We start from the raw sequence: 71,015 nt of genomic DNA, 5'->3' as shown, positions 1-71,015 counted from the left end.
TTGATCTATTTCTCATACAGGAAACCCTTCTTAAGTATCTGATACTCTTTGGCTGTCTGAGAATATTTTAAGAATGAGGTCCTAATCATGATGAGCACTGAGTAACGTATGGAAGTGTTGAGTCATGATGTTGTACATCTGAAACTAATATAACACTGTATGTTAACTATACTGGAATTAAAATGAAAAACTTAATTAAAAAAATTTTTTTTAAAGAATGAGGTCCTAAAAAGCTGATTACATACTCTGTGTAGATAGGGCTTATTGGTCATCAGACTTTAATATAGTGGGTCAGGCTAATGATGAACTTGCCCTGTCTATCAGTGGACTCTTTAATGTCAGCATCTGGAGGTCCTTTCCCAGGGGTTGGCTGCCAGCATTCTGAAATCAGAGCAGGGAAAAAGAGGCTGAAGTTCCCAACATTCTCTATGTAGACCTTTACCACTTTACCACACCCCCTTCAGTTCCTTTGTTTATACTACCTCCCCAGATACCTGATACCTTTAAGACCTGGTTCTTTAAAAGATTCTGATGAGCCATTGGCTTCTTTCTTGTCTCATTCCCTTCTGCAGCAAGGAACTCAGATGCAAGTTCCTCCACTTGGCCTGAGCCAGTTGTCTACTCCTCCTTCCTCTTTGGCTTTTAAAAATGTATTCACCTCTTTTGTCCACTGGTGTTTCCTCTTTGTCCTTGAAAATTTATAAAATTTTCCCTTTCCTAGAATTTTCATATGGTTCGGGGAAGGGGAAAAGATATATGTACATGATCAACATGCCACAACCTCTAATGGAATTTATTTTTCTATATTTCTATTTTCTATATTTCACTTATATGCACATTTTTTTCTTCTGTTTAAATCTTTTCCCCTTTATCTTCCCTCTCTCCATCTCTTCTGCTTCCATCCCTTTACGGTAGCCAATGTGTTAACGGCCTGCTATATATCTGTCCACATATTTTCATATGCTCATACAATCGTATTCAAACACATGTAAATATATGGGAAGGGTTTTTTCATCACTTGTTTCTATACAAAATTGGGTCATATGATAAAAAGTTCTTTGCAACTTATTCTTCTCACTCATCAACACATCTTAGCCATCACTCCAGGTCAGTAGATTTCTATGTAACTAATTCTCTTTAGTATTTACATAATATTCCATAGTGGAGAGCAGTCTATCCAACCATTTGTCTTGATGGATAGTGAGATTTAAACTAGATCTCACATTATTCAGCCATTCCCTATTGATGGGCATTCAATACCACAGAACAAAAGGGTAAGTTACCCAATTTTTAAAGATAGCACAAAGATAATTCTAAAACTTGATAAATTAGGGGCACCTGGGTGGCTCAGTCAGTTAAGCATCTGACTCTTGATTTCAGCTATACCCTGGTCCTAGGAGTTTCCGGTGGACGGAGAAATGAGCTTGTGCTTGGGAGGTAATCTCCTCACCAGCCAGGAAACAGAGTGACACTAGAGTGAGCAGACAGCTAGTAGATTTTGTTGAATATGTGAGGAGAGCCTAGCAGGGTTTTGATGGCCCTGGGTAATGATAATTCATCACCAGGAGGTGGACAGGCTACAGAAAATCTGGACCCCATGGGCTCATGAACTGGTGTCCCAGATGCCCAGGTATGGATGAAATGGTGTGCTTGAAGTCAATCCTGGAGCATGCTCAAGTATATCATCCCTGTATCCACTTTATGAGTGAACCCTGGTGGCACAGTATCTTACCCCTCCCATCTTTAGCCCTGTCTCTCTGCTTTTTTTTTTTTTTTTTTTTTAAGTTTATTTTGAGAGAGAGAGAGATAGTGCATGTGCCAGCACAAGCAGGGGCCGGGTAGGGGGAGATGGGCAGAGAGAGAGAGAGAGAAAGAGAAAGAGAGAGAGAATCCCAGGCAGGCTCTGCATAGAGCCTGATGCAGCGCTCAGACTCAGGAACCCATGAGATCCTAACCTGAGCCAAAATCAAGAGTCCAATGCTTAACTGACTGAGCCACCTAGGAGGTCTCTGCTCCCTTTACAGAAAAAGGTGGGTGCTGACCCCAACACCCTATTTACACACATATACCAAATCTCGGTGTTGTCCCGAAAATCGAAAATCGTATTTCTGATCTGCTTCGACATCCAACTTTCTGTCTCACAAGCCATGATTGGTCCATTTTGCCAGTTTAGATAACTAGAAACACCTGTGCCTGAGTTCTTCCTTTGCTCCACTGCCAAATCCGAATACGTGGAGATCACTGTAATAATAATAATAGCTTCCATTTTTTGAATGCTTACTGTATGCCAAGCTCCAAGGAAGGGCAGCCAGTAATTAAAGAGCAACTATTATGTGCCCAACACTGGACAAATATTGTCTCATTTAGCAGGCAATGACATAGTTCGCTGGGCACTACAGCCAACAAAATTCCTCATAACGATTTTCTTAGGGCTTCTAGTAAGCTGCCTGTTTAACAGTCCAGGAGCACTGTATTACTTTATTTAATTGCATCATTAATACACAAATACATTTCTGCTGTTTGAAATTTTTTGTAATAGAGATATATTAGAAGTGGAAAGTAAGTGGCTTCCTTAAACCTACACCACCATCACCACCAGCCCACCCCCTGCCCCATGATCTTTATATTTGTGTCATTTGATTTTCAACAATGCTGTGGAGTTAGTGTTATGGGTATTCTGATTTTACAGTTGAAGAAATCAAGGCCTGGCAATGTTTGATATCTTGCCTAAAGTCACTTAGCTGGTAAGTGGTGGGAAGGTGGCTGAGCTCCAGGGATGTGTGTGTGTCTTCCAAAGTAGAGTCAGCTGGCCAAACTCAAGCCCAGTAATCACATCTCCGATTGTTTGTAATTGGGGCTTCTAAATCCGGCTCCCCAGAGCTCCTCTGGGTTAGAGAGTTAACACAGATTGCCAAGTGGGAAGCGACATAAGGTAATATCTGTACTTAGGTCTTCTGATCTATAAAACAGGGCAGAGGGCAATACTTAATCATATGTGTACGAGGGTTAGTGAAATAATATATCTAAGTCACCCAGAACAGGATCTGGCACCTAAAGGAGCTTGTAGAGACTTGGTGAATTTTCCATAACTGATCCTGTAACGAGGGATATAGTTTCTGTTCCCTCCTCTTACAGCACTGTTATCCAGATGGGAGATGGGAAGTTGCTGGGTATTTAGAGGCCTTTTCAGCAGGGTGCCCCAAGAGAACCCTCCCAGTGTCTTTTAAAATTGGGAAGTTCCTGGCTGTTACCAGTTACTCAAAAAATGCCCTTTCTGTTTTGCCAGCCACTGTACCCACTGCCATCCTGTTTCTCCTATCCAAGGATAGGAGGGCAGGATAAGAGAAGTGTGAGGAGAATATGGTTCCCTGCCCCAAGAGCGGCCTGAAGTGGGAGTGGGGGGCTGTGTACATTTTATCCATGAGAAGGAGCCAAGGGAAGCATGGGGAGCCTGGCTGGTGAACTACCATTCTTTCACAGCTGTAATTACCTCCTTCTTTTTTTCCACAGGGGCTAAACTGCGTAGTCAAGAATAGTAAGTCATCTGTTTTTGTTCGTCTTGTCATTGCCTTGTTAATAAAATGCTAACCCCATGCTGATCTCCGACAAGAGTGCTGCCAGTCCACTTTGTTTTGGGATAAGGGTTACAGCCCTCAGCAGGAGGTGCCCTTGGGAATCCAGGATGTGTGTACCTGTGCTTCCTGTCAAGAATATCCATTATGCAAAAGTCCAAAAGTGAGAATCAGAATTGTCATTTGGGTTTTGAAAATATTATCTGGGGTGCTGCCCCTGGTGTATCTATAATACGATTTGATTTGCCAGAGCTTGTCACTGTCAGGCGAGAGACATCTGTGGTGTTGGTCCTGTTTTGTGTTTTATTTCAAGAAGGAGGCACATACTTCCAGTGTCTGTGCTAATTAGAGACCCCTGGCATATAAAATGAATCAACTTTTATCACTACCCCATCCTTCCTGTGCTCTCATTTCACTGCTTTATCTCAAAACCAAGTTTCATGCTTTGTCTTCTCTCTTAACATGCCCTTTAGACTTCAGAGATTTGCAGCGACCCAGACAAGCTGGAAAGGGGTGGGGGCAGTGTGGTGAAGCCAAGAACCCAGCGGAGGGTCGCAGGCCCCTGAGCGTTTAAGATCTAGCTCTTTAGAGCCACTGCTGGCGCATCTTGCCTGCATGCCTCATTCTTTTGCAGTTTCTTCAGGTTCTTGCAGAACATGGAGGTCTCTAATTTTTGCTTTTTCTGGCTCCAGGTACCTGCCTGGATGACAGCTGGATCCACCTTCGAAATCTGACCCCTTCATCCCCAAAGGATGTCCAGGTCCACCTGGACTTTGTCCAGACCCAGCATGGAGACCTACTGCCTGTAGCTGGCATCAGATGGACCCTGCAGACAGATGGTGAGTGGGCATGTCAGATTCTGCCTGGGAGATTCTACCTACTTCCAGGTGAATCCACAGACTAGACCATACAGCTCTCCCACCAGACTCAGAATTGGGTTCCCAGTCCTGTGCTCAGACATGAGGGCCCAGATTTCATGCTGAAAGGCTCCATCATTTCATGCAATACATGAGTACTTTTTCAGCATTTTAGATATTAACCAATGATGGTATCTTCTCAACCCACCATCCTTCCTTCAGCCTAAAATCCTTATCACCCTGGAAAAGGAAGTCAAATGGTTAATTCTCTGACTGCAGTACCAAATATTTATTGGAAAATGGTAACACATTTGCCAGCCTGCTTTTCCTCTTAATTTAGGGGCTGGCTTTTTTTTTTTTTTTTTTTTTTTTGTAATCTCTGCTATACCCAACATGGGGCTCAAACTCACAACCCCAACCAAGATCAACAGTCACATTCTCTTCTGACTGAGCCAGCCAGCCGCTCCTAGGAGTTGGCATTTTTTAAAACAACACCCTTCCCCCAAAAAACCTTCTCCAGGGATAGAGAGTTGTATGACAGAACACAAATTTGCACAGCCTTTGCCTCTAGCCCAGTATAAAGTTTCATTTGTCCTTGCCCAGCTGGGAGGTAAGTGTCAGCAAGGCAGGAGGCTAACTCAGGCCCAAGAGCGAGCAAAAAGTAACAGGAAGTGGAGGGTTAGGTACAATGTGCAGATTTTCTTTTAAGAGTGAGTAAGCATAACAGATGGGGAAGCACCACACCCCGCGGTTTGTGTTTGTTGATCTACATCTGTTTGTCTCCTCTCCTCCCTCTGGCCTGCAGCCAGCATCCTCTACCTGGAGGGTGCAGAGTTGTCTGTCCTGCAGCTGAACACCAATGAACGTTTGTGTGTCAAGTTTGAGTTTCTGACCAGACTGAAGCATCATCATAAGCGGGTAAGTGTCCGGCTCCAGAGTGGATTGTGTTCCTCTGGTGACAGTGAGGAACAGAACATGTTTCCGAAGACTTCCCAGACATACCCACCCGGCTTTTGCTTCCAACTGTAACTAGATGTTCATTGTAAAGAGAGTTGAATGGGAAGGACTTCCACGGCCCCACCTCCTGCTCTCTTTCTTTGTAACCGGATTAACCTGGGGCCTGCCTCCAGGAAGAAACAGCTTTGCCCAGCCTAGAGAACCACTGTGGCTGGGGCACAAGCCAGTGAGTTCTGCAGCGGTTTCTGTTTATTTGGCTGCTCACTGCCCAATGGTAAAATGTTCATTCTCATTTAGTTTGCTTAAAGTATGGTCCTTGGAGGCATCCGCATGACCTGGGAACCAGTCAGAAATGCAGAATCTAGGGCCCCACTCCAGACTTCCAGAATCAAACTGTAAGGGTGGGGCCCAGCAATCGGTGTTGAACAAGCCTGCCCAGTGATTCTGGTGCAAGCTCCAGTGTGCAAACTGCTGGTTGAAATCTGCAAAAGTACCTGTTTGCAGATCCCCCACAACCACAAGCAGCCAAGACAGATCCCTTCTCCTGTATGTAATTAGGACCCTCAAACTTGACTGCCAGGTGGATGGTGAGGACCACGTGCCTAGATCAAGTTAGAAGCAAACCGCCCCCGCACCACCAACCTCTGTCCACCACCAGGATAGTTAGAATGAGAGGTGGAATCAATGCACATCATCTGCACCATCCAGAAAAAAAATATCTGCACACCTTCTATTACCTGTACAACAAAGGTGCCTACAGATGCAGACTCAGTGGGGATCTGTAACCCTCCCTCTGCACTTTCCTGCTCCAGAACATTCTCAAGAGATCCCTGGTTTTCCCTTAAGGAGGAAGAGTCATTTAACAAATGGTGTTTAGCTGCCTCTTGGTTTTTTTGTTTTTTGTTTTTTCACATATTGAATGATTCCATTCATATGAAAAGCCCAAAATAGGCAAAGGCATAGAACTGCCTCTTGTGTGCTAGCTCTCCCAATAGCCCCAAGTCCTCTGGCTCGGCTCCCTGGCTCCCTTACGCTGTAGTTCTGGAGTTTGAGAGGGCTCACAATGGAGGAGGACTATTTTGGCTTTCCCCAGATTCTCTGGCATATGACACTACAGTCTACTGATGAGGGGCCAGACTTTTTTAAAATAGGCAGCAAAGACCAGAGGAAACAAAGAACAAAGAAATGCCTCCCTCTGATTTGGGATCTTGCTTTGGTGGTTGTTTTCTTCTCCCATTTCACTGATCTTTTGAGGGCGGGTGGGCTTGGAGTTCTTTCGGTGAGAAGTGTGTATGTGACCTTTCCAACCTCCCCTTCCTCCCTCTTTTCAGTGGCATTTTACCTTCAGCCACTTTGTGGTAGAACCTGGCCAGGAGTATGAGGTGACTGTTCACCACCTGCCCAAACCCATCCCTGATGGTGACCCAAACCACCAGTCCAGGAACTTTCCCGTACCTGGTAAGAGCGCCCTCCCAAGCCATTCCCTTCACCACTCAGCTCTTGGAGAAGAAACCAGCAGGTGGCTCAGACATCAGCCTCCCTGCTCAGCTGGACTGTGACTGCCATTACAGCATGTGATACCTATGGAATAAACAGATGCCACAGTTGGGGAGCTCCTGCCCAGGAAGGGTCAGAAGGACAAGCCACTCTTGAGAGAGTTTTAACTCCTGCTTCTAGTCTGGTTCCAGCTCTCGTCACCTTGCTCTGCACCTTTTTCCTTTTCATTCCCCACTTGTCCCCACCTGATTCTTTCACTTTTTACCCCACATCCTACCTGCATTTATCCACCACCATCCCATGTGTGATACCGTCTCCTCTTCCCCCACTAATCCATCCTGCCTAAGAAGACTGCTGGGTTTATCATCTAAACCTTTAATGTGTGTGCACCATCTATTTCTCTGTCCTCCCCAGAATCTCAGCCACAACCTACAACATTTCTTATTGTTCAAAGCCAACTACATATGGAAACTCAGTCCCCTTGAGGACAGGGTCTGGGGCTTGCTCAGGGTCTGCGCAATCTCCAGAACCACACAGTGCCTTGCATATAGTAGGTCATCAGGAAGTGCTTGTTAAGGATGATGACAGTCTTCTCCATTCCTACAGCACTCCACATGGGCACATGCACACACACACATACACACACACACACACAATCTGCTTACCCTGCTTTATTTTTCCTCATGTTACCCATCACTCCCTGACATACTATCGCCGTATATTTGTGATGTTACATTATGCTGTTTGTTTTCATTGGTCTTTTCTACTGGAATGTGCTCTCCAGAGGGCAGGGACTCTATCTTATTCACCACTGTCTAAAACAGTGCCTGGCACAGATTGGGTGCTCAGTAAGTGCTTGTCAAATGTGTGAATCCCCCCAGTCCCCTCGCTTGTTCCTGCAGTAGACTCAGTGACTATCAGTCTACAGCGATTCATACCTATCACATGTCTTCTTAAACCAAAGTGAAAATGATACAGTCAATGCCATTGGGGAAGGGAGGTTAGGAAGATGTTTCTGAAGCAGTGGTCCTCAAGGCAATCCCTGGGCCAGTGGCATCAAATTACCTGGGAGCTTGTTAAAAGTACAAATTTTCAGGACCCACCCCAGACCGGACTAAATCAGAAACTACCCATGATGATGCACAGGAAAGTTCAAGAAACACTGCTGTGGAGGAACAAAATGTTTCTGCCCCTGTCAAGAGTCAGAGGCAACCCACAGAGAAAGCTGGAGGTGGGAGGAGGATCCGGAGTAGGCTGAGATTCTTGGGTCACTCAGAGCAAGCTCAGGAGGAGTACAGTTGAGTCTGGAAGGTTCCCTGAGAGAGGAAGGAGGAGACAACCAGGTCAGCCCCCAGTTCTGTGGGACCTCTGGCTAGTGGCAGCAGTGCTGTCTGGGAACTGGCTTTGAAGGGCCCATCTTTAAAGGCTCCCCAGAAGGAAACAGGTTGTTATCCCTGGTGTCGGGTGTCTGGAAGAGCAAACTTTCTAAGGCAGAGGCTTAGTTGTTTCACCTTTTTCTGGGTTGACAGGCTGCGAAGACCCCAGGATGAAGATGATCACACCATGCGTGGGCTCAGGTAACCACAGCTGGCAGTCTTGCTGGGGGAGCTTTGCCCAGGAGCATACACACGCACGCATGCCCTCCCCTCACTCCCAGCCTGTGTCTGCGCCCTGAGCAGGCAGCCTGTGGGACCCCAACATCACCGTGGAGACCCTGGAGGCCCGCCAGCTGTGGGTGAGCTTCACCCTGTGGAATGAATCTACCCATTACCAGATCCTGCTGACCAGTTTTCCACACACGGAGAACCACAGCTGCTTCCAGCACACACTGATGGTGCCCGAGGTAATGTTGCCACTGTCCTGACCCCTCCAGTGTAGTACCATGCTGCCTCCCTCAGCCTCAAGTCTCCCTCCACTGTCAGGACAGAACCTTTGCCAGAAGCCCAGCGCTCAGTACCATGCTTAGTCAACCCCAATCCTGCGCATCTGTTTTTTTTCTTTCCTTCTGATACGTGGTTGACATAGAGTCAGTTCTATGGTTGATCTTTCCTTTGTCTCTTATAGTTGATTCTGCAGTTGATAGAAATGTCATTGATCTCTGCCCTGCTCACCTCCCCCGTCCTTTTAGTTCTTCCTTCCCCACAGTGTCCTCTGTTCTTTTTGTTGTTGTTGTTGTTTTCCACCTATTCCAAAAAGGATCTGAATATTTTTAAATGTGGGTATTAAGACAAAGGGGAAATAAAGATGAGGAAGTAAGATGGAACCAGGGTGCAGTTACTACTGAAAATGTGTGTCAGGCCGTTGGTTAGGAACACAGATTGTCCCCACGATGCCAGCAGCCAAAGCAAAGAGAAATTCCAGTTACTAGATGTGTTCACGAATTAACAATGAACCAGTTGCCCTAGGGAAACATAGCCTTTCCTGGAACAGAAACCCAAGAAGCATTTGTGTGTGTGGCCTTCCTGTGGGGCACAGTGGACAGCAATGCCAGCGTTCTCAGCAGCCACCTGCAGCACTTTCTCACCCGTCCTCTCCTCTCCCTACAGCCTGCGTACCAGGACTCCCGCCAGCGGTCCAATGTCACGCTCACCCTGTCAGATTCTAATTGGTGCTGCCGCCACCGAGTACAGGTGAGTGAGTGTAGTGTGCACAGGTGTGGGAGCACATGCACAGGTAGTACTCCTAGAAGGGCAGACTAGTAAAGGAGGGCGGCTCAGGGACTCGTGTTCTCTCTGAGGACCTGGCACCGTGCCCCACTGGGCCTCCCTGCCTGGTGAGGCATCATGTCCACCTTCCCCAGCCCTTTCTCCCAGATTCACCTGGCCGGGCTTCTTTGGCCCCTGTAGCTGATGGGCGATCTGTCTGACAGCACAGGGAGGTCCTGGAGCAGCCAGCCAGGTGTGTGTTCTCAAATAGCCTGCTGGCGAGAAAGCATTAGTAGAGGACCCCAAGTCTCCCCAGCATCTCAGGATCCCTCTCTCCTCTGCTCTCACAGATCCAGCCCTTCTTCAGTAGCTGTCTAAATGACTGCCTCAGACACTCCATAACTGTACCCTGCCCGGAAATTCCAGATCCTCCAGGTAGGAAGTTTATGGCTGTTCTGGGGCATTTTAGGGGGTGAGTGTGAATGAAGTCAACACCTTGAGCTGAACCCTGACCTGGTTCTAAGGGTGGGGGCGGAGTTTAATTTTACTTAGAGTTACTCAGGCCTGCAATGTGGGGCTCTAAAGACACTCCTGGGTTGGACTCCTGACTGCCTTTCATTAGCTATGTAGCCGTGGGCAAAATACTTAACCTTTCTGATCTTCAACTTTTGAGACTGAAAAAAACAGGAATTGTTACTGTCAGAGAGTTACAGTTATGGACCATGTACTGAATGAAGTGTTTTACCATGTCCACTTTCAGTCCTCACAAATTGTGACTCTTCATACTGTGAAGCAGAAGGTCCCTTCCGCAGGTTCATAGATGAGGAAATAGAGGCACAGAGATGTTCAGTAACTTGTCCAAGATCACACACCAAGGAAGTACCGGAGCTTCGGCTTCTGGCCCGAGGGCCAGAAACTTGGCAGCCTGTTCCCTCCCCCTGCACCGCTGCCAACCTCCCACTCAGAAGCCACCCACCCCCTAGCATGTGGCTACAGCCAAATGCAGACCAGAAAGCAGCAGACATTGCATTGGCCTGGAGGAGAACCTAGCCTCCCGGTTGAGAGTTGGGTCATCTCTTAATAGACCGACAACTTGGGTGTTCCATATGGATGTTTTCACTCAGTTTACCGGGCATTTGGAGTGCTAGTGCAGGGCCGAGGTCACTGCCAGGCCCTCAGTGGGGGCAGTGATGGTTCTTGTGGTCACTGCTAATAACTAAGAATACTGTTTTCCCTTTGTTCTCACTGCAGTCTCAATCGCAGGTAAGCCCCACTCTCCTTCCCGTAGCGCTGTAGGAGTCCACAGGGGCCATTCCCCAGGGGCCACGTGAGACGTCCCTGACTGAGCCTTGGATGGAGCCAGGCAGACAAGGCTGAACCAAGAGGCCAGCCCAGGGGTGGAGATCATCACCGTGTCATGGTGCAGGCCAGAGTGGACAGCCCAGGGGCTGGGCCCGGGGGCTGGGGGAGCTCAGGGCTGGCATAGCAGACCCCCTCTGCTACATCACTCATGCTGTTCTGCTTACCACAGACTATATACCCCTGTGGGTGTACGGGTTCATCACGGGCATCTCCATCCTGCTGGTGGGTTCCGTCATCCTGCTGATCATCTGCATGACCTGGAGGCTACCCAGTAAGGGGCAGGGGCTGTGGGGGTGGGTCATGGGGTTTTCCCCTCTGTTCCTCTCTTTATTCCTATGTCCCCTTCTTTCTGCTGCAGTCTCTGTAAGGCTGTACTAGGAGGGCACCCTTCAACCCCAGCCTGAAGAACAGAACTTGCCTCTTTAGGCCACACCAAGCTCAGTTGTCAAGAACTCAGCCTGCAGGAAGGCTGCCCTGGGCTCAAATACCAGCTCCACCACTTACTACCTGGGCAAATTACTTAATTCTCTGAGCCTCAGGTTCCTCTTTTATAAAGTGGAATTTATAAAGGTACCCACATCGTAAAACAAATATAAGGATGACATGAAATAATGTTTATATATGAATTCTTAGCATAGAGCCTGGCACATATTTGCTCAACATGTTAGCCATAATTATATTTATTGCTACTAAAATTAATACCATTAAAACAAACTGGATGGAAGGAGCTAGGGTAGAATTTCCCTGCATCAGACATGATCAGCCAGGCAGGTGGGAGAACCTGAATGACTCCATCCTGCAGCCCCCAGACTTGTACAAACTAGGTCAGGGAGAATGGTGAAGGGGCAGCATGGTGTGAAAAGAAGGCTCCGGGTAGACCCAGAACGTACAGGTGTGGGTCCCAGCTCTGCCTCCCTGCTTTGCAGGCATAGGCAAATTGCTTAACAAACCCTAGATTTGATCTTCTCTTCTGTAAAATGGGATAACACCTCCCCCTCAGGGGTGTGTGAGGATTGAATGATCTGGCCAAGTTCTGAGCAGGAGAGAACAAGGGCCTTTAGCCTAGGGGCTCAGCCTTTCCCTGCCCCCTCCGCCTTGGGCCCGGGCCCTTCCTTCAGTAGTCTGGGAGCTGTTTCCACACATTCAAGTCTCGTCAGGAGTAGGTTTTATTAATTATTATTTATTGTGTGATGGGAAGAACGCCAGACCAGGCACTGGAAGACCCACTGAGAGAGCTCTTCTCCACAGGATTATTGGGAGGGTCAAATAAGTTAACATCTCTGCGAACACTTTATAAACTGTAAAGCTCCCTGCAGACGCCAGAGAGGCTTTTGCTTCATTTCTGTTGTTGCACTTCTGACCTTTTACTGAAGTGCCCCACGCCACACTGACACGAAAGAACACATGAAGAAGAAGACATGAAGGAAAGTTCACTCATTTGACTATCTTTTGGTAGTTCTGGGAAAGGGCCCAAAAGGTGGGGATTGAAATGAAGGTTCTGCATGTCTTCCTTGGCCGTCGGGGGTTCCGTTCACCCTGCCATGTCACTGGGGAGCCGACTCCTGCACCACAGCTTCCCTCTTTGTAGCTCGGGGGGAACAGTTGCTTAAGAATGTTGTTTCTCTTCCTCACCTCAAAAATACTAGGAGGAAATGTTGTAAACCGGCCTGGTGGGGGCTACTTCTGGAGATGTGTTGTAAGCCTCTGGCAAGGACACTTCTGAGGAAGAGGCTTTCCCTGCAGTGGGGTGTTTCTCAGAAGCAGCCCAGCTGTGGAGAGGAGAGGAACCAGGGCTACAATGAGGGACGTGGGTGGAACTCCCAGTCACCGCTCTGAGAGTCCCTGCTGGGTCAGTGCTGCCAAGTGCTTGTGACCCCTGCTGACTATGTTCAGTGTGCCAGACACTTCACATATACAGTCTCATTTAATCTGTGCCACACAGACCCATTTTACAGAGGAAGAAACTGAGTTTCTGAGGCATGGGTAACTTTCCCAGATCTCACAGCTGTTCATGGCTGACCTGGGATTCACACCTGAGCGACTCCACACAGCACGGGGTCCTGCAAAGGCCCTGAAGCATCTAATAACTGCCCTCCCTTATCATTTGCTCTGTGTCAGGGGTGGGACAGCATGCCATCAGGTGCCCTTGTGAATTGGTCCCTATTTCTCTTCCAAAAGACCTGCTCCAGTGTATTTTTGTTTCTTTCAGGGTCTCGTGAAAAATACGGGAATGACACCAAATGTACAGGTCAGTATTTCCTGGTGTGGGTGGCCTCTGTTTGGTGTGTTTTGCTGTCAAAGGCTTGATGGAGGGTTCTCTTGAGAGACATGGGTGGGTTGCCTTCTGCATTTTAACTCCTGAGCTCCTTCAGGAGACCTCCCCATAAGAGGACCTGCTTCCTAGTACCACCACACAGAGGGGACCTCAAATAGCAAAGCTAAGATAACATTTTTTAAATCACTTGGACAAAGAAGGAAGGGAAGGGGCCATCTTTTATAAAAAGAGGTCCTACCTATAACAGATATTTGTATTCCATAGGCAGGCCTTTGTGTCTCTTTTTCTTTTTAAAGTATCGGCTAAAGGTCAGATAGGAATCTTAAGAAATTCACTGTCCCAGAAGGGGTCAAATTGTGATTCTTTTCAGGCAGCCAAAATGGGCGAAATAGTAACATTGGCTTATTCTGAGACCTCAGTTGCATTACCTCGGCTAGGGAACCAATCTCTTCCTGGTCTAGGGTGCTCCTGGCCTGACCCATTAGGAGTTCTGCCCCTGGCCTGTGGTTTGAGGATCATTGCAGATGCACACCTGAACCTGTGGGCCTGGTTTTCCTTGTTTCCCTCAGATGTCCTGCCCAAGAGCAGCCTGACACCCCCACCCCTGAAGCCCAGGAAGGTCTGGATCGTCTACTCAGCTGACCACCCCCTCTACGTGGATGTGGTCCTAAAGTTCGCCCAGTTCCTGCTCACCGTCTGTGGCACCGAAGTGGCCCTTGACCTGCTGCAGGAGCAGGTCATCTCAGAGGTGGGGATCATGACCTGGGTGGGCCGCCAGAAGCAGGAAATGGTAGAGACCAACTCCAAGATCATCATCCTGTGCTCCCGAGGCACCCGCGCCAAGTGGCAGGCCATCCTCGGCTGGGAGGAGCCTGCTGTCCAGCTTCGGTGTGACTGCTGGAAGCCCGGGGGTGACCTCTTCACAGCGGCCATGAACATGATCCTGCCAGACTTTAAGAAGCCAGCCTGCTTCGGCACCTACATTGTCTGCTACTTCCGTGACATCAGCAGTGAGAGTGATATTCCTGACCTCTTCAACATCACTCCCAGGTACCCACTCATGGACAAATTTGAGGAAGTTTACTTCCGAATCCAGGACCTGGAGATGTTTGAACCCGGCCGGATGCACCGCGTTGGGGAGCTCACGGGTGAGAACTACCTGCGGAGCCCCAGTGGCTGGCTGCTGAAGGAGGCCGTGGAGAGGTTCCGGGAGTGGCAGGCTCAGTGCCCTGACTGGTTCGAGCGCGAGAACCTTTGCTCCGCAGAGGACCAGGACCTCCCATCCCTGGATGAAGAGGTGTTTGAAGAGCCGCTGCTGCCACCGGGAGGAGGGATCATCAAGCAAAAGCCCCTGGTGCAGGAACCTGCCTCCGAGGGCTGCCTGGTGCTCAATCTGCGCGTCTGTGAGGAAGGAAGGGGAGTGTCCCGGCTGGAACCTCAAGTTCAGCCCCAGGGAGAGCCGGCAGCCCTGACGCTCCAGACAGAGGTGCTCCCTGTGGAGGAGGCGCCTCCAATTCAGGCAGTGCAGCCTGTCCCTCAAGCCACCGGGAGCAGCACAGCCAGCCGCTTGGCCGTGGTAGAGGGAGATGAGGCCTGGCCGCTGTTGGAGGGCCACGGCCCTCGGCGGAACAGCATCCTCTTCCCCGTGGACTCAGAGGACCTGCCCCTCTGCAGCACGCCTAGGGCATCGCCCAACCACCTCCCGGAAGACGTGAGGGAACAGCTCGAAGGCCTGATGTTCTCACTCTTCCAACAGAGTCTGGGCTGCCAGGACCAGGAGGGCTGGGAGAGCGCCGCAGCAGCCCTCAAAGACCTGTACGCTCCCTGTGAGGATGGGCAGCGACAGTCAGTGCAGTCCGACCAGGGCTACATCTCCAGGAGCTCCCCGCAGCCCCCTGAAGGACTCCTGGAAATGGAGGAGGAGGGAGAAAAGCAGGACCTGGGGAGGTCGGCCAAGCAGCTCTCGCCTGAGGACGTAGAGAGCCTGAGAAGCCTCCAGCGGCAACTTTTCTTCCAAGAGCTTCAGAAGAACTCTGGTTGGGACGGTGTGGAGCCTGAGATGCCATAGGGCCTCCTTAGACCCCGAGTGTTGGGAGAAGGGTGCATGTATGTACACAAGTGTGCACATGAGTGTCTGTATGTATACATATGTCCGTGTGTGAAATGTTTGCCTTTGAAGTGTTAACCTCTTGATCCCTGGGCATCCCCCTTAATTTTCTTTCTCTGACCCTCTGGTCATGATGTCTCTTCCCCACAAGAATCCACAGCCCATTCCCAGGAGCTAGTGACAAAGTGTCCTTGAGTCTCCACCATTCATTCATTCGTTAATTCTTTCATTCATTCAACATTTATTTTGCACCTCTTATGTGCCAGGCATCTGAGATACAAAGGTAAATTGCAGGAGATATTGGCCCCGGCCACGGAGGGGCTTAACATCTAGTGAGAGCAACAGATTAGCAAACAGGATGGTCATGAGCGAAGTAAGGCCATAGTAGAGGTCTGCCCAGGGCTATGAAAATACAAAGAAGGGAAACCTGGGCCAAGACACTGTGGTTGCAGAAGGCAGCAGGTGGGGTGAGGGCTGGAGCAGTAAGAGAGGTGGTGGAGAGGCAGCTAGAGCCCCAGTTGGAGAAGGCATGTGGGCCAGGCTGGGGTTTGGGACATCAGCCCTGTGGCCTGGGATTCCTTTGATATGGGGAGCTGCTGCTCTGCAGAGAAGGAGGCTGAGGACCAAACATACCTGAAAGCCACCTCAGCTCAGTTTTGGAAAGAGACAGGATGGAAATGTGTGGTGTGAAACCTAACAGCATTCAATGGGGAGAAAAGTCTGAAATCCTGAGCCCCTGTTTTGGCACTCAGTCAAAGACAGGGTCTTTAGGGACTGCATGGGCGGGCCCCTGGGCAGCAGCCCCCCATCCGCACACCTCTTGCCCCCCATGAGCACAGGAAGCACCAGAGCTGGGCGCCCAAGACTGAGTATGAGATACGGACCTCACATCAGGGTGGGCAGAGGGGGGCAGGGCAGGAGTTAGAGGGCTGGCAGAAGCAGGCCTCTTTGAGGAGAGAGGGAAGTGTACCACTCTGTCTTTAAAAGTCTGAGTTGGTTCAAAGAGGAGAGATGCTAAGGCCCAGTGTTTGAAGAAGTGGTTCCTGAAAGTGCTTCCTTTGGAGAAACTGAAGGCTTTGTCCCTCTGGGGTCCTGGCAAGCACAATGGGATGCCATCTGCCCCTGGAATGGAGACACAGCTCTAAGCTTCAGTGAAGGGGTGAGGATTCTGGCACATAATGGGAAACCAAGTATCTCAGGTTACCTGTGTGTATGCCACACCCATGCATATGTGTGCACAAAAGGGAGATTATCAATAAAAGAATGAATAAATGTGTTAACTCTGGTTAGAATTCTGGGTAGTTACTTTGAGTTCCATGTTACTATGGGTCAAGAGTTCCTAGCTGTAGAGTCCTTTCCAGTGGTGCGATTTCACCTCATAGTGGCAGGGGCATCAGGCCTAAGTCCCAGACAGAGTGTGGCCCGTACACAGCCTGACAGCAGGACCAGATAAGGTGTCTGTGCACCTCCAGAATACTTACATTGACACCTAATCCCCAGTGTGACGGTTGTGGAGGGACAGGTGATGAGGTCACGTGGATGGAGCCCCAGACTTCCTCCCTTCTGCCACGTGAGGGCACAGCGAGATGGTTTGTGAACCAGGAAGCATGCTCTCACCAGACATCCAATCTGCCAGCTCCTTGATCTTGGACTTGCCAACCTCTAGAACTGTGAGAAATAAATTTTTGCATTTATAAGCAGCCCAGCCTATGGTGTTCTGTTAAAGCAGCCCTAACAGACTAAGAGAGAAGGGAGAAAAGGAACTGAGTTCTCCCAGCTGCCAGCCTCTCAGGCTCCATCTCTCCTCCAATAAGCTGGGTCCAGATGCCTACCAGCCTGTGGTGTTTTCCCAGCTTCTAGGAAGCATTAAATGTGCAGAGTGTGGAATACCACCATGGGCTCTTCCTTGCTGGAGCCAGGGCTCTCTGTGGTGGCAGAATGGCCCTAGCCAGTGTAGTGCTGGTGCCCAGAAGACATTCCCATTTGAGTTGCATTCCCCACAAACCTTGAATTCTAGCTTTGCTGGCCTCTGAGGCTAAAATGTCCTCAATTAGCATTGTTCACTAAGTCCTGTTTATCTCCAGGGCTGCTACTTTTCTTCCTAACAGCTTTGTTGAGATACGATGCACATACCATACCATTCACAGCTGCCCCCATGCAGTTCAGTGGCTTTTAAGAGTTCAGACTTCAACCATCAGCATAATCAAGTTTAGAACATTTTTCTTACCCCCAAAAGAAATCTAGCACTCCTTAATCCTCATCCCAACCTCCCTAAATTCCTCATCCCTCTATAGATTTCTCCATTTTGGACATAACAAGTAAGTGGAATCATGAAGTCCCCAGGCTTCACCCTTTCTTTAATGTTCTTCCCTGGCTCCTCCCCTGTTCCCTGCCCTACCCTAAAGCCCCAGTCTCATACTGGTCTTTCCAGCATAAATGCTGGAAATTCTGTCAACCTGTGGTGTCTGCTGTCAGCCAAATGCCAAGAGCTTCAAGAGCATGTATAAATAAAGCCATGCCTTTCTTTTCATACTATTCTGAAACATGGCTAATAAAATCCTACTTCACCCAGAAACACCATTCCAAGAACAGATGTCCTCCAAGCTGTGACTTTCCTACCACTCAGGCCCTCTCCTAAATAGAGTGCAGAAGTGGCTCAAGTGGGTGGGAGGACCCACAGTCAATATACGACCGAAGCCTGCAGTGGAGTAGCTGTGACTGATGTCCGGCCCAAGTCTGCATGCTTGCACCAGGCCAGCTTCCAACTTCCAAGTGGACTTGCCTGCTGTCTTGTTCCTAGTTTTTAAAAAAAAAAAAAAAAAAAAAAAAGGCGGTAGGGATGATTAAATGGTGATGTAGACATTGTTCAATACAGTGCTTTCCAACTCAGCTTCCAAACCAGTTTTTCTTTTCTGCTTAGGAAGGATCTCAGGAAGGTGTCCAGGCTTTCAGGGAATTGTTAGTCACTTAAACATCCATTCAGCAGTTTGAGCTGGGATCTCTGCATGGCAGGCTATGATGGATTTTACTGATTTTCTGCTTATCTTTGAATATTAAATAAGGCATAAGGGAGAGGAAGATGTACTTACAATGCAGTGGAAAGTTTTAATCCTGTGTCCTTTAGCTTTGCAGTTGGTGTGCTCCCATCCCAAATACACAAGGGCAGTGCCAGGTGCCATTCTGCCCCAGCGTTTCCTGAAAAGACCTGTCAGTTAAGGGCCACAAGACACCGGCTGCTTCAGGCTGTGCAAGAAAGTAAGGGCCCAAGTATGCATGAGCTTGGATTAAAGCAGAGCTGGTATTCCAGCTCCAGCTGTGGGTCTCAAGCCAGGGAGCTGGGGAAAGAGATTTTTTTTTTTTTTAAGTTACTTATTTACGGAGAACAGGGGAAGGGCAGAGAAAGGGAGAGAGAATTTTTTTTTTGGGGGGGGGGGTGGCGCAAGTGAGTGAGGGGCAGAGAGAGAAGCAGGGCTCACCTGAAGCAGGGCTCGTGCTCACCCGATGCAGGACTCGAACTCCTGAACCATAAGATCATGACGTGAGCGCAAATCAGATGCTTAACTCACTGAGCCACCCAGGCGCCCGAGAGGTTCTTTAAAAAGGGCAACCCAAGGGCTGGTTAGCCCAAGGTTAACCCAAATCTGGAACCCTGGCTCTGCTGCTTGCCAGCCATGTGGCTTACCAAGTAATCCTCCTTAGGTCTCCGGCTGCAGGATGTGCAGCAGGGGCTCCTACCTCATAGAGGTCTTGTGAGGAGTGGCTGGAACGTGCATGTGAATCACTTGGGTGTGTCCTGCACACAGGAGCACTCAGTAGTACATGATAGTACTCAGTACACGGTAGTACTCAGTATGTGGTAGTACTTAGTACACAGGAGAAATCAGTACATGGTAGTACTCAGTACATGGTAGCCATCACACCATCCAGGTGTTGCTACCCCTACCCACTGCTGCCCTTGTGAGGAGTCCAGAGGCTCCCTTAGGTCTCATCGCCTCTTAGCAAGGAGCACTCTGACCTGATTTGGGTCAGAGCAGTTTAGGAACCTCACTGTTTATCTAGCTTCTCTTCTGTTGCTATGGCTTTCTCACTATAGTGTTTGCTTTTTCAGATTACAAAAGTAATATCCAATATTCTTTATTATGAGAGAATATAAAATAAAGCAACTGCCCCCAGCCCGTGGGTACAGGCTGCGAAGTTGGGGTGCCCACTCATGGCCTCCCACATCACTCCTAAATGGCTTCAAGGTCCATCTTCTTGCTTTTGGTCTCCCCTCCAGCTCTTCATGCCCTGCTGCCTCCCCCAGATCTTGGCACTCGGTCCACATTCACATCCTGTCCATTTAGGTTGGTTAAGACAGGTGAGCCAGCCTTGTCTGTTAGAGGAACATGGAGTCCCCTCTCTCGTGACTTGAAGGATACCAAGAATTCTTGTTCAACATGCCCCCACTCCCGACACCCCAGTTCCTAGATTCCTTTCCTTGGAAGAGTAGTCCCTTAGGATGTTCACTGGATTCTTCCTTTCTGATTAGAGAGGAAGAAGATAGATACAATAGTGACCTGAGAAGAGGAGAGAGAGCAGAAAGGAATGAGGCACAGGTGGCTGGCCCCCTACTTTTGCCTGCACCCTGACATGGGTGTCCCACTAGTGGACTTTTGCTCAATGCCTCTCTCTTGGGACTCACAAAGAACATGAAAACCAGCCCCTGGTTTTTAGCCAGACCATTCTGAAGCTTTAATAAGGGAAAGTTGAACTCGACAGCTAAGTCTGTAGGCTGCCTGGGGTAGTGAATATCTGGAAAGCAGACAGACCTGGGTTCAAATCTGGATTCCCTTCTCTCTCTCTTTTTTTAATGTTTATTTATTTGAGAGAGAGAGAGCACAAGCAGGGGAGAGGCAAGAGAGAGACACACAGAATGTGAAGCAGGCTCCAGGCTCTGAGCAGTCAGCCCAGAGCCTGATGCAGGGCTTGAACCCACAAACTGAGAGATCATGACCTGAGCTGAAGTCAGACGCTTAACTGACTGAGCCACCCTGGGGCCCCTGATCTGGATTCCCTTCCTGACTCTAGTGTGGTATTCAGCAAGCTACTTTATCTTTCTGGGCCTCAGGAAAATAGAGATAAGGCTCCCTTGGAGATGGCTGTGAGGATGAAATGGGCTGCTGTGCAAGGGCCTGACTCAGGCGAGCACAGGGCATGTTCCCAGGCTCTTCCAGAGGGCCGGAACTTCAGGGTCAGACTCAACCCCTCAGGCAAGGCCTGAGTGAGACCTCAGCCCTGCCCACTCTGAATATACTGCCCATTCATATGCCATTTCTCATTTTCACAAAGATGTTTTCATATATGTTCCAGTTGACCAAATGGGTAAGAGCTAGCTTGCCTATGAGAAATGTGTAAATATTTATAACATGCTTAGTCAAATTAATGATCTTATTTTACATCTAGATTTAGGAACAAATGAAAACATGATCTTATGTTTTTCTGTCGTTATTTTATATGTAAATTTTGTCCCCCATTATGATTATAAATATCTTGAGGAAAAGGACCATTTTTGCATATGCCACCTCATTTAATTATTACCACAGCTTTGTGAGATAATATTGCTCCTGTTGATGAAAACCTTCTGGGAGGTGAGGTAAGTGCCCACAGCCTCAGCTAGTAGAACAGAGAGCAAGCCGAGGGCCAGGCTGTTCCCATGCTCTGATTTTGCCTCTTTCACCCTCTGGGTCCAACCACTGTGTAGCCTTTGGAATGGCCAGAAGCATCATAGGGCAACAACACAGAGTGGCTATATCTATGCTAAAAAAAATCTATTATTTTTGTGCAGACTCAATGTTCTGTCTTAGACTTCACAGTCCCCTTTGTGTTTGTTTGTTTGTTTGTTTGTTTGTTTGTTTGTTAAAGGCCTTATTCTTCTCATTCATACATAATTCATGCCTTTGGCTGAGGGAAGAGTAATAGAGGAGGACAGAGTACTTAAACATAAGTTTCTCAATCTTTCTTTTGGCAAGTTATTCTTAGAAAGAAATGGGAGTGAAAGCCCCAAATGGCTGGGGAAATCTCTCTCAGGCCAAGCACACACCTGAGTTAGCTCTGCCTACAGAAAGCCTGGCTAGACACCCCCCAGGTCAAGGCCAAAACCACACTGCCTCCCTGAATAGCATGCCAACCGCCCAGAAGGAAATAGCCAAGGTGTACCCACGATGTTAACATAAGCCTATAAAATGATGACAAATGTCACAGTGACATTTAAGAATTTAGTAAGGAAACCAGGACAGGAAAGATCTTAAACCACACAGGAAGCTTGTCACAAGTCTCAAGGCTTTTTTTTTTTTTTTTTATTTTCAGAACAGAGGCTGGTTTTATTTTTAAAAAGAGAAAGGGGGAAAAAACGTGATAAATGCTAGTGAGCTGCCGCTTCCCTTCTTCCAGGCTCTAACTACCAGCCAGCTCTCCTCCACAAAGACACATACCACCAGAACCAGGGCACATTATAGCAGAACAGCCTTTACAGAGGGTCTGGTCCAACCCCCTTTTAAAACAGATACGGAGTCAGAGGCTCAGATCAAGAGCATGCCTTACTTGCACAAATGTTAGAGGCAGACAGTCTGAATTCTGAACCCAGAGTACTTTTCTGTGAACTATACTGCCAGCACAAGCCTCAGGAGACAGTGTACCTTATCTTTATTTAGACCCACGGGAAATATCTCCAGTTTGACCCCCCACTAAAGATGCCCCTAGAAAGCAAGAAAAACGAAACTTTAGGGGTTTTTTCTTGTTGAGCGTGGGGCAAGGAAAGAAAGTAAAAGGACTCAAGAAAGAAACACCAGAAGGAAGGGGTTGACCCCTGAGCACAAAGTGCTTGCACCAGATGTTTGAAAGAGAATGTCCAGGGGTGAGTCGGGGGGGTGGTGGTGCAGCAGACAGAGCCTGAGCAGGCCTGGCCTCTGCCAAAATTGGCCCAGGTGCCATAAATCTCTTGTCATATCTCGGGAAGTGGTAGCTCATTGGAACCTATCACAGCCTCCCACAGAAAACTCAACAGCACTCAGATTTTACAGTCATTCAGCGGGAGACCATCATCCAAACAGGAGAGAGGGGTGGGGCAGGGGCCAGCCAGGGGCTGGCCATGGCTCAGACACAGAGCCCTTTCAGTCACTGAGATTAGGTAGCAGAGAGAGCAAAGCTGGAGAGAGGATATGGGGACCCAGGGAGCAGCCATGGGGGCCCACCCAGGGTCTGGGCCCAGAACTTCAAGCACAGGGAATTTAAAGGGAGAGGACTGGGGTAAGAGGGGGGAGGGGGAGAAGGCAGAAAAAAAAAAGATTAGTTGTAAAATCCAACTAGCTAATATTGGACCTGGTAGGGTGAGGAGCTGGGAACACAGATAATACATTGAGTGTAAACATTTTTCCTCCATCGTCCCCCACTGTGACAGTAGGGGAGGCTCAGAACTCTGCTCAAGCCATCAGCCTCTCTGTGTCTCTGTCTACATGGACAGATGTCTTCTGTCAACAAACTTCCAAGAAGTTGAGAGAGAAGGGCCCCATGTGAAAAACTGAGGCTCAGAAAGCAAGTGACATGTCACTCAAAGCTAGTGAGTGACAGAGTCAAAACTACAGTCCGTGACTTCTAGTCTTTTGTCCAGGGTTCATTAAACCACACAAGACTTCTCAAGCATAAGAAGTTGGGGAGGGTAAAACAAAAATTCTTATAGCACCACCCCATCTTATTTTGGGGTGGAAGAAAATGAGTATTTCCTGGCCTTGCTGCCAGCTGCCCTCCTGCACTCATAACTCCCCTAAAAACACTTATCCTGCCTCAAAGATTCCAAGAGTGAGATCCCACATAGAGAGTATAAGTGGGCAACCCCTGGGTGTCCCTCGTCATCAACCTCAGCGAGAATACTAGGGAGGAAGGCAGGGCGGAGGTAAGATTTGCCCAGCCTCTCTATGCAGCCTGCCTTCTCCGTAGAAATTCTCTTAACCAGAGCCGAGGACAAAGGTCATCACCACACTTTCTGATACACACCAGGCTTCCTAGAGGAAGGACAGATGGGGAATTGGATTTCCTTGAGCCGATGGGAGCCCCAACTTCACATCTATCCAGGAACCCCACCAAAGCTTTTGTTCTGAGCCAAGATCTGACCCAGTCAGCAACAAACCTCAGGAAGGATAAGAGTTCCAGGTGCAAAGGGAAGGAGACAGGGAGGGCAAGCCAATGGCTGATACTCCACAGACCCTGTAATAAGACTGGCACCAAACCCCAGCTGGATCCAGTGGCCATGTTGAATGCAACTTCTGAGTATTTTGCCTTTATTTTTTGCAAGCAGCATCAGCACATGATGCTACAAAAGTTGAAAGCACGGAGGTAGAAATGCTCACTCACCCAAGAAAGGGTGTGGTTTGGTCCTTAGAGTAGGGACCCTCTCCTCCCCAAGCTGAGAAGAGAGGAGTAGAATTGAGGAAGGTCCTGGGTGAGCTTCTCCCTCGGAGGAGAGCAACTGGGCAACTCCCAGGAGCCCAGCTCTTTCTGGGAATTCAGGGCCACAAATTCAGGTAGCAATGAAGAGAGTGGTCATATGTGTGGTGGGGAGGGCAGGGCCTCCCAGATCTACTGATTGCAAGGGGTCACAGTGTGGACACAAGAAAACAACACTATACACACAGAGACAAACACAGACTTTGCATCTACTATCTGGGGGAAAAAAAATCCAATAGACACATTAGGGGAACAGTGGATTCCGGGTCAGCTTCAAGGCATGGGACAGTGACCACTAACCACAGCCTATAAGAAGCTGGCACTTCCAAGCAAGAGGGAAGGCTTAAGGCCCAGCACCCCCTGCCTGGGCACCCCCTTTACTCCATGCTCCCCCACAATGGACAGGAATTAGGATGGCAGTGGGAAAAGCAAGAAGCAGAGGTATCCAGCCCCCTGGAGGCTAGATTAGAGTAGGATATGGAGAAGGGAGAATCGAGTAAGTGGACCTTCCTCCTTCATCATTAGCGGCTGGTCTCCCTCCAAGCAGTCTTGACTCACAGGGTGCAGAAGGACACACTGGCCCTTAGCCCTATTGACAGTTACCTTTTCCAAATGGAGCCTGATCAAATCTGGGTGAGAGAAGGTCAGAGGATAGGGGGCTGGGTTCTCTCAAGCCCAAAGTAAGCCCCTCTCCTTTATCCCTCCTCAATTCTGGGAGGCCACTGCCAGGGTATTGACATAGCCATGGGCTCCTCCCTCATTCTCCGAGATGCAGTGGCCCAGCTGAGAGACTCCCTGAGGTGGTGGTGGTGGTGGCGGCGGCGGTGGGGCGGAGGGTGGAGCGCCATAGCCCCCCCTCCCCCGACTGGGGGAGGCCCGACTCCCCCGGTCCCAACAGCCCTCTAAGGCTTCCAGGCCGCGGCAGCCTAGGAAGAAGAGGTTCTTGAGCATGAAGATGGAGAGGGGCTGCTGGTAGCTCACCACCAGGAGGCAGCGCAGCGCCAACAAGGGCACGTCCACCAGGCAGCCACCCAGCAGTCGCAGAAGGCGGCTACAGCTGCCCGGCCCTGAAGCCTGGCCCCAGGACGAAGCTGCCGCTGCGGCGTTGAGCTCGTAAAGCCAGAGCACCGGCGAGGAGAGGGTGAGGAAGTAGACGGCGATGAGCAGGTAGCGCAGGTGCGCGGGTAGCGGCACGCGGCCTTCCAGCATCAGCTCCACCAAGGTGAAGCTGTCGAGCAGGTCCAGACACGTGCCCAGGAAGCAGCCGGCGGCTCGGTGCTGCTGGGGCTGCAAGAGTAGGGGTCCCGCCGAGCCAGGGGGGGCGCCAGCCTCGCTGATGGCCCGCACCAGGCTGTAGAGCAAGGGCACGGACAGCGCCATGGTGATGCGGAAGCCCGTGGTGCCGAAGGGGGCGCGCAGCTCTATGAGGTCCAGGATGGACGTGCCCAGGATGAGCACCACCTTGGGCGTGAAGGCGATGGAGTAGATGAGCCAGGCCAGGTAGGCAAAGGCGAACTCGCCCGCTGACCCGACAGCCCCCGGGCCGCCCCCCGGGCCACCGGCGCCCCCGCGGCCGCTGCGCGCCTTGGCCCCTGCCGCAGCCCCGGCGGAGGCTGCGGAGGAGGCGGGCAGGTGCAGGGGCGGCGCGGCGTGGTGGTGGTGCTGGTGGTGGTTGTGCGCGCCGCTCGCCATGCCGCCCCGACGGCCCCGGCTGTTCTTGGCGAAGAAAATGGCCCAGCCCACCACCACCACCAGGTCAGTGGCGATCCAGGAGCACCAGTACAGGTCGGTGACGGCGATGAGGTACAGGTCCAGCAGACCGCCCTGCGCCAGCAGCAGCACCACGGACAGCGCCTGGTAGCCCCAGCGGCACCCCGGGCTGGGGGCGCAGCCGCGGCGTCGACTCCTACGGCCCGACCGGGTCGGGCGACCGCAGCAGCAGCAACACGAGCAGCAGGAGGTGCCGCTGCCTGTCCCGGTGCCGCCCGCGCCCCCAGCCGAGCGGCCCCCGGGGCCCCCGACGGCCCCGGCCGCCGCGCCCCCGCCAAAGTCCGCGGCTGTCATGCTGCAGGAGGAGGTGGGCGTGGAGGTGGAGGAGGAGGTGGCGGCCGAGGAGGAGAAGGCGGCGGGCGCGGGGTCGGCGGCTGGGGCGCCCCCCTGAGCCGGGGGTCCCGGGAGCCCGGCGGCGGTGGCTGGCACCAGCGGCTTGCTGATGCTGATGCTCTCGTCGTCGTCCTCTCGCTCGGCGCCGGTGCTGCTGCTGGGGGAGCGGGAGCCGCCGCCGCCGCCGCCGCCCCCGCCGCGTCTGCCGCCGCCTCCCCCCCGGCTGGTGCTGGTGCTGGTGCTGCTGTCGCCCGAGCCTCTCCGGTCGCGGGAGGAACCCCCCCGGAGGAAAAGGGGCTGCAGCCGGGCGGCGGCGGGGGGCGGCGGGAAGGAGCCGGACGAGGACGAGACCGAGCGGGGGTTGCCGAGCGCTGGGTGCATTGTCCTCCAAGGGGTTCCGGGGGGCTGCCCAGCTGCTCCCTCCCCGCCAACCCTGGGCTGGCTAGGCGGCCGAGGGGAGCCGGGGCCAGCCGCCGCCTCCTCCGGAGCGGCTGGGACTCGTACCCGGGTCGGGCAGCAGCGAGATCCGGACTGGAGCCACCGGACTGGGCGAGCCAAGCCCCGGGTGGCTGGGAGCGGGGAAGGCGAGGAGCTGAACCCTCCGCGGTGACGACGGGCGCGGCGGGGGCGGGGGCGGGGGCGGGGGCGGGGAGCGAGCCCAGCCGGAGAGAAAAGGGAGGCTGGTGGCGGGGAAACCAGGAGTGGATTCAAGGGGGAGAGGAGGAGGAGAGACCAGAGAAGGAGAAAGCCTGGCTCGCTGGATCAGCAGGAAGAAAAGGGGGAAGGGGGTGCTGAGACACAAGAGTTGGGGTGGAGAGCGCTGTGGTGGGCCTAGAGGAAGAGAGGAGAGGAGGAGGGAGGGGCTGGGAACCGGGAAGGGGCGGGGGTGGGGGTGGGGGTGGGGGGGGATCCGGGGATCGGTGGTGGCGCTGGGAGGACTAACCCGAGCATAGGATTCCTAGGAAAGTCGTTCAGAGATCCCACTAGCTGAACTGCTGAAGCGTTAGCAACTGGATGGCCTTGGTCTCAGTGCAGACCATGCGCCTGAGCACCAGACACAGACGACAGGTTCAGGCCTCTCCTCCTGGTCAGCACACTTCTGCAGGCAGAAAGGCAGCTCTGGCCCCTTGGCTCTGTCCAGTGCCCGCTGGCTGGGGCATCCTGCCTCTCCTTCAGGCACTTAAAAACTAATGAAGGCGTCAGGCCATACAATTTAAAAGGATCAGCCCAGTCATGTATTTCTACATATTCATGTGCCCCCGCACTGAGTTCAGTGATAGACCCTCAGAGAGGTTCCAATTTCCAGTGAATGGATCAGTTCTTTGAATATAACTGCTGGGGGAGAGAGGGTAGGTAAAGGAATTACTTATGTGGCCTCAGCCAAGTGGGGCTTTTGGTATTCTCAGAGGTCTTTAAAGTGGTAATTGCAACTAATAAAGATGTACATAGAAGAGAGTAAAATAAAGGCATCTTTAGAGGTATGGGTACCTTGATAAAAAACAAAAGCTCAAAGACAGTGATGGGGAATGTTAACAACCAGCCACTGTGGAAAGAAGGCACAGTGGGCCTGCAGCTACCAGTTCAGAGCTCTTTCTGACTCAGCCCCTAGGATTTATTCCATGACTGGGGCTAGATATCCACCAGCAACTCAGGAAGGCAGCAGGTAGAGCTCTGGCTTTACAGATTTAGGGGAGAAGAAATGACTAGAGCATTTGGGGCTCAAAAAAATCCGAGGCTCATGTATAATGCAAACATCCCGGCAAGGCAGGAAGCTTGCTGGCCCCTTCCTCCTTCCCCACATACTTCAGGCTCCAAGTTCCCTGCCTTGATTTCATTGCCATTGGGGCTCCCTTCCTAGATGACACCCTGCAGTGCCAGGGAGGAGGAAACAGTAAAGCCCAGGCCTTGCCCCTAAATCTGCCTCTTGAATAAGGGTCAGTTTGAGCCAAACTTGTTTTCTCCAGTCTGTACAACTAAGCCATGGTAAATGTGGGATTTAGCACCACAGCCTTCACTTTTCCATCTGCCTCTGTCACACACAGCCTTTCAAAAGTTCTATGTCCAATCGTCATGCCAGACAGAACGTGAGCTCTGGGGTCAGTGGCCTCAGCTCTGCCACTTAGCTTGGTTATTTCCCCTCTCTGAGCCTCATGTTATCCAACTGTAAAAAGGGACCAATATCTACCTTAACAGGCTGTTATATTAAGAGAGGTCATGAATTCAAAGGTTTTAGCCTAGTGCCTGGCACAGAGTATGTACTCAGCTAAAGGCAGCTGGTGTATCATAATTCCTCTTAGCTCTTGTCTTAACGTCCCAAGGAACATTTACTCATGGTACAGGCCACTAATGATGGTTTTCTGGGCTGGATTCCTGAGGCCACAACCAGAGTTCTATCCCCCACAGCTTTGCACTTTGGGAAGTGCCAGGGAGCAAAGCCACTCTCATTAGGACAGTGGTTCTTAGAGCTGGTCTTCACAGACTTCAGTGTGAGAGATTCCACTATGGCAGCTGGTGCCAAGGCCCCTCCACATGGGGCAGGGTGGGGAAGAAACAGCGGATGCAGCCTGCACTCAGGTGTGAGCATCACAGCAGACCCAGCAGGCATCAGGATTGAGACAGTCCAGGTTAAGAAGCAGAATGGGGAGCAGCCAAGTGCTAACGGGAGTGATTACAGCCAATCTCCCAGCTCTCCCCCAGGGAAAACACCAGCCAACAACTAACCTGAAAGCTGACCCAAGCCTTCTGCTCAAGCTAATGAAGAGAAGGTGAAGGAACAAAAGCAGCTGATGAAGGCAAAGAACTGGGCTCCTGAGGGAACACTCAAAGATCTGCTCCCACTCCCCACACCTGCCGGCTACCCTGACCCACTCACCACTCACGGTACTCCCCTCCTGCTCTCACCTGGCAGGCCCAGCCCCTCCTCCCACAGGTGCCTCCAGGACAGGTTCCCTCCCCAGCCACTTGAATTGTAACAGCCCTTTGAAGTTATCCTTTGTATTTCTGGGAAATATACTGTCAATCAGATTAACTTTCTTGTTTTGATTTTTTTTAAGTTTATTTATTTTTGAGAGACAGGACACAGGGGAGGGGCAGAGAGTGAGAGAGAGAGAGAGAGAGAGAGAGAGAGAGAGAGAGAGAATCCCAAGCAGGCTCCACACTGTCAGTGCAGACCCCAATGCGGGGCTTGATCCCACAAATTGTGGGTTGAAATCAAGAGTCTGACACATAACAACTCAGCCACCCAGGTGCCCCCAGATTAGATTAACTTTCTGTACAAGATCTTTTAGCCCAATTTTTTCAGATCTGAGGCCCTGAATAAAAGACCACATATAATAAGGATAAGAAATCCGAGTACATGAAAGAATAAGCTGGTGGCCTAGGTATTGGAAGGATCTCCTCTTTGCACTGGGTTTTTTCTAATCTTCTGTGTACACACACACACACACACACACACACACACACACACACTCACAGCCTTTGCTTCAGCCTGGAAAGGGCTTGACAAAGACATGACAAGAAGAAGGAAGACAAAAAGACTTCCTCATATGTAAAGTGAGAGCAAATATCCTACAAGGATGTAGCAAAGGGAAGATACAGATGCCAAGGACCTCATAAACCATGAGGATCTATGCTAGATATCTTACATACCAAACCTGGAAACTGAGAGACAGAGAGGTAAAACAACTTACTCCAAGTCACACAGCAGTTAAGGGCAGAGTTAGGGTTAGATCTAGACTTCTCTTAGCCCAGTGCTCTCACCGCGTACCACTCTCCAGGATGGCAGCACTCATGGGCATCCTGGGGGACAGGGACAAACTAAGCAGGTTTCAAACCAAAATATACTTACCTAAGAACCTGCTAAACACTAGGCACTGGGTAAGGTTCATTTGGGGACCTAATATTCTTGTCCTCCTGGAACAGCAGTAGACAGACTAGGAGTAAGGGAAAGATATCCCTGCCAGCTCAGCAGCATAGGAAGGTTCAGTGAGGCAGGGCCAGCCCCTCCAAATACTGAACCAAGACCCCACTCACTCCTGATCCATTCTCAGTTCACTATCACTGCCCTCTCTCACCTTCATAGCGAGAATAAAGAACAGGTCCAAAGAGAACTGTCAGAGGGGTGTGTAGAACCTCACAGGTACTTGTGAAAAGACACAAGCAGGGATCTCTGGTTCTCAACTACACAGTCACCATACTGACTATCAGAAAATGAAAGGGAAGCTAGCAGGGAACTGGGACTGAGACAGGATGAGTCTGTGAAGCTGCGTGCGGCTTATTAGGAACTTGGAGCCTCAAAACTGCTTTTGAAGCTCTCTGAAGATGGACACTCCCCCTGCCCCAGTTCCCCAGTTCAGAGCTCCTCCAATACCTGGAGCAAGGCTGTGCCTTGAGCTGTCCCACAGATGTCACACAGACATGCCATTACCCTCTTGGGGAAAGGAGGCAACTCCATGTATCAGTCCCCGGGCTAGGTGTCGGGATTCTAGACACTAAAACAAGGCAAGTCCTTTCCTAGGAACCCACACTGGGAGGGAGACACAATAAAATATTATGAATGTTATGACCAAATGTTATATAGGGTCCAGAAGAGGTATGAAATAGGAGTCGGTAAAGCATTCAAGGAGGATGGGGTATGAAAGCTGTTGTAAAACATGAGATGTTGGTTAGCAGATAGGGCTGGATAGGGAGAGCATCCCAGGTAGAAGGAGCAAGATCAACAAAGTACCAAAGGTATGAAATAGCAGGACACTTTTAAGGAATTACAAGTATGGGACACTGCTTGAATATGAGGTGCAAGAAGATGCAATACGAGATAAGGCTGAGGAAACAGGTAGGACCTCATATGCCAGCCCATATGCAGAATGGGCTGCATTCTGAGAGAACAGGGAACTCTTTTTTTTTTTTAAGATGTGATTTATTTTTTATTTTTAGAGAGAGAGAAAGAGGGCAGGGAGAGGGGCAAAGGGATTGAGAGAGAGAGAGAGAGAGAGAGAGAGAGAGAGTCCCAAGAAGGCTCCATGCTCAGCACGGAGGTGGACATGGAGCTCTCCATTCCACAACCCCGAAATCAAGAGTGGGACCCTCAACCAACACTCAACCCAGGCACCCTCAGAATAGGGAACTCTTGAGAGCAGAGATGTAACAAGAACAGATCTGCATTTTGGAAAAGTTATTTTGCAGTAAAGATGATGGATTTGGAGGGGAGAGAAAGTGAAAGCAGAGACTATGTTCTACTTCTGGCAATACTGTGAACTAAGTAATATAAAACCTCTCCAGCTAGCAAAAAAATACAAGATAAAATTGAATGTCCTTTTAAATGCCCAGTTAAGAGAGTAAGATAAATTCTTGGGGCCATAAATAAAGAGGAAACTAAAAACCAAAATGATAAGTGAAGTAAATGATGCTTTGAGTGCCTTCACATACGTAGTCTCTTAGATAAGCGATGTTATCTAATATGGTAGGGACTAGCCACAAACAGCAATCTAGGTTTAAATTTATTTCAATTGCCATTAATTGAAATAAATTAAAACCTAAAATTCAATTCTTCAGTCTCACCAGCAACATTTCAAGTGCTCAAAAGCCCCATGTGATTAGTGGCTACCATATGGGACAGCAGATACAAAACAATTCCATCACTGTGGCACGTTCTATTGGACCACACAGATGGGAACTTGGATTTAATAGCCAAACAGACAGGAGACCTGGCATTCAACCCCAATGAGGCAAGAAGGCAAAGCTGAGCTTCCTACATAAAACCAGAACCCTCAATGAAAGGATGGACTAGAAAAACAAATCTACCACCCAAATAGGGAGACTACATCGAAATTAATGAGGATTGGCCTCGGCTAGAAGTACAAGGAAAACCCCTCCTGGGAATTCATTACCATGAGCCTACACCACATATAGATTTAGAATTTCAATGATCTTATGCTAAAAATTAACATACATATTGGTTATAGGCTGGGCCACCTGGGTGGCTCAGTCAGTTAAAGTGTCTGACTTCAGCTCAGGTCATGATCTCAAGGTTCATGAGTTTGAGCCCCACATCAGGCTCCTGGCTAACATTGCAGAGCCTGCTTGGGATTCTCTCTCTCCCTCTCTCTGCCCCTCCCCTGTACTCTCTCTGTCTCTCTCAAAATAAATATACTTTATTTAAATATATATATATTGGGGCACCTGGGTGGCTCAGTCAGTTAAGCGTCCGACTTCAGCTCAGGTCATGATCTCTCAGTCTTTGAGTTCGAGCCCCATGTCAGACTCTGTGCTGACAGCTTTAGAGTCTGGAGCCTGCTTTGGATCCTATGTCTCCCTCTCTCTCTGCCCCACCCCTGCTCATGCTCTGTCTCTCTTCATCTTTCAAAATTGAATAAGTGTTAAAAAAATTAAAATATATATATTGGTTGTAGGCTGACAATGAACATGGATACCTACCGAAAGCAAATATAAAACAGTTCTGAAGAGACACACCTTCAACACAGGCCTTACAGAAGTCCCATAGATAAAACACCAGCAAAAGTGAGCTCACAATCCCAAATTACAAAACACATAAGGAAATAATCCATCATGAATGAAAGCCAGCAGATGAAATATACAGCAAGATTAGACCCTCCCCCCCACCACCAAGAACTTCAGATGATGAAGGCTATAATACCAATAAGTTTACAATGATTAAAAACATTTTTAAAAAGAATGCTATGAAAAAGAATAGTATAGAAAAAGAAAAGAACAAGGCAGGGAGAATTACATCCAAGAATAGCAGTGTGTGGATCTCTGTGAATTTGCTCCCCAGTGAAACAGCCATAACTGCTAGCAACTATAAAAAACAACCATTTAAACAAACTGAGGGTCAGGGCGCCTGGGTGGCCCAGTTGGTTGAGCACCAACTTGACTCAGGTCATGATCTCATAGTTTGTGAGTTCGAGCCCCGCATCAGGCTCTGTGCTGACAGCTCAGAGCCTGGAGCCTGTTTCAGATTCTGTGTCTGTCTCTTTCTGCTCCTCCCCTGCTCATGCTCTGTCTCTCTGTCTCTCTGTCTCTCTCTCTCAAAAATAAATAAACATTAAACAAACTGAGGGTTGATGGAGGGAGGTAAAAAACAACCAAACCAACCAGACAAATGATTCAAAATTTCTGAAAATAGTCTTAGGGCATCCAGCAAATAGAAAAACATTTATTCAATAAAGTACACTAAATCTCTGTAAGAACAGCAAGAGTCTGTGGCATTTAAGCCACAACCTGCTCCCTCCCTCCCCTAGCTGAGTGTGACAGAAACTACTTCATGTGAATACAGCCAAGAAAAAGGGGCTTCCCATCTCCTAGGCTAGGATAATGGTTTCTCCCTAGGAAGGGCTTTCTAATACAGCCCCCTTTCCCCCAGCTTCCTATGTAGAAATTCTATTCCAAAAAAGCACAGCTGAGAGATCTGAGGTTCCCTACCTCCAACCAGTCCCTTCCTGAAGAGTAAAAGTTCTAACCTAGGTGTGGCAGGCTAAAAATACTGAACCAAATCACCCTGTCCCAGCTCACTTGTGGGGTAGAGGTTCCAGGCAGGGAGAGGCAAGCTGAGAAGACAAGGAGCTATTACCCCCTCCTCTCATCCCCTTCCAGTTCATTGGAAAGGTGTATCACTCCAAGAGAAGTGTGTTGTTTCTGTGTGAGCACTGGCACAAAGTTTCTGCCTTAGATAGAGAGACAAAGAGCTCTGTAGCTCAGCCTAAGGAGCCTGATTTTATTTGGAACAGAGTGTGAGGAAGTTCAAGTCTAAAGGCACTGTTGAAGACAATGGAAATCTCGGTGGTAAGTAATTTAGAGGAGGCTAACGTAGTTCCATGATGGAACAAGTGAAACAGTAAACCAGTTAGAAGTTTAACAGAGAAAACCGGGGAAAGAGCTAAAACCTGGGGACAGAACAAGCCTCAAAAACTGGTCTCAAGAACTACCCCTGCAAAGGGGTCCAAATTTATTGGATCGGATGTGGAGCAATTTATGCCCCAGGACATTGTGAAAAATAACAGAACAATCAGCTATCAATTAGTGAAGATTAGAGCTGAGTGTGAAACCAACAGAGGCAGACCAGCCAGAAGCTTAACAGGGAGATCAGGAAAAAAGACAGCCAATGAGAACCCAGCTAAAACTGGAACCGTCCCAGGAGGGAAGGGAGACTGAGTTCATGTCCATTGCTACATCTTCTAAAAAGTGATATCAGAGGCTTTGCACTACAAGCAAAACAGACTTCACTGAATTTTTCCAGCCATGTCACTAAAACAACAACAACAAAACAAACATCAATGACAAAAAGTCCTAAGGTGGGGGTGAGGGGTCATGATCAGTTCCCAGAGTTGCTATATTACCTTAAATGTCCAGTTTTCAACAAAACATTATGAAACATTTTAAGATGGGGTGCCTGAGTGGCTAGGTCCATTGAGCATCTGACTCTTGGTTTCAGTTCAGATCATGATCTCATGGTTTGTGAGTTTGAGCCCCGCATTGGGCTCTCTGCTGTCAACGTGGCGCCTGCTTTGGATCTCTTTCTGCTCCTACCCTGTTCTCTAATTCTCTCTCAAAAAATAAAATACACTTAGGGGCACCTGGGTGGTTTAGTCGGTTAAGCGTCTGCCTTCAACTCAGGTCATGACTTCACAGTTAGTGAGTTCTAGCCCCACATAGGGCTGACAGCGTGGAGCCTGCTTGGGAATCCCTCACTCCCCTCTCTCTCTGCCCCTACCCTGCTTGTGATCTCTCTCTCTCAAAATAAATAAATAAACTAAAAAAAAATTTTTTAATAAATAAAATACACTTTTTAAAAAAAAGAAACATACAAAGAAATAGGAAAGTGTGATCCACACAGAGGGAAAGAAAGCCAGACAACAGAAACTGCCATTGAGGTGTCTAGACATTGGATTTAGGAGACAAATACTTCAAAACAGCTATTATAAATATGTTCAAAGAACTAAAGGAAACCATGCTTAAAGCATTATAGGAAAGTATGATAATAATGTCTCATCAAATACAGAATATGAAGAGATAGAAATAATAATAATAATAATAATAATAATAATAATAATAATACCAAATGGAAACTTTGGAGTTGAAAATTGCAAAAACTAAAACGAAAAATTCATCAGAGGGACTCAACAGTACAGTTGAGCTGGCATAAAAAAAGAATCAATGAAGATTAAATACTCTGAAGAACAGAGAGAAAAAAATGAAGAAAAAAATAAACAGAACCTCAGAGAGATAATCATATCACCATTAATCATATCAACATACACATAATGAGAATACCTGAAGGAGAGGATAGAAATAAAAAAGCAGAAAAAATATTCAAAGAATTAATTTCTTGAAAACTTCCCAATTTGATGAAAAATATTAATCTACACATCCAAGAAGCTCAACAAACTCCAAGTAGGATAAACACAGAGATCCATACACATCATAGTCAAAATGTTAAAAGCAAAAGACAAAAATCTTGAAAACATCAAGAAAAAAACTACATCATATACAAGGGAATCCCATAAGATTAACAGTTCACTTCTCATCAGAAAGAGTAAAGGCCAAAGCCAATGGGATGACAAATTCAAAGTGATGAAAGAAAAAGTGAAACAAGATTCTTATATCCAGCCAAACTATCTTTCAAAAATGAAGATGAAACTGGGGCACCTGGGTGGCTCAGTTGGTTAAGTGTCTGACTTCAACTCAGGTCATGATTTCACGGTTCGTGGGTTTGAACCCCGCATCGGGCTCTGTGCTGACAGCTCAGAGCCTGGAGCCTGTTTCAGATTCTGCCTCCCTCTTTCTCTGGCCCTCCCCCACTCGCGCTCTGTCTCCCTCTGTCTCAAAAATAAATAAACATTAAAAAAAAAAAATGAAGATGAAATAAAGGCATTTGTAGACAAACAGAATCTGAGAAACCTGTTGCTAGCAGTGCTACCTGATTTTAAAATGCTATTCTGAAGGACGTTCTTCAGACTGAAAACATTAATTCAAATCTATATGCAACAAAACAGTGTGCCAGTAAAGGTCATTACATATGCAATTATAAAAAATGTAATTGTGTATTTCTATTCCTTTCTTCTAAATTATGTGTAAAGCAATTGCAGCAAAGGTCCTTATGTAGGTAATTATAAAAGAATGCAATTGCACATTTCTTCTTTCATCCAACTCATTTAAAAAGCAATTGCATCTTTTTATCAAATAGTAATGGAACAACTGGACAAAAAATGCACACACACACACACACACACAGACACACACACACACAAAGAATCTAGACACAGATCTTACACCCTTCACAAAAATTAATTCAAAATGGATCACAGGCCGGGGCACCTGGGTGGCTCAGTCAGTCAAGTGTCTGATTCTTGATTTTGGCTCAGGTCATGTTCCCACAGTTTTGTAAAGTGAGTTTTAGCCCCGCACGGGGCTCAAAGCTGATGGTGAGGAGCCTGCCTGAGATTCTCCCTCTCTTTACCCATGCCCCACTCACACTCTGTTTCTCTCAACATAAATAAATAAACTTAAAAAAAAAAACAGATCACATGGGGCGCCTGGGTGGCTCAGTCGGTTAGGCGGCCAACTTCGGCTCAGGTCATGATCTCGCGGTCCTTGAGTTCAAGCCCCACGTCGGGCTCTGTGCTGACAGCTCGGAGCCTGGAGCCTGTTTCAGATTCTGTGCCTCCCTTCTCTGACCCTCCCCCATTCATGCTCTGTCTCTCTCTGTCTCAAAAATAAATAAACGTTAAAAAAAAATTAAAAAAAAAATAGATCACAAACCCAAATGTAAAACACAAAACCATAAAACTCCTAGAAGATGACACAGGAGAAACTCCAGATGACCCTGGGTTTGGTAATGACTTTTTAGATACAAACACCAAAGTCACAGTCCTTGAAAGAAAGAATTGATGTCACACTTCATTAAAATTTTAAAATTTGTGGCACCTGAGGGCTCAGTTGGTTGAGCATCTGACTCTTGATGTGGGCTCAGGTCATGATCCCAGGGTCATGGGATCAAGCCCCATGATGGGCTCCGTGCTGAGCACAGAGCCTGCTTAAGGTTCTCTGTCTCTCTTTCTGCCCTTCTCCCCAGCTCACGCGCTCTCTCTCTAATCAAAAAAATTTTTTTTAGTTCTGCTCTGCAAAAGACACTGTTGAGAGAATGAAAAGTCAAGCCACAGGCTGGAAGAAAATATTTGCAAAAGACATATCTGATAAAGGACTGTTATCCAAAATATACCCAGAACTCTTAAAATTCAACATTAAGACAAACAGAATTTTTCAACTGTAAAAACATGGGCCAAAGACCTTAACAGACATTTTGCCAAAGAAGATATACAGAGAGCAAATAAACATATGAAAATATGCTAAACATCATATGCCATCAGGGAAATGCACATTAAAACAGCAATGAGATACCACTACACATCTACTAGAATGGCCAATATCTAGAACACTGACACCAGGTGCTAGTGAGAATGAGAAGCACAGGAACCCCTTTGTTCAATGCTGGTAGAAATGCAAAATGACACGGCCACTTTGGAACATGCTCTGGCATTTCTATAAAACTAAACATATTTTTTGGGGCACCTGGGTGGCTCAGTCAGTTGAGCATCTGACTTCGGCTCAGGTCATGATCTCGCAGTTTGTGAATTCAAGCCCATGTCGGGCTCTGTGCTGATAGTTCAGAGACTGGAGCCTGCTTTGGATTCTGTGTCTCCCTCGCTCTCTGCCCCTCCCCCACTCATGCTTTGTCTGTCTCTGTCTCTCAACAATAAATAAATGTTAAAAAAAATTTTAACTAAACATATTTTTATCATATGACCCAGCAAATGCACTCCTTGGTATTTCCCCAAGGAGTTTAAACCTTATATCCACACAAAAACCTGCACATGAATGTTTATAGCAGTTTTGTTCCTAATTGCCAAAACATAGAATGAACCAAGAAGTCTTTCAGTAGGTAAGTAGATAAAAAAACTGTACATACAAACAATGAAATATTATTCAGTGCTAAAAAGAAGTGAGCTATCCAGCCATGAAAAGACACAGAGAAACCTTCAAAGCCTAATACTAAGTTGAAGAAAAAAAAAAAGCCAATCTCAAAAACCTACATACTTGTATGATTCCAACTATATGACACTCTGGAAAGGCAAAACTATAGAGAATATAAAAAGATCAGTGGTTGCCAGCAGTTAGGAGAGAGGGAGGGATAGGTGGAGCACAAAGGGATTTTTAGGGCAGTGAAAATCCTCTGCATGATACTATGATGGGTGTATATCATTATACAAACCCACAGAATATACACCACCAAGAGTGAACCCTAAGGTAAGCTGTGTACTTTGGGTGGTTATGATGTGTCAATATAGGTTCGTCTTTGGTAGAAAATGTACGACTCTAGTGAGTGATGTTGATAATGGTGGAGGCTACGCATTTGTGGGGACACACGGTATACTGGGAAATCTTTGTACTATTCTTTCAATTTTGAAAACCTAAAACTGCTATTAAAATTGTCTTTTAGGGGCACCTGTGTGGTTCAGTCAGTTGAGCATTCGACTCTTGATTTCAGCTCAGGTCATGATCCCAGGGTCATAGGATCGAACCCCACATTGGGCTTGAGATGAGCATGAAGACTACTTAAGATTCTCTCCTCCTCTCCCCCTCTCCCTCACTCATGCTCTCTCTCTAAACAAACAAACAATAATAATAAATAAATTTAAAAAATAAATTGTCTTATAAAAAACACAACTGCAGGGGTGGCTCAGTCAGTGGAGCATGCAACTCTTGATCTCATGGTTGTGAGTTCAGGCACCACATTGGGCACAGAGATTAATTTAAAAACACACACACACAACTGCGTATTGTTGGGCCTTTAGCGCATAGAAATATATTTGACAAAAACAACATAAAGGAGGTGGGTGAGAGCAAAGCTGTGTTAAAGGATTAGATATCAGATGGTAACCTGATGAAGAGAATTCTCAGAAATGAAGAGAACCAGAAATGGTAAGTTTAATATGACAAACTATAAATATATACTTTCTCTCCCTTCTACTCCTTCTTTAAAAGACATAAAATTATGGGGCGCCTGGGTAACTCAGTCAGTTGAGCGTCCGAATTCAGCTCAGGTCACGAGCTTGTGGTTCGTGGATTCGAGCCCTGCGTTGGGCTTTGCGTTGACAGCTCAGAGCCAGGAGCCTGCTTGGGATTCTGTGTCTCCCTCTCTTCCTCCCCTGCTTGCACTCTGTCTCTCTCTCAAAAATAAATAAAGATTAAAAAAAATTTTTTAATAAAAATAAAAGACTTAAAATTATATAAAGTAATAATTATAACAAAGCATTGTTGGGTTTGTAACATTAAGATAGAATACATGTAACAGTAATAGCACTAAAAAGGGAATGGAATAATAAGTAGAAATATAGTTTCTAATATGATTCAAATTGCTGCTAGAATTCTGGAATTTACTATAACTGTCAGTGTAAAGAACCATATCTGGACCCTGTTCCATTTTTACACCAACCTGGTAAAAGCTGCTTTCCCGCAGAGCCACCCCACAGTTAAAACCCATGTGAGCTCTGAAAAAAAAAAAAAAAAAAAAAAAGTGTAGTTTCTATATCTCACTGGAATTAATATAGTATAAATCTGAAGTGGATTCTCATGAGCTAAGATGGTATATTCTAAGCCCTAGAGCAACACTAAGTCAGTTAACCCTCTGGCTCTTGGTTTCGGCTCAGGTCATGATCTCACAGTTCATGGAATCAAGCCCCACATGGGGCTCTGCGCTGGCAGCACAGAGCCTGCTTGGGATTCTCTCTCTCCCTCTCTCTCTGCCCCTCCCCTACTCATGCTCTCTCTCTCAAAATAAACTTTAAAAAACTAAAATATTAATTTAAAACTAAAGAAGTTAAATGTTACACAAGAAAAAAAAAATCACAAATACAAGGATTTTTTTTAAAAATAAGAACTTCAGATGAGAATGCAAGCTGGTGCAGCCACTCTGGAAAACAGTATGGAGGTTCCTCATAAAACTAAAATAGAACTACCCCACGACCCAGCAATTGCACTACTAGGTATTTATCCATGAGATACAGGTGTGCTGTTTCAAAGGGACACATGCACCCCCATGTTTATAACAGCACTATCAACAATAGCCAAAGTATGGAAAGAGCCCAAATGTCCATTGATGGATGAATAGATAGAGAAGATGTGGTATATATATACAATAGAGTATCACTCAGCAATCAAAAAGAATGAAATCTTGCCATTTGCAACTACGTGGATGGAACTGGAGGGTATTATGCTAAGTGAAATTAAGTCAGTAAGAGAAAGACAAAAATCGTATGACTTCACTCATATGAGGACTTCAAGAGACAAAACAGATGAACATAAGGGAAGGGAAACAAAAATAATATAAAAACAGGGAGGGGAACAAGACAGAAGAGACTCATAAATATGGAGAACAAACTGAGGGTTATGGGAGGGGTTGTAGGAGGGGGGATGGGCTAAATGGGTAAGAGGCACTAAGGAATCTACTCCTGAAATCATTGTTGCACTATATGCTAACTAATTTGGATGTAAATTTAAAAAAATAAAAAATAAAACAAGTTAAAATAAAAATAAATAAATAAGAACTTCAGATTTCAAATATATAGCCATCGGAAAGAATTTAATAGATGAATTAAGCAGAAAATTAAACACAACTGAGCAGTGTAGATTCAATAATATATGTATCTGAAGACATTCTCTAGAATGAAGTACAGAGAGTTAGAGAATGGAATATATAAAAGAGAGATCAAAAGACATGGTGGATGAATTGGGAAGATCCAAAATATGCCTAAAGAATTTCCAGGAGAAACTAGAAACAATTGGGGGAAAGACAATAAAGAAATTTTGGCTGAAAATTTCCAAAATTGGTGAAAGAACTTCTCCAGTCCAGAGATTTAAGAGTTGCAATAAATCTTAAACAGGATGAATTAAAAATAAAAATGTCTAAATGCTTTGAAGTGAAGCTACAGAATGTCTAAACAAGGAAAAGATCTTAAGAGAAACCAAACAGTAAAAACAACTTACTTACAAAGAACAAGTTAGATTGACAGTAGACTTTTCATCAGAAATGCCACTGGGTGACTCTGTTAAGTGTCCAACCCTTAATCTCAGCTCAGGTATTGATCTCAGGGTCATGAGTTCAAGCCTGATATTGGGCTCCGTGCTGGGCATGGAGCCTACCTAAAAAACAAAAGAAAAAAAACAAACAAAAAAAACCCAGGGGCAACTGGGTGGCTCAGTGGATTAAGTGGCTGACTCTTGATTGAGATCAAGGTCATGATCTCATGGTTTGTCTGTGCTGACAGCTCAGAGCCTGCTTGGGATCTTCTCTCTCCCTCTCTCTCTGCCCCTCTCCCACTCGCTCAAGCACACACTTTCTCTCTCTCAAAAATAGATAAATTTTGGGGGCACCCGGGTAGCTCAGTCAGTTGAGCATTGATTTCAGCTCAGGTCATGATCTCAGTGTCATGGGTCGCTTGGGATTCTCTCTCTCTCTCTCTCTCTGCCCCTCTCCCCTGCTTGTGTTCTCTCTAAAATAAAATTCTTTAAAAGTGTATTTCTCGGGGTGCCTGGGTGACTCAATCAGTTAAGCCCCTGACTTCAGCTCAGGTCATGATCTCAGGCTTTATGGGTTCAAGCCCTGTGTTGGGCTCTCAGCTGACAGCTTGGAGCCTGGAGCCTTTGAAATCTCTCTCTCTCTCTCTCTCTCTGTCCCTTCCCCGCTTGTCCTCTCTCTCTCTCAAATATAAACATTAAAAATTTTTTAAAAAGATTTATTTTAAAAAAGGGGTATTTCTCAGTCTATGCCTTGTCTTTCCTTTAAAAAAAGAGAATTTCACCATATCATGATTTTAAAAAGACAGTATAGCACAGTAGTTAAGGGCACACACTCCAAAGCCAGATTGCTCGAGTTCAAATCCTGGCTCCACCACTGAGAAGCTGGGTGACCCTTGGCAAATTACTTAGTCTCTCAGCCATGAATTGTCTCATCTGTAAAATGGAGACAGTAATATATACCTACTTCATAGAGTTGTTATGAGGGATAAATAAATTAATGTATAATTAATATATCAAAAGCACTTAGAGGGGTGCTGGGTGGCTCAGTCTGTTAAGACTCCGACTTAGGCTCAGGTCATGATCTCACAGGTCCCGAGTTTGAGCTCCATGTTGGGCTCTGTGCTGACAGCTCAGGCCTGGACCCTACTTCAGATTCTGCGTCTCCCTCTCTCTGCCCCTCCCCCACTAATTCTCTCTCTCTCTCTCTCTCTCTCTTTTTCTCTCTCTCTCTCTCAAAATAAATAAACATTAAAAAAAATTTTTTTTAAAGCACTTGGAGGGGCACCTGGGTGGCACAGTCGGTTGAGCATCCGACTTCGGCTCAGGTCATGATCTCACAGTTCATGGGTTCAAGCCCCACATCAGGCTCTGTGCTGACCGCTTGCTCAGAGCCTGGAGCCTACTTCAGATTCCGTGTCTCCTTCTCTCTCTGCCCCTCCCCTGCTCACACTTTGTCTCACTCTGTTTCTCAAAAATAAATAAATGTAAAAAAAAAAAATTATAAAAAAAAAAGCACTTGGAAAATCCTTGGCACATAGTGTTATATAAGAATTTGCTACTATAAAAGGACCAAGTTCCAGAAAGACATCATAATTCTGAACTTGTATGTATCAAATCACATAGCCTCAAAATGTATAAAGCAAAAAATGGATAATTACAAGACACTGCCAAATATTTTATTATAGTAGGGGATATAAGCATCTCTTAGTAATAGCTAGATCAAATAGTTGAAGCAATGATAAAGATATATACAGCTTTTGGGTTTTTTTTAAGTTTATTTATCTGTCTTAAAAGAGAGAGTGCACACATGGCGAGGCAGGAGCAGAGAGGGAGAGAGAATCCCAAGCAGGCTCCCCACTGTCAGTGCAGAGCCCAACACAGGGCTTGATCTCATGAACCATGAGGTCATGACCTGAGCCAAAATTAAGAGTCAGACGCTTAACTGACTGAGCCATCCAGGCACCCCTATACAGTTTTAACTGCATCATTAACAAGCTTGATATAATGGCTGAATATAGAACTGTGTAACCCCCAAATTTGACTATTACACATTGTTTAGAAATATATTACAAAACTTGACCACGTACAGACTACATTCCTTGACCTCAAAGCAATTACATTAGAACACAGTTAACAGAAAGATAACCAACCACTCCCCACACATTTGGAATATTTTAAAACATACTTGCCAATAACTCATCTAAAACTTAGAAAATATTTTGAACTAAATGATTTTGAAAATACTACCTGTCCAAATGATGTGATACAGCCAAAGCACAACTTAGAGCAAAATTGATAGCCTTAAATGTTTGTTACAAAAGCAGGAAGACTAAAAATTATTAGCAAGCTAAGCATCCAAATAAGTGGGAGAAAGAATAGAGTAAATGCAGTGAAATCATAAAGAAATTATTAAAGAACATAAATAATTAAAATTGACATTTAAATACACAAATATCTGGCATGACTTATTAAGAAAAAGGGAGAAAGTATAAATAAAACAATATTAGGTATGAAAAAGGAAATCTAATTTAGAAACAATGGAGATTTTTAATGGTAAGAAGATTATGAACAATGTTATGCCAATGTATTTGAAGACTTAGAAAAAATTGGTAAATTATCTAGAAAAATATGATGTTCCTAAACTGTTAGAAGTAGCAAAATCTGAATATACATTTAATTATTAAAGAAATTGAACCAGGGGGTGCCTGGGTGGCTCAGTCAGTTAAGTCTCCGACTTCGGCTCAGGTCATGATCTCATAGTTCGTGAGTTCAAGCCCCACATCAGGCTCTGTGCTGACAGCTCAGAGCCTGGAGCCTGCTTTGGATTCTGTGTCTCCCTCTCTCTCTGCCCCTCCCCCACTTATGTTCACTCACACTCTCACAGACACAAAAACAAACATTCAAAAAAAAAAGAAAAGAAATTGAATCAGTAACTAAAAGCATTCCCCACAAAATTTGCCAGGTCCTAATAATTATCTGTGTGTTCCACCAACATTCAACCAACTGATAATTCCCATTTTATTTTATTTTATTTTATTTTTTTTTTTTTTTTAACGTTTATTTATTTTTGGGACAGAGAGAGACAGAGCATGAACGGGGGAGGGACAGAGAGAGAGGGAGACACAGAATCGGAAACAGGCTCCAGGCTCTGAGCCATCAGCCCAGAGCCTGACGCGGGGCTCGAACTCACGGACCGTGAGATCGTGACCTGGCTGAAGTCGGACGCTTAACCGACTGCGCCACCCAGGCGCCCCGATAATTCCCATTTTAAACAAACTGTTGCAGAAAATAGGAAAATATAGAATGAACCACTATTTATTTTATAAGACTAATATAATCAATGTCAAAACCAGACAAAGACAGTAGAAAATAGTTAAAAATATACAGGCCAATCTCATTTATGAACATAGACAAAGAGCCCCTAAACAAATGCTGGCTACTAGCAGCCAGCAACATGCAACATAACCAATTAGGTTTTATTACAAGAATGCAAGGAAGAGTTAAAGAGGAAAAAAAAATTCTATTACTGTAATTTACCACATTAACAGATTAAAGGAGAAAAGCATTTATAATCAACTGAATAAACATAGAGAAACAACTTCCAACATTTATTAATTTAAACAAAAATTTGGCAAAACAGAATTTCTTCATCCTGGTAAAAAGAAATATGGCAACAAAGACTGGGTAGATGCTGACTGATCTCATTTCCTTTTCCTCAGCACAAAGGAAGACGTTTCCCATCCTCTTTGTAGTTGCACTGGAACCATGTGCTTGGCCAATGGATGTGGACACAAGTATTGTGTACCACTCCCAGGTCTTGCCATAAATCCCTCACAGTCATCCACTCTCTCTCCCTCTTCCATAGAGACCTTGGAAATCATGCATTGAAGATGACAGCATCACAAAATGGAAGGTGTCTGGATTAAGTCACTACTTGGAGTGGAAAAGCCAAGAATAGCCACTTAGCCCACATGTGAGTAGGGGTGGTGCAGAGATAGAGAAAAAGAGAGAGAGAGAGAGAGAGAGAGAGAGAGAGAGAGAGAGAATCCCAAGCAGGCTCCATGCCACCAGTGCAGAGCCCAATGTGGGGCTCAAACTCACAAACTGCAAGATCATGACCTGGGCTGACACCAACGGTCAGATGCTTAACCAACTGAGCCACCTAGGTGCCCCAAGAACTTTTAAGTACTTTTAGCAACTTTCAAACACATAATACAGTATTATTAACTACAGTCACCATTTTGTACATTACATCCCAACTTACTAATTTTATAACTGGAAGCTTGTACCTTTTGGTCCCCTTCACCCATTTTGTCCACCCCCACCCCTTACCTCTGGCAACCACCAATCTCTTCTCTGTATCTGTGAGCACAAGGGGGTTTTTTTGGTTGTTGTTTAGATTCCACATAAGTGTGATAATATGGTATTTATCTTCACTTAGCATAAGGCCCTTGAGGCCCATTCATGTTACTGTAAATACCAAATTTCCTTTTAAAAAAATTTGTTTTAGTCTTTATTTATTATTGAGAGACAGAAACAGAGCATGAGCATGGGAGGGGCTGAGAGAGGAGGAGACACAGAATCCAAAGCAGGCTCCAGGCTCTGAGCTGTCAGCACAGAGCCTGACGCAGGGCACGAACCCACAAACCGTGAGACCATGACCTGAGCCGAAGTCGGACGTTCAGCTGAGCCACCTAGGCGCCCTACCAGATCTCCTTTTTATAGCTGAATATTCCATTGTGTATATGTATAGATGTACATCTTGTGTGTGTATACATACATTTATCAACTCATCCATGGATGGATACTTATCACATGCTTCTGCATGCTGTTTTGTCCCATTGATTTGTATCCCTCTGCCAACAGAACACTGTCTTAATTAGTGTAAGTTTGTAAAAATGTTTGGAATTGGATAGGGCCCAAGTCCAATGTCAATACAATGAGCTTCTTCAAGACCAGGGCAGTTTCTCACTTCTTATCCTTGGGTACTTGATGGTCATTTTGTAAGTAAATAAATGAAGCTGAAAGAGGAAGTCAGAAAGTCCAAAGAAAAAAGCAGACAAGAGGGGATATGCCCCTCCCCTCTCCAAAGAGAAATCCCAGGAATGCTAAGTCTGATCTGGTAGGAGTGTAAGTCAGAGCACTCAAATCACAGTGGGAGGAAGTGGAGAGAGTATAAAGCTAGACCCCTCTTCTAAACCTCCCAAAATATAGAAAATGACAGAAGGCTTTTGGAACCAAGAGCTAGAGGAGCCTGGAAGCAAAAGCTGAAGCTGTCAGCTTCCCAGCAGTTCACACCCTGAGACAATCCTCCCACCTCCAACCCCCGAAGCTGCCAAAAGCCCCAGGCAGGGAAACAGGCGTCCCAAGATGGCCCCAGCCTCAGCAGAACCACGCAGCACTGGGGAAGTGACAGTGATTGGGGGAAATAAACACTATTATAGCTGTGATATTTTAAAATTCCACCCTCGAGGCAGCATCCAGTTGCTATGGCAACCCTAACTCTGCTGGGAGTTCTGATTACCAACTTGCTCGATGCACCTGCCTCTGGCAGCCTAGAGGTGTCCTCAGGAGGCCGGGAGCTGCTGCCACCAAGGGGAACACCAAGGAAATGCCTCTATGTTCTGGCTCCAAGGTAATGACTTGAAGAGACCCAAGGTGATTCTCTGTTCAGTGTGAACCCCTCATGATATAGTTTTGTTCCGGCTTAATACTTTTATTAAAAATACTTGGGGTGCCTGGGTGGCTTAGTCGGTTGAGTGTCCAACTCTTGATTCGGCTCAGGTCATGATCTCACAGTTTGTGGGCGTGGACGCCACATCAGGCTCAGCACGGGACAGTGCGGACAGTGCGTGGCTTACTTGATGTTCAAATTGACTTACAAAGTCTTTTTTGTTTTGTATTCACTTGGCTCCATTGAAACACAAAAAAGTAGTATTTTCATTCAGTTTGGGACTGAGCAAATGAAGCAGTTGGTTGTGAGTTTTGGTTCTGTAGTTTAGACAAAGCCCCTAAGGGACAAGATTGGCACTGGAGCTGAGCGGCTGGCTGGCCCTGTCCTCTGACACAGATTTGAGTAAGTACCGTTGCATACACTTGCTCCTTGGCACCCAGTCTGGAATGGCTTGTGAGATCTTCAGGAAACCCAAACAAGTAAGAGAGAGAAATGACTACACAGTCAGAATGACAGGCAGCCAAAGGGACAGAGCCAGAGGTAGACAGGCACAGAGATGCTGTCATTCTGTCATTTCAATGTGGAGCAAGGGAGTCTTGACTCTGGCATGATTCCTCCCCATATAGCCATACTTGCCTTTATTTTCCAACTCATTTCTGCACTCACCTGTCATTCCATTTGGTAAGCTTGACCTATTTGGCCCGAGGAGAGCTCACATGGGCTGTATGCACAACAGCAACTGCTCCAGGATACAAAACAATGCTTGGAGAAGGGCAGCAGGCTGGCTAAGGGTGGGAGAGTCTTTGGTGTGTGTCTCAGGAAGAATACTGGGCTCAGAGTCAGGAGACTGAACTGCAGACCCAGCCTCTCCATTTGCTAACTGACTGGACACATCATCAGTGAAAGGTAAAGCTCCATGAGAGCAGGTATTGTTGCCAATGACTGGTCATTGCTACGGCACCTAGAATGGTGTTTGGCACCTACGCGATCATCAATAAATGTTTCTGAAATCAAAGTAAAATAGTGCCTTGGTGCCTTCCTTTAGAAAAATAGGGTAAAAATTCTCTCTTCATTAGGGGCTTTAGAAGGCTCTAACAAAACAGGATGAACAATGTTGAACTTACAATGCTTTGGGAAAGCTTAAGCGATGTACAAATGGAATCTAGCAAGACTGCCAGCCAGATGCAGCCAGATGCCGTCATCAGATGACTGCTAGACAAGGTACTTCTGAGGCCAGAGCTTTACCCACTTGCTCAGGGCACTTGAAGAAATACTCAGTTAAATGCTTGTGGGTCCCAGGCACTGGAGTTGTACTACTAGTTGCCTACTCAACATCCATTCTACTAGTCTTCCAAACAGACAGACCCAGATTTCATTTGAGCAACACTGTGCCCTGTCTCTGCTTCCTTGTAGCTACCAGCATCTGTGTGATCCACCTGTAGTCAACCAGACAGAACTGAAGTCCTAAAGTAGAACCTCTGGGAAAGTTCTTTTAAAGGAATCCAGCTCCACTTGCTTTGTCTTCACCTTTTTCTCCATCCTCCTTGGAAGGTGGATGAGCCATCTTGCAATTGGACAAACATACATGCTAAGGATAGTAGGCCAAGCACCTGAGTCCTTGATGACACCCTTGAGCTTCTTCCCCAGCCTGAAATGCCTACTCTGAACTTCCTATCGCTTAAAAAAATAACCACCTATTTGTTCAAGCCACTATAGTCAGATTTCTGTAATAAGCAGCTGAACAAAATCCTAAATGATACAGTACTGCACTTAAAATAGCTCATTTATGACATACACACTGCCAATGCCAATTTTACAGATGAGAAAATGGAAACTTGGAGAAATGAAGGAAATTGCCCATGGCCATATAGCTAGTGAATGACAGCTAGGATTTGATTCCAGGTCTGTCTGACTCCAAGACCCTTAGTCTTTTCACTTCTGCCATAATCCTCAAAGGAGAAGAAAAAAAGAAAATCATGTTTGGGGGCACCTGGGTGGCTCAGTTGGTTGAGTGTCCAACTTTAGCTCAGCTCACGATCTCACAGTTCATGAGTCTGAGCCCTGTGACTGGCTCTGTGTTGACAGTGTGGAGCCTGATTGGGATTCTCTCTCTGCCCCTCCCCCGCTTGTGCATGCATACACAGTCTCTCTCAAAATAAATCAATAAACTTAAAAAAAAAAAGGAAGTAGACATAGGTCACGAGTAATAAGGACTATGGAAAAAATTAAGGAATTATGAATGCTATTTGTTATAGGAAGTTGAGGGAGTCTTCTTGGGAGGACATATCCACCAGACACTGAACAAGTGATGAGGGGGGAAAGAGATAGAATGAGCCATGTGGACAGTGGAAGTAGGGCAGAGGGAACCATGAGTGCAGAAGCCCTGGGGGCAGGAATGGGTATGATGGATTGGCAAGGGAGCCAGCAGGGCTAGTACGACATGAAGGGGAAAGAACAGCATGTAGAGGCATTTGTGCTGCAGTAAAGAATGTGGGCTTTTCCTCTGAGATGAAGTCATGGAGGGTTTTGATCCTAGAAGAGGTCAAACTTAGGGTTTTGCTTCTGGGCTACTGAGTGGAAAGCAGTGGGGAGGGAGGAGGAGATGAGGCAGGGAGGCCAGACTGGAGTGTGCCGCAACAACGCACGCCAGAGGAGCCAACAGTCTGGAGCAGGGAGGCACTGAAGGCTGGAAAATGCTCACACTCTGGGTACATTCTGAAGGCAAAGTTGCAGGATGTGCTGATGGACTGGCCGTAGGAGATGAGAGAGAAGACAAGGGTGTCTAAGCCTTCAGCCTACTATCTTCAGTGCTGTGTCTACAGGGCAGGGGCTGCAGCAGGACCCAGAGTAGGACCCAGGCTGCTCTGGGCGCTAGGAGTAAGGTCAGACTGCACTCAGCTTTGGACACAGCCAAGCTCTGATACTTCTAGAGGGAGCACAGCTCATCACTCCCTCCTTTGTGAAACATGTTCACTCAGCTTCCTAGACTCTTGTGACTCTATTTCACTGGCCACTCCTTCTCAATCTCCTATGTTTCTTTCCCTCTGAATGACTACCAGGCATCCAAACAAAAGGGTCAGGAAGTCAGTGAGATACAGAGAAGTAAAGAGTATTTTGAGAAGAGGGGAGGGAGTCATCAGCTTTGTGTCACATGCAAATGACTGCTGGAGTAACACAAGGGCAAGAAATGACCAAGGGATTTGGCAACACAGACCATGGAAAGTAAATTGGATTGCTTGTAGAGGAAGGAATATAAGAAACACATTCTTTCCAGAATCACACAGGATTCTGTGTGATTTGTTCTTTCTGAACAAACCATAAGCAAGATCTTTTTTTTCCGTATCAGAGAAGTTGCCAAGTACATACCAAAGCCTGGGCATAACTAATTCCTAGACAGACTCAGGCTTTGCAGGTCGGGGGTGGGTTGGTGGTGGGAGGGAGAACAGAGGTAGGAAAGCAAAGACATCAGCACCTTATGGGAGCAAAATGGCACCAATCTCTTTGCTTCAAGATCACCCACATTGCTCACCCACTACTCTTCCCCCACCGGACTTTCTAGTACCTTCCAAGAAGCACTTCACAATAGACAGCATAATGAATTTTTATTATGATTATTTCAATTAAAAAAAATAAGCCCAAAAGTCTCTGGGCAATAAGCTAAAATACAATAAAAAGCAGTATCTTAGTGTTAGCGACATACCTTGCTGGCATGCAGTGACGCAGTAGTGCCTTCAATGCAGGCAAGGCTCTGTAGAAATTTCCACATTATTTCCTACCACTTCCCCTTTTTTCAGAAGTCCCTACTGAAATGAGAGATGAAACTGAGGCACAGAGGTAAAGGAACTAGCCTGAGGTCAGACTGCCAGGAGAATCAGACAGGAACTGAGCCCAGAAAATCCTGACTGTTCTACCCAAAATGCTACCCAGATACAATTCTGTGGCTATTGCCCAGCAGGAGAAGAAAAACAGTGTCTTCTTCTAAGTGACCAGTTAATAACACCCCGTGGGGCAGCAGAAAGTGTCACAGGAAGCGGCCCTGACTTGATGCCCAGCGATCTGGGCCAGAAGCTAGTCAACAGGACTCCCATAATGTTCCAGGGCCCCTCCTGCCCCCTTGCCTCCAATGCACAGCCCTCACTATAAAATCCAACCCTCCTTGTGGAAAACCAGCTGCACCGCCTCGTTCACATCATTCACGATGTGGGATGCCTCCATGAGCCCCGGGCTGAAGCTGAAGTCCCGGTGCCCATGGAATGGAGCCTCCTCTGCACCCTGGACAGGCTGGGTAGGCTCTGGACCCTTGGGATTGTACACACCAGTGCACACCAGGATAGAGGCGCAGCTCTGCGTTGCTGAGGGTCGTTGCCTCCACAAGCCACCAGCCCCCTGCTTCTCTGCCCCATCATGCTTCACCATCTGCAGGTACTTGTGGAACAGGTTGGCACCGTAGACATCAGACATAGGATTATCACTGGCAGGGGTAGCCATACCAGAAAAGGAAAGAGAAAAAAAAACCCAGTTCAGTGTTACAAGGTAAAGAGAGCAAAGGACAGCTGTGGAACTGGCGTGCATTTGATACAAGGAAACAAGGGAGTGAGCAGGTATGGAGGAAGAGCAGGGGGAGCCTTGAAAGGGATGAGAAGCTGGAGCAGCACTTACCCAATAGCATAGAGTTTCCGAATGGGGGCCACCCAGCCCCGCCTCTCCGCCTGCTGCCTGATCAGGTCCTCTGCATACTGGTAAGTGAGGACGCTGGGTTTGCCCATCAGGCCTTCGTATCGCAGCTCTTTGCCCGTCATTTTTCGGTAAATGGTTTCCAGGCACAGCAAAAAGGTGCCATGGCCAAACCTGTCAGAGAAGAGAGCTCAGCAGTTCAGGCCTCCCCTCACAGGCCCTAAGCAGGACCCTATACCTTTCACTCCAGCACCCTGTTGGTGACAGGTAAGTGAACTTATTTCTGGTAAGAATGACATTACCTATTTTTATGACCTGCTGTTACCTACTAACATTTGTTGAGCACTAGAAATGGCATACCACACTTACCTCTCAGAATAACCCCATGAGAGAGCAGTCATTCCCCTCATTTACAGTGAGAAGACTGAGGCATAAAGATTAAGTAACTTGCCCAACATGGCAGAGCTAGGATTACAACCCAAGCAGTCAAGACTCCACAAACTGAAGTTTAAATTCAGCTTTAAATTTGTGGAAACTACTGGTTGCCATTCTCCCCTTCTTTCTCAGTGTCAATTTGCAGCTTACCATATTGTGACCCGATGTAAAAAGTACTCCCTTGCCTCCACTGCAGCGAGGTGAGCAGCCATGTGAATAAGCTACAGGCAAAGAGTCAATGAAATCAGAAGTGCTGGGCTAAACTATTAGCAAGTGTAAAATTGGGGAGTATAAAATTGTTCCATCCTTCCCCACTCTTCCTGCTGCCTGAATGCTGATATGGCGGCTGGAGTTCAGGCAGTCATTTTGGATTATGCTGTTAAGAGCCAAGGATTGCACAGCAGGAAGACAGAGGGAACCTGTCCCAGATAGGTGGGACTTCCACACAAGCCCTGGACTGCTTACCGCATACTTCTTTAACATGAGAAAGAAAGAAACTTCTATCTTGTTTAAGACACTTTTGTTTCGGGTTTTCATCCCTGGCTGCTAAACCAAATCTTAACAGATGCTGTCCAACATATTAAAGTTGTATTTCACAAATCAAAACCACATTGAGATACCACCTCACACCAGTCAGAGTGACTAAAATAACAACTCAGGAAACAACAGATGCTGGCAAGGATGTGGAGAAACAAGAACCCTCTTGCACTGTTGATGGGAATGTAAACTGGTGCAGCCACTAGGGAAAAGTGTGAAGGTTCCTCAAAAAATTAAAAATAGAATTCCCTATGACCTAACAATAGCACTACTAGGAATTTATCCAAAGGATACAGGAGTGCTGGTGCATAGGGGCACATGTTACCCCAATGTTTACAACAACACTTTCAACAATACCCAAAGTATGGAAACAGCCCAAAAGTCCATCGGCGGATGAATAAAGAAGATGTGGTATATCCATACAATGGAATACTACTTGGCAATGAGAAAGAATGAAATTTTGCCATTTGCAACCACGTGGATGGAACTAGAGGGTATTATGCTAAGTGAAAGAAGTCAGTCAGAGAAAGACAGATATCATATATTTTCACTCATATGTGGAACTTGAGAAAGTTAACAGAACACCATGGGGGAAGGGAAAGGGAAAAAAAAGTTATAGAGGGAGGCAAACCATAAGAGACTCTTAAATACAGAGAACAAACTGAGCGTTGATGGGGGCTGGGAAAATGGGTGATGGGCATTGAGGAAGGCACTTGTTGGGATGAGCACTGGGTGTTGTATGTAAGCAATGAACCACGGGAATCTACCCCCAAAGCCAAGAGCACACTGTACACTCTGTATATTAGCTAACTTGACAATAAATTATATATTAAAAAAAAAAAAAGAAAATTTAAAAATAATAATTAAAAAACAAATAAACTTGTATTTCAGTGTCACTTATTTATGTGACAAATTTTATTTTCAATTTTTAAATTACTGAATGAAAATTAATCTCGGGGTGCCTGGGTGGCTTAGTCGGTTAAGTGTACGACTCTTGGTTTCAGCTCAGGTCATTATCTCACAGTTTACAAGTTCAAGCCCTGCGTCGGGCTCTGTACTGACAGTGCAGAATCTGCTTGGGATTCTCTCTCTCCCTCCCTCTCTGCCCCTCCCTTGCACACGCTCTCTTTCAGTAAATAAATAAAAACACTTAACAAAAAAAAAGAAAGAAAATCAATCTCAAATTTAGTTTATAAACTGAAATTTGCCCCTGGCTATTCAGTTCCAGCCTACATAACCAAACCCCTCTCACCTAGTGTCAGCACACACTAACTATAGGAAGAATACTTCAGAAAAAATATCTAACCTCAGCATGCAGAAATATACGTTTTATAAAATATTTATTTATTTTGAGAGAGAAAGAGAAAGCACAAGTGGGGGCAGACAGAGAGAGACAGAGAGAGAATCCTAAGCAGGCTCCATGCTCAGCTCAGAGCCCCGATGCAGGGCTCGATCTCATACTGTGAGATCATGAACTGAGACAAAATCAAGAGTTGGATGCTTAACCGACTGAGCCACACAAGTGCCCTTGCAGAAATATATCTTTTAAAGTAACAAGGGAACACTTGTAACACTCATCTCTTTGGAGTTAATGAGTGACATGACTTCAGTCGCATCAAGTGTTGGGCCTGCTGCCCTCTGTTGATGGATCACTCACAGAGTGCACTGGGAATCAGTAAGTAGCAGAGAAAGAAAACTCTAGACTTTGGGCCTGCAGATTAAGAGCAGCCATACAGTACACAATAGCCATAGGTGCCCTTCCAGGAAGGCCCTCAAGGGCTAGGAAAAGCGCTGCCTAGACTGTTCTTAGCCTCCAAAAAGGACACGCCAGATGAGGTTTAAACAGCTGAGCAGAGAACATGGGCCTGCTCAATATCAATGTGCCTTTGAGAAAGTCACTTACCCACTGGGTCTCAAGCTCTCTGGCCTACACAATCATCAGAATAATTATTGCATACCCTGCCCCTACATCTTAAGGGCAGAAAGAAACAACAAAGAACTCGTGCTACAGGGACAATGCAAGGAGCAGCTGTACTGCTGGCCTCAGAAGTCATCCATCATTTGGGCTCCACAGGCAAACACAGCATGTTCTGGGGGAGCCCAGCTGGCTCAGTCGGTGGAGTGCACAACTCTTGGTCTAGGGGTCATGAGCTCAAGCCTCACATTAGGGATAGCGATTACTTTAAAAAATAAAAAATCTTAAAAAAGGGGTACTTGGGTTGCTCAGTCAGTTAAGTATCCGACTTGATTTTGGCTCAGGTCATGATTTCACAGTTCGTGAGTTCAAGCCCCACATCAGGCTCTGGGCTCACAATGCAGAGCCTGCTAGGGATTCTCTCTCCCTCTCTCTCTCTCCCTCTGAAAATAAAATATATAAACTTAAAAAAAATAAAAATCTTAAAAAAAAATAACATGTTCTGTTAAGATTCTGGAGGGCAAAGATCATGCGTTAAAGATCATCTCAACATATCTTCAATGTTCTGTAAGCTATACTTTTCGTTTAATAATTAGAAGTGACCCATTGAAAATCCTCCCAGAAGATTAAGTTTCTGTGACAAATATGGGTTCTGCTCAGGCAGGGGTCTGACCGCCCAGAGTACTGACCGCCCAGATGGTAGGAAACTGTCAGCAGGACCACCCAGGCAACAGATGGCAGTGGCCACCACAGTCAAACCCAGAGACTCTGTGTCCTCACCTGGGCATCCTGGCTTCAGCCATCCAAAGGAGATCCATGTTGCTGGCCAGGACAGGAAGATGGGGATAGGGGGCTGTTGCCAGACCAGTCCCAGGGTTCCCATTGCTGAGAAGGACATCCATGATCAGCTGCAGGCTGGTCTCCCAGCGGATTGGCTCCCCAAGGAGGAGTACCCCTTTAAAGAGTAAAGGAATGGAGGTGAGGGTTGCAGGGCACTCTGCCTGCCCTCTGTGGCTGGCAGGAGGAAGGCCCTTAGAAGGCCAGCTGATGCCAGCTGGCACCACCCAACCACAAGCTCTTCCTCCACAGTATACACCCCTGCAAGGGCACAGTTCCCAGAACCAGCCTTCAAAGAGCCACTCACCCATTCACCCAAGGTGAACAAAGCCCAGGACCCAGGAAGGCACTTCCTAAGGGCTCCCACTTTTCACTTGTATTCGCCAGTACTTCACAGAAGAGTTGAAAACAAAGAAAACCAGCAGCCAAGTCTCAAGCCTGCTTCCTCCGATTGACTAATGCTCTCCTGACCACCTCACTCACAAGTACCTGGCAAAGGGCTCATCTTCCTCAGCCACTTCTCTCTGAGCCCCAGAGGCCTGTAAACCTAACAGCTAGGACAGGGGGATCCAGAGTGACACAGACCTGCATTCCAAGTCCCTGTTAATTTTCCTTTGTGAATGTGGGCAAGTTATTTATTCTCTAAGCCTCGGCCTTCCCAAGTATGTAATAACAATACCTACTATCGTTTAGGATAAAAATGATGTAATAAAACACTTAACCCATGCTGGACACACAGCACTTAGCAAATGGTAGCTGCCAATATAAGCTACAAGGCCAGCGACTGAACAAAACCGGTGGTCTCAAGGGGGAAGTACTGCCCCCTAGGGAGGTGTTCTAGAAACTGGAGGGTGTATTTTATTTTTTATGTTTATTTATTATTTTTGAGAGAGAGAGAGAGAGAGAGAGCAAGTGGGGGAAGAGCAGAGAGAGAGGGAGATGCAGAACCCGAAGCAGGCTCCAGGCTCTGAGCTGTCAGCACAGAGCCCAACACAGGGCTCAAACCCATGAACTGTGAGATCATGACCTGAGCAGAAGAAGTTGGTTTCTTAACTGACTAGGTCACCCAGGCACCCCTGGAGGATGTATTTTAATTGTAATGATCATGGCAAGGGATCATGGGAGGGGGCCAAGAATGCTAGATGCTCAGGACACTCCTACTAAACAATCAAAAACTGGCCCCTATTAACATTTGAGTGTTCCATCTGACATTCACAAAGGTGAAAAACCTATTTATAATTAATTGAGCTTAAGCCCTAATTTAATTCTACATGTAAACATAAAGTATTTTTTGGTAGAGTTTTCATACACACTCATTTTCCAAAAATGCAACTATCATGTAAGTCAAGAAAAGACTGCACTTTATCTTTTCAAAACTTTACCAATAGTTGTTCCCTATTTTGGAAAATCACTTCACCAATGACAATGCTGCCCCTAATTTCTGAGTCACAAATAAAACACACCTATATCACACCTATTACACTTATATCAGGCTGCATTTGTAGCTGTAACATTCATGGTGATTCCATGTTTTGTATTATTATTTCACTACTTTATTATGTCTTCTTGAATAATCATTTACATGTTGAAGTACATATTACCTTACTAAAAAATTTTTGTTTTATCTCTCCCTCTTACAATTAGGGCTTTAGGGGCAGCTGGGTAGTTCAGTCAGTTAAGTGTCTGACTTTGGTTCAGATCATGATCTCATGGTTCGTGGTCTCAAGCCACGCACTGGGCTCTGCACTGATGGTGCAGAGCCTGCTTGGGATTCTCTCTCTCTCCCTCTCTCTGACCCTCCTCGACTCACGCACTCTCTCTCAAAACACATACATACATACATACATACATAAATAGGGCTTATGTTGAACTAGTTAATTTTTAATATACAGTATTATTCAGTATGTATTCAATTAATATACAGTATCAGTGAACTTCACTGCAGAGTAGTAAAGAGGACATTATGGTATTTTTGTTATACAAGGGAGAACTGGGTTTAATGGAGCTGTGAAACACTGGTTTAGATAACCTCTGGGGGCCTTTCCATGCTAAGATTTTCTACACTTACAATTTTTCTGGAATACTAAGGCAAGTGACATGGGGAAGGAAAGATTAAAAACAAATGTCTCAGAGGTAGTAAGTGGCAGATCTGAGACTAGAACCCAGACGACCTGACATCCAACGCCCCTAGCAACCCTACCAGTCTGTAGGCACAGAGCAGCACTAGGACAGCCTGGAGGGCCAAAAGGAGAAGCACCCAGAGCCACGCCTATCCATCCCAGCAGAGGACCTCATTACCTTCAATGGCAGGGAAGTCGTTCCTTAGAAGGGGCTGCCAAGAGACAAAGAATAGGCCCATTAATGCCACAGTCGCAGTCCACTACCAGACAGCCACACAACCAGTTTCCAGGGGTAGCAGGAGGAAAGACACACTTTAGACAGATCAAAGACCACCCCCAGGCCTAGTCCAAGCCAAGGAGAAGCCAGATAGGACTGAGGAAAAAAATTTACAAAGAAAAGTAAAGAGAGAAAGAGCAGGGCTACCACAGAACAGTCTGAGGGAACCCACATATGAAAGTCTCCCAGGAGGAAGGGCTAGTCAGCTGTCCTTCTCCAGGACAGGAGGTAAGTTATAAGCCAAGCAAGAGTCTAGAATCAGGTAGCTCAGATGAAGGTAAGCCTATGGAGAAAAGGGAGGCCATCAGGGCATGATGGACCATTTCTCTCAACATGAGATGAGGAGGCAGGAGTCTTCAGTTTACCAATCTCCTGGAGTCCGTTCCTTTTCTAGACTATTAGTCCTGGCACTACTACTAACCAGCTATGTGACCTGGGGCAGGTCCCTTCCTCTGCACGGGGCTCAGTCTCTGAGCTGCTCTAAGATCTGTTCCAACTCTGACATTCTAGTTCTCCACATAATTTGCATGGTCCTAGAAGAAAGCTTTCAAAGGCAATGAAGTGCTCTATTCAATCAGAAAGCTCCAGAGAAAGGACTAAGGCTACATAAACAAAAGTTAAGCTTATTTGTTTATAACTACATTCTTCCATATTTTGACAGTGGTTTGACTTAAACTGTAGGCCATATGACATAGAGTTCACATGAGGAAGGGGGGCCAAAGGCCATCAAGGGCGGGCAGTCATACTCTAAAAGATCAACGAGAGGTTCCGTAACTAGTGATCAGAAGAGATAACAAGTCAAATCAGTGGTTCAAATAAGAGCCAAACCCGAAAGGAATATGGACATACTCAGAATTGCTGGTTACTTTTAAAAGCAAGCTGTTTCTCATAAGGACAACTTTCCATAGCAAGCTTCAGTATAAAGTAGCAGCAATGATTAATTTCACAAAGGTTAATGATTCTCCCAAGCAACACTCAAAAAGCCAGTTGGTAAAATATAAAACTCCTCACTGGAAATGCTAAGGCTTTGAAAGGGATTCTCAGCTAATTACAAACGATGCAGAAAGGAAAGCCCTTAGGAGCCAGTTGCTCTTCTGGGCCATCCTTGTGTATCTGGGGAACAAAATCCTTGGCCAGATATGCCTCTCCAAGATGGATAAGATGAAGTTCTTAGTGGGAGGGGTTGCAAGGCTGGTAAGAAGAACCCATGTGGGGAATAACAGGACAAAACTAAACACAAGACACCCAGGAGCATGTTCATTATTACCGTGGTCTTTGGCCGCCGCTGGAGATCCACCATGTCAAGCACAGGAAAGGCCATTCGCAGCTCATCCACAGTAACCACATTCTCAAAGCCCAGTCTACAGCAAGATTAGGAAAGCAAAGCTGGACACTTTTGGGAGATGCCTCTAAGGTGAGGGGAACCAACACAGTCCCAACCAAACTAGTCCACCCAATCCCCAGACAGGAGTAAACCAGTGAGAGCCCAGACACAGCCCCGCAAGGCCCATGGCAATCCTGGAGGACAAGCCATGACTGCACAGGCAGAGCATGTATGCACACCATCACTGAATGCATCGGTGGTCACTGGGCACACTCCGGTGCCAGGTCCTATGCTGGGCACTACCAGGGCACAGAAGCACACAAGAATCTCTGGCCTCAAGCTCACTACATGCCCAGGGCCCATTTAAACCAGCACTCTGTGAACAGTGCTGCCACATGTGTTGAGTTCAAAAGAGGAGACTCCTCAGTGGGCTGGTAGCTGGACAGAGTCTAGAGAAGTCAGACGTGAGCTAACTCTTGAGGAGAAGCCAGATTCAGACAGTTTGGGGAGCCCACGAAGAGTGGAATGCCAGTGCCAACCAACCTCTCCTCTCCAAGACCTGCCTCCATTTTCTTGTCCTCAATTCCCACTTAAAATCTTAACTGGGCATGGTTTCAGATTACTTTCAAAATGAATCTCTCAAAAATGCTTCCATTAGATCACCCTAACAGCAACAACACCTGCAATGACTCTCCTGCCCACATAAATAAGTTCGCTGGCCTCTTGCCCTTACTTCTGAGGTTTCCTTTCCGAGACACCACTCTTCCTCTTCTCATTCCCCACCCTGTCCCAATCCCATCTCCTGCTTTGGGGATCCATGTCTTCCCTGCTCTCTTCAGCATCCTTACCTCCTTCCCCGCATGGAAAACCATAACCATCTCCCGTGGCACAGCCACATCCCTCCATGAAGCCACCAGTCATTCCCACTCCCAGATCCTCCCTTCCCAACACCTGTGACTCTCAGAACCTGTACTGCACTCCTTGGTCTTCAATCATGTATCATCTTAAACACTCCTGCATCCTTTCTGGGTGTGCTACTCCTACCTCCTCAAGCATGAACCTTTTGAGGAAGACACAGCCCCATGTGCTTCTCTTGGTCTCCCTGCCCCTGCAGAGCACACAGCACAGGGCTGGTACAGAGGAAGTGCTCAACACAGGTTCACAAAATGAGCAAATGAATAAGCTGCTTGAGTACAGGGACCAAGTCTTCTGCCTCTTGAGTGTACACACACCCAAAAGGTTCACTGTAGATATTAGTTGATAAGTTGATTGAGCACCCCAAAGAACAATGCTAGAGCAGTTGTTCCCAAACCTAATTAGTTTTCTCTTTTAACATACAGATTGCTGATTTTTAATCTCAGACCTAGTAAACCAAGAATCTATATATATTTTTTTTAAGTTTATTTATTTTTGAGAGAAAGAAAGCATGAGCAGGGGAGGGGCAGAGAGAGAAAGGGAAGGGAGACACAGAATCTGAGAAGTAGGCTCCAGGCTCTGAGCTGTCAGCATACAGCCTGATGCGGGGCTTGAACCCATAAACTGTGAGATCATGACCTGAGCCAAAATCAGGCACTTAACCAAGTGAGCCACCCAAGTGCCCCCAAGAACCTGTATTTTAAGCTCCCCAGTAGATTCCAATTCAGTGGGCTGGCTTTTGGAAACTATCAGGAACCAGGACCGGCCATACCTGGGAGCCATCCTCCCTCCCTCCAGAGCCTACCACATATCCCATAAGCTCTGGCACCATGCAGTCAGAACACCTCACTATGGTCCCCCCTCAGCCGTGGAAGGAAAAACTCCAGTCCTGTCCTCTCCTCTTCAGCCAGAGCAAGAATCACCAAAAGGATACACTCGGGCATTTTCCACCAGGGGCCCCTGCCCAGACACCAGCATCCGCTTGTTGTGATATTGGGAGAAGAGCTTCATGGGGCTGTGAGAGAGAATGACTTGGTCTGGCTCCACCTGTACAGAGAGCCAAAGACAGAGGACAGCAGAGGTGACACAACAGTTGAGGGAAAATAATGGGGAGATAGGTGGCTTCTTTCACTTAGAAAGGAAAAAAATCTGTGCAGAAAAAAAGTGGGGGCAGCCTTTTCTGGCACCCGGACACTTCTAGACACTACCCAAACAGGTGTGAAAAGAACCTACTTTGGCTCTTGCCACAAAAAACAAACAAGCAGGAAATGCCATTAGTTGTGGGTTCTGACCACTCACCAAACCTGTTCTCAGTTCCTCCAACTGGAGACCACAGGGTTTATGTGCATGTTCTTTGTCATTGTCACAGAAATATGCCTCTTTCTGTTTTCAGTTCTACTTAAAGACTTAACTTTTTAACATTTATATAATACAAACTCCAACAATGCAGCCAATATTCACAATGTTTTTGGAACCCTCTCTGGAAGGCACAGAAGGGAACCAGTTGTACTCTTTTGCTCTGCATTCACCCCCAAGCAATGTTGAACCCAGTCAATCAGCCACTTTATTTATTCTTTTGGTTCCAAAGGGCTGTTTCCAAAAACTAAATCCACCCTTAACAAAGAAGGATGTGTCAATGTTGATATACCAAATGGAGCTCCAAATGGGCAAAAAGGGACTGCTTTTGGGGGACAGTGTTCATTCAGTTGTGTACAACTTATTTATGAGAAACAAGAGTGCCACCTGGTATACAGAGATTTAGGAAAATGTGACCCTTGCTTTCCAGGGGCTGACAATCCAAAACAGACAATCCTGGTGCCTAGAAAAGAAATGGATACAAAGACAGCAGACTGAAACTATCTAATCCATGGGCAGGATTTTTGTGCTCAACGCATAATGATATACAAAAAAATGCCCATGCTGATGAGGCTCTACTCATGAGTCTAAGCTTGAACTTCAAGTTATTTTCTAGTACTGACCCAACTGGCCATGCCCGAGGGCTATGCAACACTGCCCGAACCCAGGAAAGGCAGCTTAGAGTTGGAAGGGGGGTGCCACCAGAACCACGTCTTTGGGCTTCCATGTCTCCACCTGCCTCACCTTGAACCCCAGCAGGGCTGACAGCTCCTGGGCTTTGCTCTGTTGTAAGATGTTCCCAGCATTCGTGACAAAGACCACGGGCACCCGCAGCTGCCCATGAGAGTTCACCAGCCTACGGAATGCTTCCAGAGCAGCAGGGATCACTCTGTGACCCCGCACCAGCACTCCATCGATGTCCAACAGGAACCCAAAAGTGGGCGCGCTCTGCACAGTGGAAAGAGAATCACCACAGCGTGAGTCAAGAGGCAAAGGGGAAGAAGGAAAAGACCCTTACAAAATGGTGTGCCTCATTATCCCCAGGTCACCTAGAGCTTTGAATAGAAAATGAGGACATGGAGGGCACCTGGGTGGCTCAATCAGTTACGCATCTGTCTTCAGCTCAGGTCATAATCTTGTGGTTTGTGAGTTCGAGCCCTGCGTCGGGCTCTGTACTGACAGCTCAGAGCCTGGAGCTGCTTCAGATTCTGTGTCTCCCTCTCTCTGCCCCTTGCCTGCTCATGCTCTGTCTCTATCAAAAATAAATAAACATTAAAAAAAAAAAAAGAAAAAGAAAATGAGGACATGGGATTTCTGATAAGGCAAATCCATCTATAAAAATGAATTAGTCCCTTGTCATGTATTTTTAAGGATATAAGTATTTGGTTAAAACTATCTTTACATAATTAATATAAAAGAATTTTTAAGTGGAAAATACAGAAATTCAAAAACATTCCAGCACTTTAACATAACCAATCTCATCTCTTTGTTTTCTCCCATCCAAGTACTAACCAGGTCTGACCCTGCTTAGCTTCTGATTTCAGATGAGATTGGGTGTGTTCAGGGTGGTATGACCATAGACTCTTCTTTTTCTATTCTTATGCTTACCACATAGCTACAACTACACTTTATATGTTCGATTTTACATCCTGTTGTTCTTGCTTGACATTCAAATATTTTTATCTGTTACAACAGCCTTCATAATCATCTTTTACAATTTTATTACAACACACACGGAGTTAAAAAAAAAAAATTCAATTGCTATAGATGATATAAAAAATTTCTCAAGTTTCTTGTCTCCTTCTTCCACTTAGTGTTGTTTCCTATCTTGTATGTTTCCAGGAACTTTTTATAAATCTATAGTAATAACTTCTTATCTGTTAACTAACACACAATGGCATTATATTTTATTTTCTTTTCCTTCTGACCTTTTTTTTTTTAAATACTTTTGGTATCTCTTATTTATCTTTCCATATCAATATACATAGTTCTATCTCCTAAACATCATTTCTAGCTACATAATTCTCAGTGAATACTCCACTAACATTATATTTCCCCCTATTTTGGATACTTACGTTTTCCTACATTTTTGCTACTATGAATAATGTTATAAAGAACTTCTTCATGATTACTGGTTTTTCCTTAAGCTAGATTCATAAAAGTAGGAGTAATAAGTCAAGAGTGCAGGGGCACCTGGGTGGCCCAGTCAGTTAAGTGTCTGACTCTTGATTTCGGCTCAGGTCATGATCTCGCAGTCTGTGGGATCAAGCCCCACGCTGGGGCATGGAGCCTACTTGGGATCCTCTCTCTCTCTGCCTCTCCCCCGCTTGTGTTCTCTCTCTCAAAATAAATAAATACACTTAAAAAAAAGTCAAGAGTGCAAACATTTTGGGACTCCTGGGTGGCTCAGTCAATTGAGTGACTGACTTTGGCTCAGGTCATAATCTCACAGTTCATGAGTTCAAGTCCCCACATCAGGCTTCTTGTCAGTACAGAGCTTGCTTCAGATCCTCTGTCCCCATCTCTGTCCCCTCCCGCCTCTAAAAAATAAACACTTAAAAATAAAATAAAATCATCTTAAAAAAAAAAAAGAGTACAAACATTTTAATGATGTGTAACCTATTGACAAACGTTTTCTAAAAACATGTATCAGGGCACCTGGATGGCTCAGTTGGTTAAGCGTCCAACTTCAGCCCAGGTCATGATCTCTCACGGTTCATGAGTTTGAGCCCCACACTGGGCTCTGGACTGACAGCTTAGAGTCTGGAGCCTGCTTTGGATTCTCTGTCTCCTTCTCTCTCTCTGCCCCTCCCCTGCTTGTGCGCTCACTCACATGCGCTCTCTCATTCTCTCTCAAAAATAAATAAATACTAAAATAAAATAAAAATGGGGCACCTGGGTGGCTCAGTCGGTTCAGCATCGGCCTTCAGCTCAAGTCATGATATCACACACAGTTCATGGGTTCAAGTCCCACATCAGGCTCTCCTTGCTTCGGATCCTCTATGTCCCCCTCTCTCTGCCCCTCCCTTGCTCATTCTCTCTTTCTCTCTCTCTCTCAAAATAAATAAACAAACTTAAAGCTTAAAGTAAAAAAATAAAAACATGTGTCAACTTACACGGCCACTGGTAATGCACTTTATGCTTGCCGATAATAATTTTCATATGTATCAAAGAGTTTGTTAATTATCAAAGGTCCTGTTAATTTAAAAGTTTAAAAATGATGGTATCTCTCTCAATATGTATTTCTTGGGACTTACAAAGTTGAACATTGTCCTTTTTAAGTTTATTTTTTTTTTTTTTAGTAATCTCTACACCTAACATGGGGCTCCAACACACAACCCTGAGATAAAGAGTCACATGCTCTTCCTACTGAGCCAATCAGGCACTCTGAACATTGTCCTTTTTTTAAAAAAAAAAATCATTCTTTGGACGCCTGGCTGGCTCAGCTGGTGGAGCATGTGACTCTTGACCTTCGGGTCATGACTCCAAGCCCCACATTGAGGAAAGAGATTACTTAAATTAAAAAAATTGTTTAGGGGGCGCCTGGGTGGCTCAGTCAGTTAAGTGTCCAACTCTCAATTTCGGCACAGGTCATGATCTCAAAGTCATGGGACCAAGCCCTGCAGAGGGTTCTGCACTGACAGCGCGGAGCCTGCTTGGGATTCTCCCTTTCTCTCTCTCTCAAAAATAAACATTAAAATAAAAGGATAGGATATTAAGTTATATTAAGGAATTACTAATGTTGTTAGGTATGACAGCATTGTAGTTATGTTTAAAATGTCATTTTCTTAGACGTACACACAGAAGAATCTGAGGGTAAAGTGATAAGAAATCAGCAATTCATTTTAAAATCTTACAGCTGGAAAAAACAAAAAATAAAAAAATAAAAGCTTAACACTGGAAAAAAAAGAGAGGGGAGGAACATAAGCAAAGCAAGTGTGGCAAACTGTCATTAACTGCTAAATCTGGGAGATGGTTATATGGGTTCATATTATTGGTTTTGGATTTTTGAAAACTTACATAGTTAAAAAAAATAAAATGTCTCATTTGTGCTGATGGCTACAAAATTTAACCATACATAGTTTTAATGCCTATATCCTAAATAGCCACAAAAGCTGCTCTCTTAGAAATAAGAATCCACAGACCCTGCTACCAAAAACCTTTTTCAGGACAATTTAGCAATGTCTTTAAGGCTCCCTCATCTCTAACTATATAAATGAGTAATCATACACCTCCAACCCTTAGATGAATGTATACAGAGAAACCAAGCACTCAGTAACAAGAAAGTGAAGGTACAATTGTAACAAATGTGCCACATTAACACCCAGATATTAGTAACACAGGAAACTGGGGGAAGGGGGAATATATATAGGATTCCTCTACAGTTTCTGTTCAATTTTTCTGTAAACCTAAAACTTTTCTAAAAAATAAAGTTAATTAAGTTCTTTAAACAAAGTTATCTATATAGAAAGAGACCTTTCTTTTTTTTTTTTTTTTTCATTTTTCTTTTCATTCTCTTCTGTATCTGTGTTCTGATTTTTCTTCTGCTATCACTTGTTTTGTTATCTTTTGTTTTTAACTAGTCCTGGGTATTAGGCCAAATCCTAAAGTTCTTATCTGTGGCACTGATAAAATGTATGGTTTAGGTTTAGGTTTTATTTTTAATGTTTATTTTTGAGAGAGAGACAGACAGACAGACAGACAGAGAAAAGGGGAGGGGCATGGAATCCTGAATCTGAGCTGTCAGAGTCCGATGCAGGACTCAAACTCACCGGCCACAAGATCATGAACTAAGCCGAAGTCAAGACACTTAACCAACTGAGCTACCCAGGTGCCCCAAAATGTGTGGTTTTAAGATTAGTTTGAAGTGAAGGGGCTACTAAGATGTTCCTTTGTATTTTTGCTTCTAACCTGGAATTGGTTTGGTATGTTTTCAACAACAGCATTAGAACTGTCTACTGTCTACTCCAATCACTTCCACATTTAAGAGAACTTACTATCTGCCAGTCATTGTGCAAAGTACCCTACATATATCAGAGAAAATACCCTACAGATATTCTTACAAAAACACTGCATGGTAAGTAATATCCTCAATGCATAGATGGAGAAATTGAAGCTTAGGAAGCTAAGTAATTTGCCTTAAGTCATTTAGTAAACAGTACAGGCAGGATTCAATTCTAAAGCTAGTACTCTGAAATGCTGACGCTACATGTCTTTCTTCCCTTTTTCTACTCTATCAGAAAGTCACTTGGAAATATCACCTGCAAAGACGCTAGAGTCAATACAATCGTTGTAAGACAAAAAGTCCTTTTACCAAAATAGTCTCATTCCATGCTTCCAGCATGGCCACTTTTAGCTCTGTGGCACTAGTCAAGTCACTTAACTTCTTTGAATCTTAGCTGCTCCATATGCAAAAATGAGAACAGTGATAACATAGCTGTTAGGAGCTAGGACTCTGGCACCATACTGCCCTGGATTCCGGATTCTACCACTTACCAGCTGTACACCCTTGGGCAAGTTGCTTAACCTCTCTGTGCTTCAGTCCCTCCATCTGTAAAATGGAATAACAGTACTTACCTCATAGAGTTGTCATAAAAATTGTATAAATTAGTAATTGTGAAGTGTGTGGCACAAAGTGCTGTTTTTAAAAATAAGTATTTAAAATTATCAAAGGGTTACCGTGAAAGCACTACATAAATGTACAATACTATCATCATTACACACAGAAATTGTGATTTTAGAAAACGAAGTAATCCTCTTAAAAAAAAAAAAAAGACAAATGGCCCAGGGGGAAGTGAGGGTGACAGATCTGACTACCTGCCTTATTAGGGTCCTGGCACAGTTGTCCACCAGCTGTTTGACCTTACAAAGAAAAGTACTTAAAAACTTGACTCCAAGCTTCAGCTTCCTTACTACAGGGTTATATCTACCTCCAAAGTTGTGGAATTATCACTTAAGCACCGGGACAAATTGGGGACCCTGCACCAGTTCTCTTCCTCTAGCCCCTCAGAGCTTCCCCTACGTTCTGCATGTAACAGAGGCTCATTATAAGCACGGCCCACAAGCGAATGGAACCAAAGTAAAAAAGTCGCACAAAACCCACATTTATCTCTGGGCTGTCCGTTTATATAGGCGCGGATCCCTGAGGGGAGTCTATCGCGAGTCCCCAAATCTCTTTCAAATGTAGCTGAAATATCAAAACCGAAAGATTCTCATCCTGAAAAATCACAGAGGAAATGCAAGAATCACACTCTGACCAGGAAAACAGAAACACAGAAATCGCGGAGTAACTTTGGAGATGAAAGCAGCGAACGGCCAAGAAACAATCCTGGTGCGCGTTTGGGTTTGTTTTGTTCATTCTCTAGCTGGAGTAACTTTTCTTTCAGGCCGAAGGCACGGCAAATCCCCTGACTGAGGGGGAGGCGGGACGCGCCAGGGACACTCGTGCTCTGGGAAAGAACGAAGCGCACCGAGGTCAGTGGCCTAGCAAAAGCCATTTCCCAGGAGGCCGGGGATGCCGGAGTGGCCCGGCCCCTCCCTCCCTCCCGGCGGCTCCGGCCCCATCCCCAGCCCTGAGGACCTGCTCGGTGGGAACCTGAACTTTCTCACCTGTGCGGAGTCCGCGGCGTAACCTCTTCTGGGGCAGCGGCCCCTGAGCCCCGCCGCCGCGCGCGCCGCCCCCCACCAGAGCCCCGGCACCGCACCGACCGCCGCCAGGCTGCGGAGCACAGCCATCCGGCCGCCCGTCGCGCGCACGTGCAGACAGTCGCCACGGCCCGCGGCCGTCCCCGCCCACGTCCCCGCTGCGCAGCCAATCAGCGGCCGGGGAGCTCTCGGGCCGATCGGTGCCCGAGACATCTCGGGAATTGTAGTCTAGAGTCCGTGTCTGGAAGCGCGGTGAGGCGCGAGCCAGTTGGGGCTAGGGGTGTGGCTGAGTTCTGAGTCAAGCTGGGCATGGGGTTGAGCACGAGCGGGGCGGGGCAGGCCAGGGGCAGCGGCAGGAACAGGGGCCGGTACTCAACCAGGTGCAGAAAGTTCTTGCCCGGCGGGCCGTGGTGGGGGTTCTGTTGGAGCGAAGAGGCGCAGGCAAAGTCTGGCCCTTAGTAGACGGACACTTGGGGTGACAGGCCAGTATGCACGGCCTATGTACCTGCGGACTTCCTGGAACATGCGTTTCAGACTGAAGTCCCAGCTCCCTCAACCTTCGGCGACTTTATGAGAGAAAAGAAACTGTGGAGGGAATCAATCCTTATTTGCAAGGGGGAGGGAGAGGCAAAGTTTTCTTTTGATGTTCAAGTTCCCTGAACACCAATCAAGGAATTCTTGTAGGATACCAATTATTCATTCTTGTAGTCTTTCAGTAAATATTTGCTATGGTCCTCCCTCCTGCCCGACTGTGTGCTAATTCCTGGGGAGACTATATGCATAAATAATCCTGCAAACTTACACTTTGTAGGGAGGTTGAATCAGGACTAGAATACAAGGGAGAAAATAACTGTCCCAAAAGAGGGTCAGATAACTAAGCGAACACCTTTGCTTTTGAGCACGGCTGTTTGTACCATTTGAAATGTGTAAGGTGCCCCCTTTAAGACCTTTGATCGGTCCCCTGGATATAGTTACACCAAGAATGGCTGAGTCCACAATATATTTAGCATTAGGTAAGAGGAAACAAGGGGGGCGTCAGGGATGGACAGAGACTGTGCTAACTCAGAGATTAGTTAGCAATATCCTCAGATCTTCAACTTCGAAGGCCAAGATCTTAATTTTGTCAGTTCAGATGCAACTGAGCAAGATCTGGCAGACTGATTCACATTAACTAAACCTATCATAGCCCAACTCATAAACTCTGCCAGGGTATGTGGCTTTCCAAGATTGAAATGTTCCTAATGTCTTCCTGCTATCAAACTACCTAGAAACTGCTTTAGCAGGTACAAGATTTCTTGGTGTAATGATTTTAAAATATGTCCACAATTTATTTGACAATCCTCTTCTAAAAAGGTGTTTATTCCCCTCCTATTGAGTATGGGCTGGACTTAATGCATATTTTTTAAAATTTTTTTAAACATTTATTCATTTTTTGATAGAGACAGAGCGTGAGTGGGGGAGGAGAAGAGAGAGGGAGACACAGAATCCGAAGCAGGCTCCAGACTCTGGACTGACAGCACAGAGCCCTGCTCAGGGCTCAAACTCACAGAGTGTGAGATCATGACTTGAGCTGAAGTCGGACACTTAGCTGACTGAGCCACCCAGGTGCCCCGGACTTAATGCATATTTAATAAATAAAATGAAGCATGCATAAATGTAAGTAATTAATAAATAAATAAATTTTAAAAATGAAGTAGAAGTAACACTGTGATTGCCAAGGCTAGGTCCTAAAAGATACTGTGGCTTTTCTACCTTGTTCTTGTTTGGCTCATTCATTCTAAGGAAGTCAAATACACTTAAAGACACTCAAATGCACTTAAAGACGCTCAAGCCAACTCTCTGGAAAGGCCCACAGGATAAAAACCTGAAGCCTCCCCACCAATAGTCATGTGAAGAAAGCCATCTTTCAGGCAGGTCCTCCAACCCTCATGGACATCTTGGCCAAAACCTCATGAACAACTGTAAGACAAAACTACCCAGCCAAGTCACTCTTGAATTTCTAACCCTCAAAAATTAGGAAATAATAAGTGTTTGTTGTTTAAGCCAGTAAGTTTGGGGGTAATTTATTGCACAGCAAGAGGTAACTAATACGCTTGATGATCACAATTATATCATAATCACTGCTATTCCATCTCCAGAGGTTTTGCAACCTGGGTCACTGTGTTCTGTATCTGGATCTGCTTTGCTTTCTATCTTCCCCACCTGTGCACTGAACTCCATGAAACTTGAGCCATCCCTGGCAGGAATCAGAAGTAGCCTGGTTTGTTTCAGGAAAGGTGACAGAACACGTATATCTGGGAGGTTCCGATATGGCTATTGTAATTAATACTCTCTGGGTATTTGTGTATGTGTGTGTGTGTGTGTTTAAATATTGGTAAGTCTTCCTTAGATTTTCTAGGAGTTCGTAAGCCAGAAACGATTAAGAAAAATCCTTGAGAGCAAGGTGCCTCTCTGATTCACCTTTGTCATCCTCATAGGTCATATTGTGGTAACTTGCACTTGATGGGTGCTCAATTAAATTAGTAGACAAATGAATGAATATCCATACTCCTGCTGTCCCTATAAACTTGTTCACATATATTTGTATGTGCACCTGAGTGCATAAGCCTGCTCATATCTACGCACATACTTTGTGTTAGTTAGGACTAGGATTGGCTATAAGTAACAGAAACCTCCAAAGAGTAGGGCTTAAATAAGGTAGAAATTTGTTTCTTTCATAGAAACTAAGTTGGGAAAGAACAGTGAGGCTTGGTATTGTGACTCCATCAGCTGATTAGCTACCCAGGCTCCTGTTTTGCTCCTTTACTGTCTTCACTGCACAGCTTCCACTTCATGGTCCAAGACAACTGCTCAAACCCAGATATTATGTTCATATTCCAGGCATCAGGAAAAAAGAGACAAAAAAGGGTATGCCATCTCCCTACAGGTACAATTTCCAGAAGTCTTACATAGGTATACCTCATTCTACTGCACTTCACAGATAATACATTTTATAAAATGTTTGTTTATTTATTTTGAGGGAGAAAGAGCATAAACGAGGAAGGGGCAGAGAGAGAGAGAGAGGGAGAGAGAGGATCCCAAGCTCTGTGCTGACAGCACAGAGCCTGACGCAACACTTGATCCCACGACTGCAAGATCACGACCTGAGCCAATATCAAGAGTCAGACACAACCACCTGAGCCACCCAGGTGCCCCCAGATAATGCATTTTCTGCAGATTGAAGGTTTGTGGCCACCCTGCTTTGAGCAAGTCTATCAGTGCCATTTTTACAACAGCGTTTGCTCACATCATGTCTCTGCATCACATTTTGGTAATTCTTGCAATGTTTCAAAATTTTTCATATTATTATATTGTTATGGTGAT

General features: G+C 46.1%; 3 protein-coding genes across 4 annotated transcripts in view; 1 reads left to right on the top strand and 2 right to left on the bottom strand.

Annotated features, from left to right (window-relative positions):
* IL17RA (interleukin 17 receptor A) overlaps positions 1-21,344 on the top strand; it is a 27,827-nt gene extending 6,483 nt beyond the window's left edge. The window contains exons 2-13 of one of the 2 annotated variants that reach the window (XM_060658894.3): positions 3,511-3,535; positions 4,265-4,411; positions 5,235-5,347; positions 6,718-6,844; positions 8,413-8,460; positions 8,563-8,726; positions 9,430-9,513; positions 9,879-9,963; positions 10,780-10,791; positions 11,060-11,161; positions 13,100-13,138; positions 13,735-21,344. In XM_060658894.3, coding sequence (XP_060514877.1) covers positions 3,511-3,535; positions 4,265-4,411; positions 5,235-5,347; positions 6,718-6,844; positions 8,413-8,460; positions 8,563-8,726; positions 9,430-9,513; positions 9,879-9,963; positions 10,780-10,791; positions 11,060-11,161; positions 13,100-13,138; positions 13,735-15,233 — 2,445 coding nt within the window. In that variant the 3' untranslated portion in view covers positions 15,234-21,344. The remainder of the gene's footprint in view (positions 1-3,510; positions 3,536-4,264; positions 4,412-5,234; positions 5,348-6,717; positions 6,845-8,412; positions 8,461-8,562; positions 8,727-9,429; positions 9,514-9,878; positions 9,964-10,779; positions 10,792-11,059; positions 11,162-13,099; positions 13,139-13,734) is intronic. The other variant, XM_060658895.3, reaches the window with a different exon arrangement.
* A 2,631-nt stretch (positions 21,345-23,975) lies between these two features.
* On the bottom strand, positions 23,976-26,234 carry TMEM121B (transmembrane protein 121B). Its single transcript, XM_060658896.3, has one exon. The coding sequence runs from the start codon at positions 26,232-26,234 to the stop codon at positions 24,456-24,458; it is 1,779 nt and encodes a 592-aa protein (XP_060514879.1). The 3' UTR covers positions 23,976-24,455.
* A 23,968-nt stretch (positions 26,235-50,202) lies between these two features.
* Positions 50,203-67,880, bottom strand: HDHD5 (haloacid dehalogenase like hydrolase domain containing 5). Its single transcript, XM_060658897.1, has 8 exons — positions 67,617-67,880; positions 61,752-61,955; positions 60,586-60,698; positions 58,680-58,773; positions 57,314-57,347; positions 54,959-55,133; positions 51,277-51,465; positions 50,203-51,088 (listed from the first exon to the last, which is right to left on the bottom strand). Exons 1-8 carry the CDS (start codon positions 67,863-67,865, stop codon positions 50,755-50,757), a joined length of 1,392 nt encoding a protein of 463 aa, XP_060514880.1. The 5' UTR covers positions 67,866-67,880; the 3' UTR covers positions 50,203-50,754.
* Between the last annotated feature and the right edge of the window lie 3,135 nt (positions 67,881-71,015).

The sequence above is a fragment of the Panthera onca genome, chromosome B4 (genome assembly GCF_046562875.1).
Source record: "Panthera onca isolate mPanOnc1 chromosome B4, mPanOnc1 haplotype 2, whole genome shotgun sequence".
NCBI lineage: Eukaryota > Metazoa > Chordata > Mammalia > Carnivora > Felidae > Panthera > Panthera onca.
The sequence above is the reverse complement of the archived record's forward strand: the minus strand, read 5'-3'. Positions and strand labels throughout refer to the sequence as shown.

Excerpts from the sequence above, each read along its gene's own strand:
- TMEM121B (XM_060658896.3), bottom strand. The coding sequence starts at position 26,234 with ATGCACCCAGCGCTCGGCAACCCCCGCTCGGTCTCGTCCTCGTCCGGC.
- HDHD5 (XM_060658897.1), bottom strand. The coding sequence starts at position 67,865 with ATGTCTCGGGCACCGATCGGCCCGAGAGCTCCCCGGCCGCTGATTGGC. Across the intron at positions 58,774-60,585 it reads CTGGTGGAAAATGCCCGAGT|ACTGGGCTTTGAGAATGTGG; the intron begins GTATCCTTTTGG and ends ATCTTGCTGTAG. Across the intron at positions 57,348-58,679 it reads AGCGGCGGCCAAAGACCACG|CCCCTTCTAAGGAACGACTT; the intron begins GTAATAATGAAC and ends GTCTCTTGGCAG.